General features: G+C 37.7%; 2 protein-coding genes, 1 non-coding gene and 1 pseudogene across 3 annotated transcripts; 3 read left to right on the top strand and 1 right to left on the bottom strand.

Annotated features, from left to right (window-relative positions):
* Positions 1-15,109: 15,109 nt before the first annotated feature.
* On the top strand, positions 15,110-16,048 carry LOC136166191 (olfactory receptor 6C2-like). Its single transcript, XM_065932223.1, has one exon. It carries the CDS (start codon positions 15,110-15,112, stop codon positions 16,046-16,048), a length of 939 nt encoding a protein of 312 aa, XP_065788295.1.
* A 17,831-nt stretch (positions 16,049-33,879) lies between these two features.
* LOC136166190 (olfactory receptor 6C2-like) lies at positions 33,880-34,818 on the top strand. Its single transcript, XM_065932222.1, has one exon. The coding sequence runs from the start codon at positions 33,880-33,882 to the stop codon at positions 34,816-34,818; it is 939 nt and encodes a 312-aa protein (XP_065788294.1).
* Positions 34,819-39,650: 4,832 nt separating this feature from the next.
* LOC136168030 (U6 spliceosomal RNA) lies at positions 39,651-39,755 on the top strand. The gene has a single exon (XR_010663195.1). It is a non-coding gene; the product is annotated as a U6 spliceosomal RNA (small nuclear RNA).
* Positions 39,756-52,270: 12,515 nt separating this feature from the next.
* LOC136167597 (olfactory receptor 6C2-like) lies at positions 52,271-62,824 on the bottom strand (annotated as a pseudogene).
* Positions 62,825-72,089: the final 9,265 nt, after the last annotated feature.

Here is a 72,089-nt window from a genome sequence, read left to right as displayed (position 1 = left end):
ACACATACACAATGGAATATTATTCAGCCATTAAAAATAATACATTTGAATCCGTTCTAATGAGGTGGATGAAACTGTAGCCTATTATACAGAGTGAAGTCAGCCAGAAAGAAAAACACCAACACCGTATACTAACACATATATATATGGAATTTAGAAAGATGATAATGATAACCCTGTATGCGAGACAGCAAGAGAGACACAGATGTACTGAACAGTCTTTTGAACTCTGTGGGAGAGGGCAAGGGCAGGATGATATGGGAGAATGGGATTGAAACATGTAAATTATCATATGTGAAATAAATCACCAATCCAGGTTCGATGCATGATACAGGATGCTCGGGGCTGGTGCACTGGGATGACCCAGAGGGATGGGGTGGGGAGGGAGGTGGGAGGGGGGCTCAGGAGGGGAAACACATGTACACTCATGGCAGATTCAGGTCACTGTATGGCAAAACCAATACAATGTTGTAAAGTAAAATAAAATTTTTAAACGAAATATATATATATATATATAATCTCAATATTTTGAAATAATCTGTAAGAGTGGCACTAGTGGTATAGAACTCATCTGCCAATGCAGGAGACATTAAGAGAGGTGGGTTCAATCCCTGGATAAGGAAGATCCCTTGGAGGAGGGCATGGCAACCCACTCCAGTATTCTTGCCTAGAGAATCCCATGAACAAAGGAGCCTGGTGGATTATAGTCCATGTGATCACAAAGAGTTGGACATGACTAAGCAACTTAGCATGCATGCATAAGGGAAAATAAACAGAAATAATCTATAAGTGGAAAGAAACAAACAAATATATATATAGATCACTTTGCTACACCACTGAAATTATTAATCCACAATCTTTCATTTTAAAAACTGGAAAGTGTTCTTTTTCAATATGTTTACAATTGATGTTTCAAAGAATCACTTTACAAAATAATTATGTACATTACACTTTTAAAGAAAAAGGTCTATTAGAGCATCTTAAGCTTATCTAATAATGACAGATTTCAATTTAAGAATTTTTTAAAATATGGCTTTTAAATGAATCTTGGTCAGTTCAGTTCAGTTGCTCAGCCGTGTCTGAGTCTTTGCAAACCCATGGACTGCAGCACGCCAGGCTTCCCTGTCCATCACCAACTCCTATAGCTTGCTCAAACTCATGTCCATCGCATCAGTGATGCCATCCAATGAACTTGTTCTCTGTTCCCTTCTCCTCCTGCCTTCAATCTTTCCCAGCATCAGGGTCTTTTCCAATGAGTCAGTTCTTTGTATCAGGTTGCCAAAGTATTGCAGTTTCAGCTTCAGCATCAGTCCTTCCAATGAATATTCAGGACTGATTTCCTTTAGGATGGACTGGTTGGATCTCCTTGCAGTCCAAGGGGCTCTTAAGAGTCTTCTCCAACACCACAGTTCAAAAGCATCAATTCTGTGGTGCTCAGCTTTCTTTATAGCCCAACTCTCACATCCATACATGAATACTGGAAAAAAACATAGTTTGACCAGATGCACCTTTGTTGGCAAAGTAATGTCTCTGATTTTTAATATGCTGTCTAGGCTGGTCATAGCTTTTTCTTCCAAGGAGCAATTGTCTTTTAATTTCACGGCTGCAGTCACCATCTGCAGTGATTTTGGAGCCCCAAAAAATAAAATCTCTCACTATTTCTATTGTTTCCCCATCTTGCCATGATGTGATGGAACAGGATGCCATGATCTTAGTTTTCTGAATGTTGAGTTTTAAGCTAACTTTTTCACCCTCCTCTTTCACTTTCATCACACTTCTCCAACTCCTGCTGTTTTCCCAGGCCCAGAAAGATGTGTCTGCTATTGAGAATTCAGTTCACTCTAATTTAGTGTTCTGCCCCTTGCATCACATGCTTTGAAATGTGAGGGAGTAAGTCAAATAATCTAGTCACTTTTCCTGTTGTTTCTTAAGAGTATAATATATGTGTATCAACCTTAGCTCCTCTTCACTTTCTGCCATAAAGATGGTGTCATCTGCATATCTGAGGTTATTGATATTTCTTCCAGCAATCTTGATCCAATTTGTGCTTCATCCATCCAGCTTGGCACTTCGCATGAGGTACTCTGTATATAAGTTAAATAAGCAGGGTGACAATGTACAGTCTTGACATACTCCCTTTCTGATTTGGAACCAGTCTGTTTTTCCATGTCCAGTTCAAACTGTTGCTCTTGACCTGCGTACAGATTTCTCAAGAAGCAGGTCAGGTGGTCTGGTATTCCCATCTCTTTCAGAATTTTCCAGTTTGTTGTGATCCACAGTCAAAGGCTTTGGCATAGTCAATAAAACAAAAGCATATGTTTTTCTGGAACTGTTGCTTTTTCTATGACCCAACGGATGTTGGCAATTTGATCTCTGGTTCGTCTGCCTTTTCTAAATCCAGCTTGAACATCTGGAAGTTCACGGTTCAACTACTGTTGAAGCCTGGCTTGGAGAATTTTGAACATTGCTAGCGTGTGAGATAAGTGCAATTGTGCAGTAGTTTGAGCATTTTTTGGCATTGCCTTTCTTAAGGATTGGAATGAAATTTGACCTTTTCCAGTTCTGTGGCCACTGCTGAGTTTTCCAAATTTGCTGGCACATTGAATGCAGCACTTTCACAGCATCACCTTTTAGGATTTGAAAGAGCTCAACTGAAATTCCATCACCTCCTCTAGCTTTGTTCATATGTATTTAACATTCACAGTATTCTAAAAATTTGTATTCTATAATACAACCAAATCCCTTCATTCATTTTCTTCTAACATGCTATTAGAGAAATTAAATTTTGCAGTTGTATGTTTCTAACACAAAAACATTTCATACTGAATAACAGAAAGGTAAGTTTAGATGTATATTAGTAAAATGGAAAGTATTTCTAAGCTCAGGTTAGCTAAAGTGATCTAACAAATTGAATATTAGAGATCATTTCTTAAACTAGAAGAGTCAAAATAGCTCTTGTTAAATGTTCATTTTATACTTTCAGTTTATTATTTCAATAGATAGTATAACTCCTCTGAGGCAGAAAATATCTTTCTAAATGCATCACTGAAGGTTTATTTAGCTTAATGTTTCCTAAGATTATTAAAAAAGAAGATAGATTCAACAAAGGGCAATTGAAGTATTGAGCACAGCTACTCCCTTGCTTAAAATGATCCTTTCATTTCTGAGGGCTTCACATATTAGGTTGGTTTAAAAAAAAAAAAAAAAAAAAGTAATTTCAGTTTTAGACCATGAACTTTAAATCATTATAATGAGGTTCAAACACATCTTTATTAATCAAAATAGGAACCATTGCAATCAACACATCTTTACTAATGAGAAACAAGTTTGTTTATTCCTGTAGCATAAATATTCACCTTTTGGAATTTGACAAACACTTGGAAAGCATTTTCTGCCTCCTACTGGTTGTGGAAACATTTTCCCTGCAAAAAGTTATCTAGATACTTGAAGAAGCGGTAGTTGGTTGGCAAGAGGTCAAGTGAATATGGCAGATGAAGCAAAACTTCATAGCCCAATTCATTCCATTTTTGAAGTGGTTTTGCGATCTGCAGTCTGGCATTGTTGTGGAGAATTGGGCCCATTCTGTTGAAAACTCTGGTTTTCATCTGTATCTCATCGATTTGCTGAGCATACTTCTCAGATGCAACAGTTTCGCCGGGGTTCAGAAAGCTGTAGTGGATCTGATAGGCAGCAGACCACCAAACAGTGACCATGACCTTTTTTGGTGCAAGTTTGGGTTTGGTTTTGGGAAGTACTTTGGAGCTTCTTCTCAGTCCAGTCACTGAATTGGCCATTGCTGGTGGCCATATATAATCCACTTTTTGCCGCATATTACAATCTGATCAAGAAATCATTCATTGTTGTTTGTTCCATAGAATAAGAGAAGGTGACACATCAAAACAATAATATTTTGAATTTCGGTCAGCTCATGAGGCACCCATTTACCTGCTTTTTCACCTTTCCAATGTGCATCAAATGCCAAATGATCATAGAATGGGTGACATTGAGTTCTTCAGCAACTTCTCAGGTAGTTGTAAGAGGATCAGCTTTGATGATTCTCTCAATTGGTCGTTGTCAACTTCCACTGGCTGGCCACCATGTTTTCCATTTTCAAGACTCTCATCTCCTTTGCAGAACATCTTAAAGTACCACTTCATTGTATGTTCATTAGCAGTTCCTGGGCCAAATGTGTTGTTGATGTTGCAAGTTCTGTCCCTGCTTTATGACCCATTTTGAACTTTAATAAAAAATTTCTCAAATGTGCCTTTTGTCTAAAATAATTTCCCTAGTCTAAAATAAATCTAAAATACACAAGTAATGCCATTAGCAGAAAAAACATGAAGTGAGAAATGTACATTAAAATATTGTATAACATAACCACATTTATTTGAGTGTATTCCAATATCAAACAGCAAAGTTCATCAATGCAAACCACAAATACTTTTGCACCAACCTAATAGATGAATATACAACTACCATAACTGGCGCATACAACAATCTTATGTGAAGAGCAAGTAAAAATGAATTTTTTGTTGTTGAGCTAAAGAGGAATTTTATAATTGTCTTGATGATGTGAGAGTAAAAAAGAATTACCAATAGCAATGTTATCCTTAGGTTCACCTAATAAACACCACCATTTCTAGTAAATGTGTGTCCAAGAAAGAAAGTTGTAGGATAGGAGAAATATCACAAATGAAATGCTCAATGATATTTGAATCACAGAAATCCAGGTGAAGACCCAAAATTGGTGGAGGGAAAATGACCAGGAAGTCAGTTGCCCAAGAACTGAGTACCAGCTGATGACAGATTGTGCTGCTCATGATGGATGTATAACGCAAAGGCTTGCAGATGGCAACATAGTGGTCATAGGACTAGCCGCCAGAAGGGAAAATTCTGTAACACCCAAGAATATCTAAAAAAAATAACTGAGACATACAACCAATATAAGAAATCATCTTTTCTCTGGTTACAGTAGTGATCAGGAATCTGGGGATGCAAGCACTTGTGAATGAAATTTCCAGGAAAAGGAAATTATGGAGGAATATATACATTGGGGTCTTGATATGGGAATCCAACAGAGTGAGGGCAATGACAGTTAAGTCTCCAATCACATTCAACATACAATGTAGAAGCAGAAACAAAAAAATTACTGTCTATAATGGAGAATTATCTGTCAGTCCCATAAAAATAAACTCTATGTGCCTTGTATGATTCTTCATTTACCTTTCGTGATTTCAAACAACTTCTAGTAATAAAAAGGTATAAAAATAAGAAACTACCTGAGTACTTTTATATCCAATATATAACATATTAAAAAACAATGTGCGCAAATATACCAATTTGCATGAGGTTGAAGATACGTTCTAAAACTGTGCTGCAAAAACTATTATTATAAAGTCAACTCAGTTTTGGAAATTGACCTGCAAAATCCATAACAGTTTTTTTTCACTCTCATTTACAAACTTCCAGTCATATATAACTAATCAAATATTTGTCCATTGTTAAATAAATTAAATAAGCCCTTGGTTCAGGCTTCAAAAATAATTCATTAATTTTTAACTATTAACTTCATCAAAATAAAATCATGCCAGCATAGTGAATTAAGACCTAATAGTTAAATTCTGACATTTTAAATTTCATATTAAAGTGACATTTGATTCCAGCCCCACTATAGCCTCTATACATATTATTGATGAAGACATAGTAAATGACAATAACAGAAAAAGAGAGTGTAAGTGTGTCCTACCACAACAAAATAAATAGTAATTGAATATAGTATAGGAAAAACTGTAACTGAATATAAAGCAGATACAGCCACATTTACAAAAAAATATAATAATATATTTAGGACTTCAGCATTTTGCCACATGTAATTCACACCATAAGAATAAAAAACACTGAAAAGGCCATCACAATCTTCACCCAGTTTTAGATATCCAGAGTCTAACACCACTTGCCAGATGCAGCTCCATGAGGGTGAAAAATTACCGCGTTCTTGTCAAATTGCTTATATCCTCATGTCCCTCCCTAGTAAGCACTCATACACCTAATTGTGTGTGTGTTTGTGTATGCGCTCATGTCGGAGTCTTTGTGATCCCACGGACTGTGTAGCCCATCATGCTTCTCTGTCCATGAGATTTTTCAAGCAAGAATACTGGAGTAGGTTGTCATTTCCTCCTCCAGGGAATCTTCCTAACCCAGAGATCTAACCCCTGTCTCCTACATCTCCTACACTGGCAGGCAGATTCTGCACCACTGTGAAGCCCATACCTAATCAGTAACTTAATCTAAGGAAATACTAGTGTGTGATGTGTGTGATGATTTGGATGGGACAAATGTGTTTGTAATTGTAGGTTTTCAGAATCTCCAGTCGCCCAGGATGAACAGAGTATGACTAATGGAGCAGAAGCATAGCAATGGGGGAAATTGTTAGGCTCTCAGTAGTTTCCAACTCAATGCAATCCAATGGACTGTAGCCCACCAGACTCCTCTGTCCATGGAATTCTCCAGGCAAGAATCCTGGAGTGGGTAACCATTCTTTTCTCCAGGGAATCTTCCCACCCCAGGGATCAAACCCTGATCTCCTGCATTAAAAGCAGACTCTCTACCATCTAAGCCACCAGGAAAGCCCAGTGCCTGCTAGTAGTTAGAATTTGGACGTAAGAACTTCCCTGGTTGTGCCATGATTAGGAATTCACCTGCCAGTATAAGGGACACCGGTTTGATCCCTGGCCAGGAAGATCCCACATGCCAGAGAGCAGCTAAGCCCGGGTGCCACAGCCACTGAGCCTGTGCTTAGAGCCTGTGAGCCACAAATGCTGAGCCCGCACACTGCAACTACTGAAGCCTGCATGCCCTAGAGCCTGTATGCATCCACTGCCGGGCCTGTGTGCTGCAACTGTTGAAGCCCATGTGCCTACAGCCTATGCTCTGCAACAAGCAAAGCCATCACAATGAGAAGCCCGTGAACTGCAAGGAACAGTATCCCCTGCTTGCCACAACTAGAGAAAGTCCACATGCAGCAATGAAGATCCAACACAACCAAGCTGATCCACATACAACCCAACTATGGATCTGAAGACGAACTCATCAATGGCTACTGAGATGAAGAATAATCCATTTTTAAGATTAGAATTATAACAAGTGTTTGTTTTTTCAAATGAATTTTTAAAGACTATTCAAGATAATAAATTGAAGCTATTGCATCACTAAGATAGTTCAAAAATGTGAGCAGACCAAAATATTTCTAAAAAGGAAAACTTATGCAAACATTGTGAATTAGCAGATTATTTTGTATCATATATAACACATATATGTCAACATACCAAGATAATTTTTTGTGTTTTTTTTTCAATATGTGAATTATCACTAGGAGAAGAGCATATGGGAACTACCACAAATACTACTCCTACTTATTTTTCTAAAACAACTCTGTTCAATATTAAGGGAAAAAATAGGATTTCTGCATAATATAATGATTTAGAAATAAATATTTTTTTCAGCAGATTTGAGGATGTACATGCATGCGTGCTAAGTCACTTCAGTAGTGTCTGACTCTTTGCGGCCGTATGGACCATAGCCCACCAGGGAACTCTGTCTGTGGGATTCTCCAGACAAGAATACTAAAGTGGGTTTTCATGTCTTCCTCCAGGGGATCTTCCCAACCTAGGGATCCAACCCACCCGTCTTATGTCTCCTGCATTGGCAGGTGGGTTCTTTACCACTAGCACCTTCTGGGATGTGCACCTACATTTAAGCATTTTGAACTATTACTAATTATTATAATGCCCATTGTGTGTTGAATATTTACTATGCATGAATTATTGTGTTAATTGTATTTATATTATTTAATCACCGTATAAAGCAAGGTACACATAATTATGAACTTTTCTTTTTTACTTTTGAAAAAATTGAGACTTAGAGACATTATTTGTCTTACTCACACTGTGACAAAGTTCAGAATTTATGGAGACAAGGCTGCAATAAGATCTTTGATTCTAAAATGTAGTTTGTTACCTGTTATACAGTACTTCCAACTAAGTAAATAAATCATTAGATGATATGTAGATGACAGCTATCTAGCTAGCCAGATATTGAATGCCTCAAGCTATATCTAGGATCCAAACGCTCAACATGTTTTTGAGTAAATAAATATATGATTGAAAGATTGATATTTTTATACCATATATGCAAAAAAATTGTCAAGAAATGATCTTATGAAACTTTTTAAGAATACCTTTTAAATAAAATTTTATTTTTCAACCATACCATTGTTTTATATGCATTAAAGTTTAAAGTAACATATAAACAATAAAATTGAATATAAGTAAAATCAAAAGAAACTACAGTATTTCAGAGTGAATAAAAAATCACAAATGTAAAAAGCCAAAAAACAAAAATAATTTAACGTGCAACTTAAAAGCATCACATTCTTATCATTGACTCTCTGTAAAAGGATTACAAACACATTTGTAACTGCATAGAATTTGGATGTTATCATTGGTGGTACTGACTGAGTAATTCTAATTTCTTTTTGTGCAGATTTTAGCATTGGACAAACTTATACTGATGTTGAGAATATCACTGTAGGAAAAACAGAAAGTAAGAGAGAATTAAATATGATAGGAAAATAAATCAGTAGAAAAATTAGAAGCAACAGTGTAAAATAATAGTTTCTTAATGTGTTATATTCCAGCTTTGTCTTTTGAAAGATTCAAACATTTTTACAGCATTACCATGCTCTAAAATCAAGGAGGAAATTCCAAAATGACATAGAAGCCTTCTTAAAGGCCAAATTTGTACAAGAGTGAGTACTAAAAAGAAAAATTACCATAGAAACAAAGAATCAGAGCATTTTGAGAAAGGATATATAGTGACACCACTGTATATATAGATAATAGTATGGATAGTGATGTGAATATGAATGCATCATGAAAAAGGGAAGCTCTATAAAATAATTGCAATGCCAAATCAGTCACAAATAAAGAAGGGAAAAAAATTAATAGTCACTGTATCAAAACCTCATGGCACAGGAAACACTTTACACTCGACTTCCATGATACCGTGCTCACCGGCTGTGTGTCCCTCCTATTTCACTGTATGATCTTTCTACATATTTTTCAACACCTCCTTGTTATTACCTTCTGGATGTTGGATGCAGATATTAAAGTAAATAAAATAATAAAATAATTGGGAGAAAATATAAGTAAGTATATGACATGATTAGGACTATTAAAGCCTTTCACATAATAATAGATTCAGAAACAAACCCAAAAAAAGGTAAATAGATTTTACTGCGATTTAACCAAATTTTCTGTATACCATCACCACAAATTGCATTAAATGTTAAATAACAAACTGTGAAATAGAACTTATTACATTGAGATTTGCACAGGCTTAATATCCTGAATATATGCAAATATCTTAAGAAAGCATAAGGAATTACTTCAAGAACAGTGAAAGGGTAGTAATATTATGTTCAAACATTATTGATAAATATTTGAAAATTATGACACATTATTAGCAATTACAAAATGTGCATTAACATGAACAAAATGTTACTTGGTTCATCATTTTGGCAAAGATTTGATATTCTCAAGACACATTCTGACCTTGCTATTAATGCATCTTCCAGTCTCCAAGGACACTGTCCCAATTCCTAGGTGCATTAGTTGCCTTTTGTTTTGCTTTGTTTTTCCCTATATGAATATTTTACATTCATCAGTGACTTTGGAGCGTAGTCACCAAGGACACTTGTTTTTAGCATAGTTAATCTTACCTGTTACATGTTGACCATATACAAAGAGCATCCTCAATCATATCTGTGGTAAAACTTCAGGGAACCACTTTGTGTTACATTGTTGGGTCAGGCCATCAACTTTGCAAGAATGAAAGGGAATTTTTGTTTTCCTTGGCCTGTTTACTAGTTTTTCCTTCTATCTATATTTTGTGGAAATAGGTCATTTTTAAATTTAGACTGATTTTTTTCATTCATGGTAAATGTTAGGCACAGGGATATAAAAATGGATGTAACTTGTTCATGCATTTCCATTGCTATCTTTGAGTGAGCGTTAAGTGAAAAAGAATCACTAGACTACATCCTTGTCACTACTAATAACTGATTTAATTGTGAGGCTATGTGGGGAAGAAAAATATCTGAAGCCTGAATGACAGACTAAAGTGTAAGTACTTGCATACTTTTCAAATCAGTGTTTTTTTCTATTCGAAATTTGGGGGAAAATTTTAAAAATTCCTTTTCTGGAGAAGGGAATGCTACTCCTGTGATGGAAAAGATCTGGTTATTTGGCCTGAGGGCATAGAATGTGGCTTGGTTTTACGAGAGAGTCTATTTACCCTATTTCATAGAAAGATGCCCGCTAGTCGTTTTCATGACCTTGAGGAATTCACTCTCCCTCTCTGAACTTTCTTTTCCTTCTTCATAAAACTCGCCATGCTTTAGAAATCAGTGACATGAGTCTGGAAATTCTCCCATCCGAAGTAGGTTAAAGCATCTCTGTTTTTCTCTTTGCTCGTTGACCTTTTACAAGGAATTACAGTGGAGCAGAATGTGGCTCTGGAGGGGAAAAAATGCTGGCCAGGGGCCTGAGCTCATCGGATGACAAATTCTGTAGAAATAAGGAAGAACCTAGGCTTCCGTGGTGGCTCAGTGGTAAAGAATCTGCCTGCCAGTGCAGGAGATACTGGTTCGATATCTGGTTTGGGAAATTCCCCTGGAAAAGGGAATGGCAACCCATCCCAGTATGCTTGCTGGGAGAATCCCATGGATAGAGGAACCTGGTCACAAAGAGTTGGACACGACTGAGCAGCTAACACTCAACACTTTCAGTGTCTTATGTACATATATACATGTGTATATATATATGCATATACATATATATATAAAATACACACACATATATGCTGACCAGGCGAATTTTTATTTTAAAGCTTCATTTAAATGGTGTGTGTGTTCGCTCAGTCCTGCCCAACTCTTTGTGACCCCATGGACTGTAGCCCACCAGGCTCCTCTGTCCATGGGATTTCCCAGGCAAGCATACTGGAGTGGGTAGCCATTCCCTATAGCTTCATTTAAATGCTATGATCTTTGAAGTTCAGTGACTGAGTGGATGTTAACCCGATCTCTGTGAATATACTCTGTACCAAATCACACTACAATAGTCCAGATGTATTTTTTTAAAGGTTTTCTGAATTAAACATTGGGGAAAATTGTATAAATAAAGCAGTGTTGCAGAATATTACAGTGTCAGGTGATGTGGCCAAATATCAGAGTTCACCTTGATTTTCTAAAAATATAAAGGTTTACCATAGTTTAACATTACAGAAAAGTTGACCAATGGCATGGGCCCACTGCTGTGGATAGAAATAGAGCATTAAGAGTACCTTATAAGCTGTAGATATACCTAGACCTTCACGCTGCTACCTGAATAGAGTTATTGTCCTGATTTCTTCTTTTTTAATGTAAATTCTTTATATTTTCCAAAATGAAAAAGGTGGGTATTGGCATTGTTTTCCAAGTTTGCAAATCTCAATGTTTGCCTTAACACAGGACAGTGAGTTCTCATACCTGCTTCTAACAACGCCTGCTCAGGCCTTCAGTTGCGTCCTGCTCTTTGCAGCACCATAGCCTGCCAGGGTCCCCGGTCCACGGAATTTCCCAGGCAAGAATACTGGGGTGGGTTGCCACTTCCTTCCCCATAATGTCCTGGTTTCTAGCTCCATAGATTTGCTGCGCTTACCTTTGGAATCTCTGTGAATGGAATTTTTCTGCCTTGCCTCTTTGCTCAGAACTTTGCTAGAGCTCTCTATGCTATTGCATGTAGCAGTAATATTATCACCGTCATTGTTTTACTCTTCCATTTTATGAATATAATTACAATTTAAAATTTTATTTTATTATTGGAGGTCATTTTGGTGTTTTGAGTTTTTGGATTATTGAAAATAATGCCACTTTGAATTTTCTTAAACATTCATTTATTTGGAATACATATGTATGCATTTCTATTGGGCAAATACCTATAATAATAATATCCTGTTTCATAGATATCTGGACATTCAACTTAATAAACATATTCAAAAAGTTTTAATAGTGTCTTTAAAAAGGTACACACCAAGATATTAATGTTCTATTTACAATACATTCTTAAAGATACTTGGTATGGTCCATCCATTTAATGTTAGTTATCTTCATGGTTGTACACTAGTTGTGAATTTAATTTCCTTTTCCCTAAACCCTAAACAGATTACATTTCATATGTTCACTGGTATTTAGATGTCTTCCTTTGTGAAGAAACTTGTCTAATTTTTATTAGGCTTGGTTTTGTCTTATTGATTTGTAGTAGTTTTATAAATGCTGGCTTCTGTCTTTGAGAATTTTTGCATACATTATATGCATTGTATATGAAACCTACATATGTAACATTCTAGTGGGTTATGAAAACCCACTACCAAATAACCACTACCGAAATCAAGATATATAATGCTATGTAGGATTCCATGTTTATATATATCCAATTGTCAAGTTTTTCTGTGAAATATATATATATTTTTCTCCTCATAGTAAATTCTTAGGGAAAGAGTTGATATGCCATATTTGAATTGTGGTGCTGGAGAACACTCTTCAGAATCCCTTGGCCTTCAAGGAGATCAAACCAGTCAATCCTAAGGGAAATAAACCTTGAATATTCATTGGAAGGACTGATGCTGAAGCTGAAGCTTCAATACTTTGGCCTCCTTGTTCAAAGAGATGGCTCATTGGAAAAGACCCTGATGATGAGAAAGATTGAAGGCAAAAGGAGAAGAGGGTGGCAGACAATGAGATGGTTAAATAGCATCACCATCTCAGTGGACGTTAATTTAAGCAAACTCCAGTAGATGATGAAGGACAAAGGAACCTGGCGTGCTACAGTCCATGGGGTCACAGAGAGTCAGATATGACATAGTGACTGAACAGTGTCTTCTCTAGGCAATCGTTTCTTTCATTTCACCCTCTCTCTAGGAGGTTCTCATAAATAATGTGACTTCATTTAGGCTTGATAATCCCCAAATTTATATCTGCTCGAAGAGTGCTTCCTATGGTACTCTGACTTCAACATTTGATTTTTTTGGACATCTAGATCAGACTTAGAGGGTTTGAAATTAGACTTTTCCTTGGACAAGTCTATGTGGCTTTCATTTTCACTTTTTAAAAAATGTCTTTCTAAATGAAGAGAATTTTTTGTTAGGTCTATGATCTATTTCAAGTTCATTTTTTGTTGTGCTCATTTTTATGTCCGTTATACGGAATTGACTGACAATGCTGTTTACTTCTTGTATATGTCTGTGGATTTTCAGTCAATTCTATCAATGTATTAGTAAGAGAATCTCCAACTATAATTGCTAATTTATCTATTTCATCTTTCATTTATGGCAGTTTGTGCTGTGCTGTCACTTCAGTAGTATCTGACTCTTTGTGATCCTATGAACTATAGACCACCAGGCTCCTCTGTCCATGGGGATTCTCCAGGCAAGAATACAGGAGTGGGTTGCTGTGTGCTCCTCCAGGGGATCCTCCCGACCCAGGGATCAAGCCTGCATCTCTAAAGTCTCCTGCATTGTCAGGCAGTATCTTTACCTCTGGTGCCACTTTGGAAGCCCTTATGCCAGTCTATCCTTCATATATTTTGATGCATTATTAGATACATAAATAATTAGAATCTGTGTTCTTGGTTATTTGACTCAATTATCAGTATATAATTTTCTTTTGTATGCTCATTGATTTTCTTTGGTGGCAATATGCACTCCAGCATTCTCTTGATTGTGCTTTATATGACATAATTTTTCTATTCTTTTATTTTTAATCTATTTATGTTATTATATTTGAAGTGGAGTGCTTGTATATAGTATCCAAAAAGGTAATTTTTTAAATTGTTCTTATAATCTCTTTCGATTACCATGATATGTTTTGATCACTTATAGGCAGTGTATCATCATTTATGTTTGGACTTCTATATTTTGTTAGTTGATTGTTCTTTGTTTCCATTGCTGTTCATTCTTTTGTTTCTACTTTCCTGCCTTCAGTTGAATAGTTTTAGTGTTCCATTTTAATTTATAGAATGTTTTTTACCATATCATTTCTTAAAAGCTTGTGTGTGGTCTGTAAATTATAATCTACACATCGAACATTTCACAAACCACTTTGATACAATATTTTACCACTGGAGCTAGAATGTAACAGAAAAAATTGCTACCTTTTACTCTTCTCCTTTTCATTATGGTTATCATATCCTGTCTATATACAGTGTCAATTCCATCCATCAGATTATGTTATGAATTTTGCTTTCAACAAATGTTTCAAAGGATTTTTATAGTATGGTATTTTCCTGTTTGTTTTCAAATGTTTGGTAGGAATCTACAATTAAACCATCTGAGGCTGCAGTTCTCTTTGTAAAATAATTTAAATATGTATTTGGTTACTTTGGGCTTCCCTGGTGACTCAGATGTTAAAGAATCTGCCTGCAAAGCAGGAGATCTGGGATCTATCCCTGGGTTGGGAATATCCCCTGGAGAAGATAATGGCTACTCACTCCAGTATTCTTACCTGGAGACTTTCATGAACAGAGAAGGCTGGTGGGCTACAGTCCATGTGATTACAAAGAGTTGACAGAATTGAGTGACTAACACTTTCACTTTTCACTTGTTTACTTTAATGTTAAAAATAGAACTATATAGGTTAGGTATGTTATCTTGCACTAACTTTAGTAGATTGTATTTTTCATAGAATTCACTCATTCATTCAAGGTGCTGAATCCATTTAGCAGATTTTTTCAAAACGTGACATTTTTATCTTTTCAATAGCTGTATAATTTATAATGATGCCATGCCTCACATTTCTGATAAATTCCATCTTTTTTTTTTCTTTCAAGATCAGTCTCAATGACAGTTTTATCAATGTTATTAATCCTCTCCAAGAATCAGCTTTTGATTATATTCATCTTGTCTCTTGTTTCTGTTTTCCATTCCATTGATTTTTTTAAATTATTTTCTTTTATCTATTTGGATACCCTCTGTTTGACTTTTTACATGTAGATTACCTAAAACATCAAAGGTGGTAATGAGAAATCACACAGTCATAACAACATTCATCTTGTTGGGACTTACAGAGGACCCACAGCTGCAAGTTCTGATTTTTGTCTTCTTGTTTCTTACTTACGTGCTGAGCATTACTGGAAATCTGACTATTATCATTCTAACACTCCTGGACTCTCATCTTAAAACACCTATGTATTTTTTTCTTAGAAACTTCTCCTTCTTAGAAATCTCATTCACAATGGTCTGTATTCCCAGATTCCTGTATAGCCTATCAAATGGGGACAATACCATTACCTATAACGCCTGTGCTGGTCAAATATTTTTCATTGGACTTTTTGGAGCCACAGAGTTTTTTCTCCTGGGAGCCATGTCCTATGACCGGTACGTGGCCATCTGTAAACCCCTTCATTACATGACCATCATGAATGGTAGAGTCTGCACCATCCTTGTGCTCTGCTGCTGGATCTCTGGGTTGATGATCGTCATCACACCAGTCGGTATGGGCCTCCAGCTAGAATTCTGTGACTCCAATGCCATTGATCATTTTGGCTGTGATGCAGCTCCTCTTTTGAAGATTTCATGCTCAGATACATGGCTCATTGAACAGGTGGTTATAATCTGTGCAGTGGTGACCTTCATCATTACATTGATCGGGGTTGTTCTTTCTTACGTGTATATCATCAGGACATTTCTAAGATTTCCCTCTGCATCACAGAGAAGAAAAGCCTTTTCCACTTGTTCTTCTCACATGATTGTTGTTTCCATTACCTATGGCAGCTGTATTTTTATCTACATCAAGCCTTCAGCCAAAGAAGAGGTGCACATTAACAAAGGGGTGTCTGTGCTCACTACCTCTGTTGCCCCGCTGTTGAACCCTTTTATTTATACTTTGAGGAACAAGCAGGTGAAACAAGCTGTCAGTGACATAATCAAAAAAACTGCATTTTTCTTACACAATTAAGAGCATACTGGATTTAAACCATTAGATAAAAATTATGTATTGCTTGCTTAAACATTTTTCTCTGGAAATCTTAATTGTGAAACTACTTAGAACAAATCATTTATCCCTCTCTTTAATCTCAACCAAAATGATTTAAGTCATTAAAAGAACATGAAGAATTTCTTTCTCAGAAACAAAAAGTTTCCTTCATCTCTCACTAAGTTTTTCTAATATTATTCAAAAAAGAATTGTATACCATGTTAAATATAGTTTCTATGATTCCTGGGAAAATTTCAGAACAATAGTTTTGCTGGACTCCTTTAATTTGCATATGTATCATAAATATACTCTGAAGAAGGAAATGGTAACCCACTCCAGTATTCTTGCCTGGAACATTCCATGAACAGAGGAACCTGTTGGGCTACAGTCCATAGAATCACAAAGAGTCAGACACAACTGAGCAATTTTCACACTCACACTCAATAAATATACTGAAAGAAACATGTGACATATAGGAATAAATAGTTCATCTTTGTTTAAACTATTAACAAGACAAACATTAAAATAAAAGAACTCAGAATAGGCTTGTCAACTAAATCATATTGTAAGTCAAACATCAAAATAAATATCTAGCTTCTGAAAACAAAAATGATCTGCAAAAGATACAAGAGAGTTTACTTCAAGAAACAGGTGAAAATTTTAGACCACACCTGTATAACAATACCATATTAGTGAAAGGTTGTTGCTGAATGATAAGACGCCGGGATTCTTGGCCTCTGGAGGAGACGGATTCAATCCGGGGCCAGAGACGAGGCTGGATCGCTCAGAGCTTTTGTATAATAAAGTTTTATTAAAGTATAAAGGAGATAGAGAAAGCTTCTGACATAGGCATCAGAAGGGGGCAGAAAGGGTACCCCCTGCTAGTTTTCAGCTGGATGTTATATAGTCACAGGCAGTCTGTTAACGAAAAGAAAGAAATGTCTTAAAACTCAGAATGGCACCAGGCCCCTCATCCGTAAATTGCATTTTGTGGTAATCTTGGCACCAGATAATTCATCCCAGGCCATAAAACGATTGACTTGAATCTCGCAGAAGGGTGGATTACCAAACAAACAGTTTCGTTTACACAGATTAGGGGAACAACATCTGAGTATAACACACTGGTCTGTCAAGTAGTTTCTGAGCCCTTTGGCGGAACTTACAGAGTCGGGGGTAAATGCAGAGCACATTAACATAGCTTAAGACAAACATTTCCATAAGAAAAATGTATTGGTTAACTCAAGGTTGGAGAATAGTTAGCTTCAGGTGAAACCAGGTGTCATGGCAACAGAGCATTTTAAGAGAAACCTCCTTTTAAATTTGTACAGAGAAGGAAAAAAATATATCTCTAGCTTGTTTCCTCCTGCCACTTAAGAGAGATAAAAATGTCTGACACTTGCAGCCTATTTCCTCCATTTGGAGACCCCTGGTCTTCCTGCCTGTTACCCTCTCATTAGCACTCATACACACATGCACACATAAAAACAAAAATAATAAAACAAAAATTAGTACTTTTGCTTCCATCTGTCAGAAAAGGAGTTTGAAACCGTATTTTCTTTCTTAAATAATCATGAAACTGAATCAAGTATATGAGAAAATTTTTGACAAGCAGCTCGAATGTCCCTCTAGCAAAAGGAAACTGTGTGAATGGAGTCCAGAATTAGCACTAGTTCAGTCCACACCGTGAGATGGAGACTACGCTCACCATGACTGTCTCTCTGAGTTTGGTTGGCACAGACCAGGCCAGTTGACGTGGTTAGTAGCCACGTCAGGGCTGCACTGAACTGGAATCTGGACACGAGTTCCCCTTGAGTCCTTGGCCGAGCAACTGACTAAATACATGGAGGGAAAGTGTAGTCCATCTTCACCAGTGATGATGCTGAGCATTCAACAGAGACGGTAGAGGCCAAGCAGTCATCAGGCTTGGAGTTTTGACCCAGCCAAAGTAAACAGCCCTTGTGAATAAATGTCTCCTCAATGACAGGATTCTAGCTGAACACTGGGAAAGCTACTTAGGAGTAAGGCCCACATTCTGGAGGAAGAGACAGAAACTTAAGTCCTGAGAGTAGAATCTATCCACACTGGTTCTTATAAAAAAAGATCGTGTATTCTCACTATTTGCTTAATATCTACGGCTCCTTTTAATAGCAGAGCTGAGTATTTAACAGACACCTTCAGGGCCCAAAAAAGTGAAAACTTTTACCATCTGACCTTTTGCAGAAAATGTTTGTGTAGAATTCACTTTGCCGTTTTGTATTATTTGGGAAGAAATAATGAGAGGCAGTTTTCCCAGCAGCTGTTATTCTCTTCATCTTCCCAGATGTCTTCCAGGAGTAACTCTTAAACTTGACCAGCTAAAAGAATTCAATTAGTCCATCCCCCTTTATCTTCCCTTTTGCCAGTGAATTCACTTCAAAATAGACTTTGAAAAGACGAGAATTTGAGAAAGCCTGTCTATTTTGTCTACCTGGAGCTCCTAAGTATGCGTGCTTGGTTGCTCAGTCACGTCTGCCTTTCATGTGGCCCTGCCAGGCTCCTCTGTCCCGGGAATCTCCAGGCAAGAGTACTGAAGTGGGCAGCCATTCCCTTCTCCACAGGATCTTGAGACTGAACTCAGATCTCCTGCATTGCAAGTGGATTCTTTACTGTCTTAGCTACCAGGGAAGCCCAGAGCTCACACTAACAACTAAAGTTAGTACCACTTCAGTGTTTTATAACAAATGGGGAACTCAATTGCTTTGCCATTTAATAGAAAATTTTGCCAGCACAAAAATTCCATAAATCTTGAATCTCATCCCAATCTTCCCTGGGAAAAAAAAATAATAAGACTTATTTGCAGCTCTCAAATGCCTATATGTGTAATTCATACTCAAGCCACAGGAGTGTTCGCCCTATGGCTACTGACTTCTAGGTAAGGCCACCTGTGTGAAATGCCCGTCATTTGGCTGAACTCTTTCATGTGCCGTAAACATAAGACACTGTCCTTGAAGTTGGCCAGTGTCTCTCAAGTGCTATCTGGCTGAGTCATCACAAGTTGTGGTCTGCCTTGCATTCACATAAAAGTTGCCTTTCATTTTTGGAAAAAATCACCATTACCTGAAGAGACATAGGGTACAGAATATAGAATAAGTTCTCAATAAGTTTTGACAGAATAAATTAACAAGTGTATTTTAGAAATTGTAAAAAAAAAAAAAAAAGTGATAGCGTTGTAGTGTACAAAGAAGAAAGAGAATTCAATGAGGTTTGGACCAGTTTATTTGGAATTGTGTCTAAGTGTCTAAGCGCACACCCTTAGATTTTTTTCTTAAGGTCTTTCTCACCCTCTCAGTAGCGGAGAGGGTTGTCGCCGCTGCAGTGGAGTTGGTTTTTCATTTGTCATTTTCTGATTCCTATCATCGTGTTTGGAGGAAATTCTTCCCAGGGCCCTCTACAGATGTACCCTTAGACTAAGGAAAACAAAATTGTGAACTGAAGTGTCTACTGATCATCTATTTTTCTGTAGTTGAAAGAATTCTTTCTGGTACAAAGAAAACTGCTGAGTTTTTTTCTAAAATAATCTATGAAGGTTATCCACCAAATCAAATTCATTCTAATGATTTATTTTCCCACATTGAGACTACAAATATTTTTAATACATCTGGTAAAAAATATATATCAAAGCCATAAATTGTAAAAATGTTTCTACCTAAAGCTAAGAATTTCATGTATATAAGCAGTTATATGTGCAAAAATATTTATATAGAAACTTTAAAGCAATAATTTTTACCATAAAGAGAAGGAATATAAATGTTTCCAAACTTATTAATTATTAAGTGGTACTAATTATTAAAGAGAGATTAAAATTATATAAATTTAGTCATTAAAAATATTAGAAATCTCTGTATGTTGATAATTAAAGATGGACCCATGGAATTATCTAGGCCAGAATACTGGAGTGAGTAGTTCCAAATATTGGGGACAAAGTAAATTTATATATTAAGAAGTTTAATAAACCCATAAAAGTGATATTTGAAGAAAATAACACATAGATATATTAGAATCAAATCATAGAGAAAGCATTATTAAATGTGCTTATAAAGCAAACTAAATATAAGATATATGAACATGAATAAATATAAAATATATGTAAACATATGCAAAAATATGTATTGAAAATTTTAATGAGCTAGAACAATGCCATAAATAAGTAAAGAAATACAATGGACCATGATAAGCAACATAAATGTCCATCAAAAATGAATGGATAAAGAAGATGTGGTACATATATACAATGAAATATTGCTCAGTCATAAAAGGAATGACATAATGCCATTTTCAGCAACATGGATACAACTAGAAATTAATATACTAAGTGAAGTAACTCAGAAAAAGACAAATACCATTTGATGCTACTTATATGTGAAACCTAAACTATGTCACGAATGAACTTATCTACAAAACCAGAAACAGGCTCATAGGGATGGAGAACAGACTAGGGCTGCCAAAAGATGGTATAGTGGAGGACAGATGGAGTGGGAATGTGAGGTTTGCAGATGGAAACTAGTATATGTACAATGGATAAACAACAAGACCCTACAATATAGTGCAGGAAATATATTCAATCTCCTGTGATGAACTGTAATAGATAACCCTATATGCAAAAAAGAAAAAGAGACACAGAAGTACAGAACAGACTTTTGAACTCTGTGGGAGAAGGTGAGGGTGGGATGTTTTGAAAGAACAGCATGTATATTATCTATGGTGAAACAGAACACCAGCCCAGGTGGGATGCATGAGACAAGTGCTCGGGCCTGGTGGGCTGGGAGGACCCAGAGAGGGGGGATCGGGATGGGGAATACGTGTAACTCTATGGCTGATTCATGTCAATGTATGACAAAACCCACTGAAATGTTGTGAAGTAATTAGCCTTCAACTAATAAAAAAAAATTAAAAAAAAAAAGAAAATATAAAAAGAATGTATGTGTATGTAAAACTGAATTGCTGTAAGGCAGAAATTAACACAATATTGTAAATCAACTCTACTTCAATTTATTTTTTTTTCTAATCTGTTATCTTCTTTTTTTTTTTTTTTACTTTACAATATTGTATTGGTTTTGCCATACATTGACATGTATCCACCACAGGTGGATTTGTTCCCCATCCTGAACCCCCATCCCACCTCCCTCCCCACCCCACCCCTCAGGGTCATCTCAGCGCACCAGCCCCGAGCACCGTGTATCATGCATCGAACCTGGACTGGTGATTCGTTTCACATATGATAATATACAGGTTTCAGTGCCATTCTCCCAAATCATCCCACCCTCGCCCTCTCCCACAGAGTCCAAAAGACTGTTCTGTACATCTGTGTCTCTTTTGCTGTCTCGCATACAATCCCATGAAATGTAAAAACAAAAGAATTATAAAGATCTGGGAAGTAATTTTAAAACTATCAACAATAAGTTATCACATTTCCTTTTCTTTTGATAAAATATTTTTTCTCTATTATTATCTGAATACTTGAAAGTGAAAGTGTTAGTCACTCAGTCATGTCCGACTCTTGGTGACCCCAGGGACTGTAGCCCGCCAGGCTCCTCTGTCCATAGGATTTTCCAGGTAAGAAAGTGGAGCCGGTTGCCGTTCTCTACTTATACTGACGCTAACCATCAATCACATTTTTACAGGATTAACAAATTGAAAAAATTGTCTTTATCATCTTATAAATTCCTAGCATAATATTGAAATAAAATAACAGAAGGCTGCCTTTTGTCTTGTAATCTGATACTAACCATTGCATACCTGGACTCTTCCAATGCAATGTTATTTACAGGTACCTCTCTGAGGACATTTTCCCCAGGTCTGTGCTCCCCACTCAGTCCCCGAAACCTATTACACAAGAGATTCATTAGTAATGTTTAAGATAGGACCACAAAGATATGTTTCTTTGTTTCACTTAATTAAAATTAGGTCAATTTTTTTTAAGGTAAATTCTGTCAGTTTAGAAACATATCCTCTGCCAGAAATAACAGAATATCAACTTTCCCAACAACAGAGGGAGATCCCTACCTAGCCATTTAAACTACTGTTAGCTTTACAGTTCCAGAGCAGATTTCCAGGGCTCATTGGGAGGTAGGTTTTCTGTTGAGAAAATCATCTTGTGTAGATGGAGGATGACTTAGTGAAAACTCTCCAGCTTCAGAGCCCTCTGTGAATAGGAGTCTGTGCTTCTAAGAATGATCAGAGACCACCCACATCTCTTCCCACCTCTCTCCCCACCATAAGATCTTCCTGGATGACTTTTTTCACCCTTTGCAATTTTTGGATTCAATGAAAATCTGAGGTTATGACTATCAGAGAAGTATTTTTTTAATCATTTTCTTTCCCTTTTCTGAACACTAGAACAATAGTTTCCTCTGAGGAAAGTATTTCTACAAAAATAACCGATATGATTTGTCATTTTAATATTTTTGAAAGATTTCAACCACCCCTTATGAAATGTGGCTTCTCAATATGAGTAGTAATTATAGGCGAGTCATTGATTAGCTGTTTTCATGTATCAATATGATGAATTTCATCTAAAGGCAGGGGAATTTTAGAAAGACACTCACTCTCACTTTAAACAAAAACTGTATATAAATTATGTGAATTGTATTCCCATTGAGTGATTTATTTGCTTATGTTTCATCAGTTGCTGACCAAATTCTCTAATAGTCTTAGACATATTAATGGAAACCCAGTTTTTTAATATCTGTACCAATATTTGCATCAATTAATATCATGAGAGTGTTGTTTAAAAGGCTGACTATGAGTAGCAGAAGAAAATAGTGGCATTTTTGGAAGAAAAGATTAGTCTCTGTCCTCAGTACACACAGGCTGACTGTGGTAGTTGGAAGGGAGTCAGATATCCTGGAGTTGTGCTGACAGGACTGAGGGGGTTACCTGGGCTGCAGAGACAGTTCATTTCTGTCCCACCACCAGAAAAGCTCTGGTGGCCCCTTTATGACCCTTAACCTGGTGTTGAGGCGAGGAGGTTAACTTTTAGGCAAAACATGCCCAGTACGTCCTGTAATGGAAACCTAGTTTAGGCTGAACTGTGGGACTAGGCACCAAGTGGGAGCTGATATCCAACTTTCTTAGTGATTAGAAAAGAACTTTCTAAAACAACCACGTGAAACTCCAAGTAACCATTTAATTGAAGCTTCTAAGGCAAATGTCTTTTGATTCTGCAACATAGCAAGGTGACAAAGTATCCTGACAATGACTGAAGGATAGGAAATATTTGACTTAGCTGCTATGTGAGTTATCAGAGAGAAGGCCAAATATATAGTGCTTTCTGGTCAAAGCAAAAATTTCTCAATAACTTTTTCTTTTAGTCCAGTACTAAATATGACAGAAAGTGTTTTATTATGCTGACAAGTAGCAAAGAATGATTTTTATATTTTAACAACCTCATTTTTAAAATGAAAGAGAATGGACAACTGAGATTATATATGTTGTGTATTAAGTATGTGCATTTTTAGGTCATTTATAACTCAAGTGAAAATACAAAAGAATCTAATCGACACTTTGTTAGAAAAAAATTGGGGAACCTCACGTGGAATTACATAATTAGAGAATGTATCATAAAAGAGAATGGAAATTTCACTATATGAAAAAACAGACTCCTTGGTCTGAGTTAGAAGAGTACATAAAAATTTATGAATTTTACAATAACGTATATATTGAGCTCTTGATAAATGTTGAATGGGGCTAACTGCTGTGAAATCTTGATGAACAAGACATAACTCAGTCTCAATAAAATTACATTCACATATTTAGTTGCAACAGAGAAGAATACTGTGCTAGAGGGGAAAAAGAGAAGCTGAGAACTTACACAATGAAGTTTCAAGAAATGTTTTTGTAGGAAGTACACTAAGCCAAAACATGTTAAACTTGCATGTATCAGTATCAGTTTAATGAAGGGAAAAGCTGGGGTGGGACGCTGGTAATGAACAGAGCTGTATCAGGAAACAGACTTCACTTAAACTTGTAGAGAGATGTCATTTTGGTTTGTGGAAAGTGAATGTCTTCCTTTGGTGGAAGCACTCTAAAGAGTTGCTTCATAGGTAACATTCCTTTCTAAACATGAACATCCTCATCACAGGAGTGTGTTATCAATGGGTCAAAAACTGCAAGCACTTCAGATCCTATTAGTTGATATTATAATTTTGCCTTATAAGGTATAGACAAAATCCGTGCAATTCACACATTTCTGATTAACATTAAGCCATAATTTAACTGTCAGCATTAATTTCAATGGATATCTTATATATTCATAGATGGCATGAAATGAACATCCCCACAAAATTACTGCTGAAGAAGCACAAAGGATTGGTAGATATTGTGCCAGATAAATGATGCATGTGAAGAACTGCCCCCAACATACTGCCAGAAAGATAAAAATTGTTCTGCAACTGCGGTTCACTTTTTCAGTTTTATTTTTTATTTCTATTCAGTAAATCTTTTAATTATGAAAAACTTTTGTACTTACAGAAGGGTTGACAAAACAGTGGAGCCAGTTCCCAGATATCCTTCACCCAGCTCTCCCTATTGGAAGCATCCTGCATAATCACAGTCTAATTATTACCACTAAAAAATTTATACTGTGTGCAAAGACTGATAACTAAAATACAGATTTAAGGATGGGTCTCAGTTATGACCAGGCCAGGCAGGAAGCGAGGGTGCCTCCTCCATCGCTGTCTTGAGTCCCCCTGCGCTCTGTGCGTCCCCTGCCTGCGAGTCAGCGGCAGAGCGGCACACTGCCTCCCGCCAAGACTTTCCAGCGCCCATGGACTCAGCCTGCATGGAGCACCAGGTGACCCCGCTTTGGTAGGCGAGTCCACAGAGGCACACAGAGGAGAGGGTCTCAGAAGGTAAAGATTCACTGGAAAAGATAATTAGTAAAATTAAGATAAATTGACTAAATTAAATACGGATTTTCCCAGCTTTTCCTCTAATGTCATTTCTCTGTTGCGGGATCCAATTCAAGTTAAATAATTGAAAAGCAATTTTCTCGTGTCCTTGGTCTCCAACTCGTGTCTCGTCCTGTCTCCCCTTGTCCTTCGTGACCATGAAAGTACAAACAATTGAGGTTAAATTCCTCAGGATTGGTTTGTTTGGTTGCTTGTAATAATTTCTTTACCCCATACATAAGCAGGTAACTTGTTTATGTTCAGTTCAGTTCAGTTCAGTTCAGTTGCTCAGTCGTGTCTGACTCTTTGTGAACCCATGAACCGCGCCACACCAGGTCTCTCTGTCCATCACCAACTCCTGGAGTCTACCCAAACCCATGTCCATTGAGTTGGTGATGCCATCTAACCATCTCATCCTCTGTCGTCCCCTTCGCCTCTTGCCCTCAATCTTTCGCAGCATCAGGGTCCTTTCAAATGAGTCAGCTCTTTGCATCTGGTTGCCAAGTATTGGAATTTCAGCTTCAACATCAGTCCTTCCAATGAATACCCAGGACTGATCTCCTTTAGGATGGACTGATTGGATCCCTTTGCAGTCCAAGGGACTCTCAAGAGTCTTCTCCAACACCACAGTTCAAAAGCATCAATTCTTCGACACTCAGCTTTCTTTACACTCCAACTCTCACATCCACACATGACTACTGGGAAAACCATAGCCTTGACTAGATGAATCCTTGTTGGCAAAGTAATGTCTCTGCTTTTTAATATGCTGTCTAGGTTGGTCATAACTTTCCTTCCAAGGAGCAAGCATCTTTTAATTTCATGGCTGCAATCACCATCCACAGTGATTTTGGAGCCCCCAAAAATAAAGTGAGCCACTGTTTCCACTGTTTCCCCATTTATTTGCCATGAAGTGATGGGACTGGATGCCATGATCTTAGTTTTCTGAATGTTGAGCTTTAAGCCAACTTTTTCACTGTCCTCTTTAACTATCTTCTTTTTTTCTTTACCATATAATTTTATTAGTTGGAGGCTAATTACTTTACAATATTGTAGTGGTTTTTGCCATACATTGACATGAATCAGTCATGGATTTACATGTATTCCCCATCCCAATCCCTCCTCCCACCTCCCTCCCCACCCATCCCTCTAGGTTTCCCAATGCACCACCCCCTAGCACTTGTCTCATGCATCCAACCTGGGCTGGTGATCTGTTTCACTATAGATAATATACATGTTTCGATGCTATTCTCTCAAAATATCCCACCCTCGCCTTCTACCACAGAGTCCAAAAGTCTGTTCTGTACATCTGTGTCTCTCTTTCTGTTTTGCATATAGGGTTATTGTTACTGTCTATCTAAATTCCATATAGATCTGTTAGTATACTGTATTGGTCTTTATCTCTCTGGCTTACGTCACTCTGTATAATGGGCTCCAGTTTCATCCATCTCATTGGAACTGATTCAAATGAATTCTTTTTAATGGCTGAGTAATATTCCATGGTGTATATATACCACAGCTTCCTTATCCATTCGTCTGCTGTTGGGCATCTAGGTTGCTTCCATGTCCTGGCTATTATAAACAGTGCTGCGATGAACATTGGGGTGCACATGTCTCTTTCAGATCTGGTTTCCTTGGTGTGTATGCCCAGAAGTGGGATTGCTGGGTCGTATGGCAGTTCTATTACCAGTTTTTTAAGAAATCTCCACACTGTTCTCCATAGCGGCTGTACTAGTTTGCATTCCCACCAACAGTGTAAGAGGGTTCCCTTTTCTCCACACCCTCTCCAGTATTTATTGCTTGTAGACTTTTGGATAGCAGCCATCCTGACTGGCATGTAATTGGTACCTCATTGAGGTTTTGATTTGCAATTCTCTGATAATGAGTGGTGTTGAGCATCTTTTCATGTGTTTGTTAGCCATCTGTATGTCTTCTTTGGAGAAATGTCTGTTTAGATCTTTGGCCCATTTTTTGATTGGGTCGTTTATTTTTCTGGAATTGAGCTTCAGGAGTTGCTTGTATATTTTTGAGATTAATCCTTTGTCTGTTGCTTCGTTTGCTATTATTTTCTCCCAATATGAGGGCTGTCTTTTCACCTTACTTACAGCTTCCTTTGTTGTGCAAAAGCTATTAAGTTTCATTAGGTCCCATTTGTGTATTTTTGCTTTTATTTCCAATATTCTGGGAGGTGGGTCATAGAAGATCTTGCTGTAATTTATGTCGGAGAGTGTTTTGCCTATGTTCTCCTCTAGGAGTTTTATAGTTTCTGGTCTTACATTTAGATCTTTAATCCATTTTGACTTCATTTTTGTGTATGGTGTTAGAAAGTGTTCTAGTTTCATTCTTTTACAGGTGGTTGACTAGTTTTCCCAGCACCACTTGTAAAGAGATTGTCTTTTTTCCATTGTATATCCTTGCCTCCTTTGTTGAAGATAAGGTCTCCATAGGTACGTGGGTTTATCTCTGGGCTTTCTATTTTGTTCCATTGATCTATATTTCTGTTTTTGTGCCAGTACCATACTGTCTTGATGACTGTGGCTTTGTAGTAGAGACTGAAGTCAGGCAGGTTGATTCCTCCAATTCCATTCTTCTTTCTCAAGATTACTTTGGTATTCGAGGTTTTTTGTCATTCCATACAAATTGTGAAATTATTTGTTCTAGTTCTGTGAAGAATACCGTTGGTAGCTTGATAGGGATTGCATTGAATCTATAGATTGCTTTGGGTAGTATAGTCATTTTGGCAATATTGATTCTTCCAATCCATGAACACAGTATATTTCTCCATCTGTTTGTGTCCTCTTTGATTTCTTTCATCAGTTTTTATAGTTTTCTATGTGTAGGTCTTTTGTTTCTTTAGGTAGATATACTCCTAAGTATTTTATTCTTTTTGTTGCAATGGTGAATGGTATTGTTTCCTTAATTTCTCTTTCTGTTTTCTCATTGTTAGTGTATAGGAATGCAAGGGATTTCTGTGTGTTAATTTTATATCCTGCAACTTTACTATATTCGTTGATTAGCTCTAGTAATTTTCTGGTAGAGTCTTTAGGGTTTTCTATGTAGAGGATCATGTCGTCTGCAAACAGTGAGAGTTTCACTTCTTCTTTTCCTCTCTAGATTCCTTTTACTTCTTTTTCTCCTCTGATTGCTGTGGCCAAAACTTCCAAAACTTTGTTGAATAGTAGTGGTGAGAATGGGTACCCTTGTCTTGTTCCTGATTTCAGAGGAAATGCTTTCAATTTTTCACCATTGAGGGTAATGCTTGCTGTGGGTTTGTCATATATAGCTTTTATTATGTTGAGATATGTTCCTTCTATTCCTGCTTTCTGGAGAGTTTTAATCATAAATGAGTGTTGAATTTTGTCAAAGGCTTTTTCTGCATCTATTGAGATAATCATATGGTTTTTATATTTCAATTTGTTAATGTGGTGTATTACATTGATTGATTTGTGGATATTAAGGAATCCTTGCACTCCTGGGATAAAGCACACTTGGTCATGATGTATGTTTTTTTTAATATGTTGTTGGATTCTGTTTGATAGAATTTTAAGGATTTTTGCATCTATGTTCATCAGTGAGATTGGCCTGTAGTTTTCTTTTTGTGTGGCATCTTTGTCTGGTTTTGGAATTAAGGTGATGGTGGCCTCATAGAATGAATTTGGAAGTTTGCCTTCTTCTGCAATATTCTGGAAGAGTTTGAGTAAGATAGGTGTTAGCTCTTCTCTAAATTTTTGGTAGAATTCAGCTGTGAAGCCATCTGGTCCTGGGCTTTTGTTTGCTGGAAGATTTCTGATTACAGTTTCGATTTCCTTGCTTGTGATGGGTCTGTTAAGATCTTCTATTTCTTTCTGGTTCAGTTTTGGAAAATTATACTTTTCTAAGAATTTGTCCATTTCTTCCGAGTTTTCCATTTTATTGGCATAGAGCTGCTGGTAGTGGTCTCTTATGATCCTTTGTATTTCAATGTTGTCTGTTGTGATCTCTCCATTTTCATTTCTAATTTTGTTAATTTGGTTCTTCTCCATTTGCTTCTTAATGAGTCTTGCTAACGGTTTGTCAATTTTGTTTATTTTTTCAAAAAACCAGCTTTTAGGTTTGTTGATTTTTGCTATGGTCTCTTTAGTTTCTTTTGCATTTATTTCTGCCCTAATTTTTAAGATTTCTTTCTTTCTACTAACCCTGGGCTTCTTCACTTCTTCCTTCTCTAGTTGCTTTAGGTGTAGAGTTAGGTTATTTATTTGACTTTTTTCTTGTTTCTTAAGGTAAGTCTGTAATGCTATGAACCTTCCCCTTAGCACTGCTTTTACAGTGCTGCATAGGTTTGGGGTTGTTGTGTTTTCATTTTCATTCGTTTCTATGCATATTTTGATTTCTTCTATGATTTGTTGGTTATTCAGAAGCGTGTTATTTAGCCGCCACATGTTTGAATTTTTAATTTTTTTTCCTGTAATTGAGATCTAATCTTACTGCACTGTGGTCAAAAAAAATGACTGGAATGATTTCAATTTTTTTGAATTTCCCAAGGCTAGATTTATGGCCCAGGATGTGATCTATTCTGGAGAAGGTTCCGTGTGCACTTGAGAAAAAGGTGAAGTTGATTGTTTTGGGGTGAAATGTCCTATAGATATCAATTAGGTCTAGCTGGTCCATTGTGTCATTTAAAGTTTGTGTTTCCTTGTTAATTTTCTGTTTAGTTGATCTATCCATAGTTGTGAGTGGGTTATTAAAGTCTCCCACTATTATTGTGTTGCTATTAATTTCCCCTTTCATACTTGTTAGCATTTGCTTTACATATTGCGGTGCTCCTATGTTGGGTGCATATATATTTATAATTGTTATATCTTCTTCTTGGATTGATCCTTTGATCATTATGTAGTGTCCTTCTTTGTCTCTTTTCACAGCCTTTATTTTAAAGTCTATTTTATCTGATATGAGTATTGTGACTCCTGCTTTCTTTTGGTCTCCGTTTGTGTGAAATATTTTTTTCCAGCCCTTCACTTTTAGTCTGTATGTGTCCCTTGTTTTGAGGTGGGTCTCTTGTAGACAGCATATATAGGGGTCTTGCTTTTGTATCCATTCAGCCAGTCTTTGTCTTTTGGTTGAGACATTCAACCCATTTACATTTAAGGTAGTTATTGACAGGTATGGTCCCGTTGCCATTTACTTTGTTGTTTTGGGTTCACGTTTATACAGCCTTTCTGTGTTTCCTGTCTAGAGAAGATCCTTTAGCATTTGTTGGAGAGCTGGTTTGGTGGTGCTGAGTTCTCTCAGCTTTTGCTTGTCTGTAAAGCTTTTGAATTCTCCTTCATATCTGAATGAGATCCTTGCTGGGTCAGTAATCGAGGTTGTAGGTTATTCTCTTTCATTACTTTAAGTATGCCCTGCCATTCCCTTCTGGCCTGAAGGGTTTCTATTGATAGATCAGCTGTTATCCTTATGGGAATCCCTTTGTGTGTTATTTGTTGTTTCTCCCTTGCTGCTTTTAATATTTGTTCTTTGTGTTTGATCTTTGTAAATTTGATTAACATGTGTCTTGGGGTGTTTCGCCTTGGGTTTATCCTGTTTGGGACTCTCTGGGTTTCGTGGACCTGTGTGACTATTTCTTTCCCCATTTTAGGGAAGTTTTCAGCTATTATCTCCTTGAGTATTTTCTCATGGCCTTTCTTTTTGTCTTCTTCCTCTGGGACTCCTATGATTCAAATGTTGTGGCATTTCACATTGTCCCAGAGGTCCTTGAGGTTGTCCTCATTTCTTTTTTATTCTTTTTTCTTTTTTCCTCTCTGCTTCATTTATTTCCACCATTTTGTCTTCTACCTCACTTATCTTATCTTCTGCCTCCGTTATTGTACTGTTGGTTCCCTCCAGAGTGTTTTTTATCTCATTTATTGCATTATTCATTTTTAATTGACTCTTTTTTATTTCTTCTAGGTCCTTATTAAACATTTCTTGCATCTTCTCAATCTTTGTCTCCAGGCTATTTATCTGTAACTCCATTTTGTTTTCAAGATTTTGGATCACTTTTATTATCATTATTCTAAATTCCTTTTCAGGTATATTCCCTATCTCCTCCTCTTTTGTCTGACTTGGTGTGCATTTTTCATGTTCCTTTACCTGTTGGGTATTTCTCTGCCTTTTCATCTTATTTAGATTGCTGTGTCTGGAGTGACCTTTCTGTATTCTGGTGGTTTGTGGTTCCTTTTCATTGTGGAGGTTTCTCCCAGTGGGTGGGGTTGGATGATTGGCTTGTCAAGGTTTCCTGGTCAGGGAAGCTTGCATCAGTGTTCTGGTGCATGGAACTGGATTTCTTCTCTCTCCTTTTGAAGACGATGGGCTGCTTTTATGGGCCCCTGATGTCCTCTGCTAGCAATCAGAATTTGTTTTGTGAAGTTTGCTCAGCGTTCAAATATTCTTTTGATGAATTTGTAGGGGAGAAAGTGGTCTCCCCGTCCTATTCCTCCGCCATCTTCCTCTTTCACTTTCATCAAGAGACTTTTTAGTTCCTCTTCACTTTCTGTCATAAGGGTGGTGTCATCTGCATATCTGATGTTATTGATATTTCTCCCAGCAGTTTTGATTCCAGCTCGTGCTTCTTCCACCCCAGTGTTTCTTCCAGCCCAGTGTTTCTCATGATGTACTCTGAATACAAGTTAAATAAGCAGGGTGACAATATACAGCCTTGATGTACTCCTTTTCCAATTTGGAACCAGTCTGTTGTTCCATGTCCAGTTCTAACTGTTGCTTCCTGACCTGCATATAGGTTTCTCAAGAGGCAGGTCAGGTGGTCTGGTATTCCCATCTTTTTCAGAATTTTCCAGTTTATTGTGATCCACACAGTCAAAGGCTTTGGCATAGTCAATAAAGCAGAAATAGATGTTTTTCTGGAATTCTCTTGCCTTTTCGACAATCCAGATGTTGGCAATATGATCTCTGGTTCCTCTGCCTTTTCTAAATACAGCTTGAACATCTGGAAGTTCACAGTTCACATATTGCTGAAGCCTGGCTTGAGAATTTTGAGCATTACTTTACTAGGGTGTGAGATGAGTGAAATTTTTGAGTAGTTTGAATATTCTTTGGCATTGCCTTTCTTTGGGATTGGAATGAAAACTGACATTTTCCATTTCTTTGGCCCCTGCTGAGTTTTCCAAATTTGCTGGTATATTGAGTGCAGCAGTTTCACAGCATCATCTTTTAGGACTGAAATAGCTTTCCTGGAATTCCATCACCTCCACTAGCTTTGTTTATAGTGATGCTTCCTAAGGCATACTTGACTATTCATTCCCGGATGTCTTGCTCTAGGTGAGTGATCACACCATCGTGATTATCTGGGTCGTGAAGATCTTTTTTGTACAATTTTTCTGTGTATTCTTGCCACCTCTTCTTAATATCTTCTGCTTCTGTTAGGTCCATACTATTTCTGTCCTTTACTGAGCCTATCTGCATGAAATGTTCCCTTGGTATCTCTAATTTTCTTGAAGAGATCTCTAGTCTTTCCCATTTTACTGTTTTCCTCTATTTCTTTACACTGATCACTGAGGGAGCCTTTCTTATCTCTCCTTGCTATTCTTTGGAACTCTGCATTCAAATGGCTATATCTTTCCTTTTCTCCTATGCCTTTTGCTTCTCTTCTTATCACAGCTATTTGTAAGGCCTCCTCAGAAAGCCATTTTGCTTTTTTGCATTTCTTTCTTGGGGGTGGTCTTGATTTCTGTCTCTTGTACAATACCATGAACCTCCATCCATAGTTCATCAGACACTCTGTCTATCAGATCTAGTCCCTTAAATCTACTTCTCACTTCCACTGTAGTCATAAGGGATTTGATTTAGGTCATACCTGAATGGTCTAGTGGTTTTCTCCACTTTCTTCAATTTAAGTCTGAATTTGGCAATAAAGAGTTCATGATCTGAGCCACAGTCAGCTCCCAGTCTTGTTTTTATTGCCTGTATATGTATATGACTACTTGTTTATGTCATATTCATTAAACACTGCTTCTTTTTTTTTAGGATTTAAATATTTTATAGTAAAAATTAATCAAAACAGTAGCCTTCAGCACAAAATCAATACTTAACTATTCATCACTAGCAACAGTGAGACTACCAATAAGATGACAGTGCTCATTCTTGTTTTATGTCCCTGGATATGTTCCAGTGTCTCCTAGTTTATAGTCTATGGGAACATGAACAGAATTTTAAACACTGTTTTTATCAGAGTTAAAATGGAGGGAAAATTGTGTATTGATAGAGAAACTTAAGGTAAATAGCAAAATGGGAAAGTATCAGTGTTATTTGGATGACAATTCTGACACCACAAGTAAAATGTATAAGATGAAATAACTTCTTTGGTCATTGCAGTAACAACAAACATTCATACTGCACATGTGGCATATAGACTCTGTATAAAACGTCAAGCTCAGCCATTTATTTGCATTTAACAGGAACCAAAATTTTAAGCAGCTTGTGAGTTCATTCAAACTTGGGAGTAGTAAAGAATTAATAGGAGAAAAATAATGTTATAATAAACAAAAAATCATGTCACATAGATGATCCTTTCTATTTCTATTAGCTAAATGCATTTCAGACAGTCGAAGACAGGGTGAATTGAAAAATAGAGATTCAAGAGCATGCAAGGAGATCTAAAAATATGGACAGTAGAACAAACTTATTTCAGAAAACCATGATATTGAAGATACTTATAAACATAATGCACATTAAAAGACCTGAGAATCCCAGAGTTACGATCAGTCATTGTCAAGTCAAAGAATAAAATGAATATTTGTTGCATTGGTTGGATTTTATTTTTTATCCAATGTCCATGGCCTCGTAATTTCATACACGTTTTCTTCGTCCAATGTCACTTGACTTTCTGAGGAGCTTGAGAAGAACTAGAAGTCAGCAATGAGAAACAATACATCATTACCTACGTTCATACTCCTGGGGCTGACAGATGACCCTCCAATGCAAGTTCTGATTTTTATATTTCTGCTTGTCTCCTACTTATTGAGTGTAACTGGGAATCTGACCATCATTATACTCACTTTAGTAGACTCTCGCCTTAAAACTGCCATGTACTTTTTCCTCAAACACTTCTCCTTTTTAGAAACCTTATTCACAACAGTCTGCATTCCCAGATTCTTATACAGCTTATCAACTGGGGACAAAACTATTTCCTATAATGCCTGTGTCAGTCAACTATTTTTTATCTTCCTTTTTGGAGGAACAGAATTTTTTCTCCTGGCCATCATGTCCTATGATCGCTATGTGGCCATCTGCAAACCTTTACATTATGCAACCATCATGAACAGTAGAATCTGTGGAAGACTTGTTATTTGCTGTTGGATAGCAGGTTGTCTGGTCATATTTCCACCACTTTGCCTGGGCTTAAATCTGGAATTCTGTGACTATAATGTCATTGACCATTTTCTCTGTGATGCTTCTCCTATGCTAAAGATCTCTTGTTCAGACACATGGTTCATAGAACAGATGGTTGTTGCCCTTGCTGTGCTGACTGATATTGGGACATTTCTGTGTGTAGTTCTGTCATACACATACATCATCAAGACCATTATAAAGTTCCCTTCTGCCCAGCAAAAGATGAAGGCCTTTTCTACCTGTTCTTCTCATATGATTGTAGTTTCTATCACCTATGGCAGTTGTATCTTTATCTATGTCAAACCTTCAGCAAAAGATGAAGTGACAATTAATAAGGGTGTGTTAGTGCTCACTACTTCAGTTGCCCCCATGTTAAACCCAGTTATATATAGCCTGAGGAACAAGCAAGTGAAAGAAGCTTTTACCGACTTAATCAAAAGAATTTCATTGATTTTAAGGAAGTAAAAGAAGGTTGAAACTAAGCATAAAATATGAATTTAAAAAGAGCATTTGTCCTTAATGTCATAATCTTCATACCTTAATTAATGTACCCTGGTCTATTGTCTGTTTATATTAACTTTCTTATACCAGTGTTATTATTTAATCTCGGATCCAAGACCATCTTTTCAATGCCAGTTGCAATAAACAAGTTGCACCATTTCAACTTCTATTGAAAATAAACTTTCTGCAGGATGACATCTCATATCAAAAGAATACGAAATTATACTTCTAGGAGAAGGGACTTACCTAAACTCTAGTCTGGCTACAATCAATAAATTAACTATTAAATTGTGTGTGGAAAAAAAAATTGAAATCTTGAACTGATGTGAATATTAATAGAGTCATAGTATCCATTGTCTTGCTTTAAAGGTAAACATACAAAAAGTATATATATATATATATATATATATATATATATATATATATATATGTATGTATGTATGTATACATACATTTGCTCTTCTCAAGCAGGAATTAACTGCTGGAGACAGATTAGTTCAAGCAAAAAGGAAAGGGTTTTATTGCCAGAGAGGAAAATATGAGATCCACATCTACCTTATAAAAGAAAGTTTAAAGTGCAAAGATTTAGAGTTTAGATTCACTGGATTCTCTCTCAAGTGAAGAAGCTTCTACATTAATTCATCAGTGGGGTGTCAGTGATTTTATTAAAATCTACTGAGAAATTAAACTCATAAAACCATCCATTTGATAATAAAGCAAGACTAGTGCTGAAACACATAATACAATACAAGTCCTAAATATAGATAATTAAGCCAACAGGAGCCAGCAAATCTCAGCAATTTAAAGTCTTTAGACATTAAGAAAATTAAATCTGTAAGTACAAGGAAACTTTGTATTACAGACAAGGAATTCAATATAAAGGCAAAAATTATCTTTAACATTGAAAAAACATAAGGTGTAGCCTTCACTAATATTTCTCAAAGAAAGATGTTCTACAATTGTTTATTTTATACTTTACCATCTTTTGTATTTCTCACCAATAACTTCAATGGTCCAGACTGGAATGTTTGTGACTTTCACTTTTAGACCTATGCTCAAGGCATCACCTCTTACAAAGATTTCCTTCCCTGTGTCCCTCCTTAGTTTCCTGTGTGGAGCCCCTCATAGGACACCTGTCACATGCTGCAGTTAGTTATTATGCAATGACAGATCATCCCCAAATCAGTGGTTTAAAGCCTGAGCTTCTGAGTCAGTGGGATGTTTCTGTCTATTTGAGCAGATGTTAGCTTATCTTGGCTGGGTTTCTTTATACGAATGTCACTAAAGATGACTAGGTCTTGTTGTCAGGTAGGGCCTCACTCACAACTTTAGAAGCTGAATGACTCCTTACTAAGATAAATGAACCCTCTTCCAGATGATGTTTTATCTTCCAGCTGACAATTGTTCACATGGTAAGATCTTGAGGGAGAGAGCAGAAGCAGGCAAGGCCTCTGGAGTCCCAGACACATATCCCTTCTACATCACACATTCTATTAGTCAAGCAAGTCACAGGACCAGCCAGCATTCAAGAGAGAAAGGCAGAATCACTTGTGCATGGAAGCAGCCGGGACACACATTGCAGAGGTGCAGATACAGAGAGAGAAAGCCATCTTTGCTATCTGATTTCCACAGACACTATGCTTCCCCTAAATTCATGAATTTCCCATCTATTTTGTCTCAAGTATTACTGTTATCTGTTCAGTGTGCATACGAATCCCTGTGAAGACAAATATGATCAGTATTGTTTTTTAAAGAAGTATTAGTTAAATAAATCCTGTGTAAAACATGAAGGACCAAACTTTCAGAAAGAGAATATCTATAAAAATTCTAACTTTGAATAAAAATCATATGGAGAGAATGAGATGAGTGTAATTTTGTGAAATCAAAAAACAATTTATTCATAACAGTGTCCCACCCATCTTTTAATTTTAAAGTCTTTTCACATTTTTGACTGAAAGCAATGCTAATCATACAATAAGAGTAATAAACTTTTTCACATAAGATATGTTTGCTAATTCTCAAACCATGTCTCCTAGGTAAATTTTTCAGGAATGGCAAAATTGAAGTTTAATGAGTCCCATTTCTTTCTTCTGTGTAGACAGTTGAAAGTCATTTCTCTTGGTTCTTGCTGTATAATGATCATCTTTAGGTATTCCCATTCCCTTATTTTTTTTTCTCTTGTATCCCCATTTCTCATTCCCATTCCTCCACTGGCAACCATCTTTATTATTTTTAAAGTTTAATTTTTATTTACATGCATTTTACTACAAAATATGTTTGAATAGATCTAGCAAAACTATGTGTTGCTAGTAATTGCTGGAGAATATTATTTGCACCCAGTAGCTTTCACCTCCAATGTATATGTCTATTCCACTATATGGCACAGCCTCTCCAGTATAATAGAAGTGTAACTTCAAGGAAACTCTTTAAAAGTATACATGTATAAATTTTTTAAACACATCAGTTAAAACACTAATGCATGAAATGGTCTTCAACAATAGTGATAAATCATTTTCTAACAATGACAACATAACTATAAAAATATAGTAGGGTGTTTTAATTGAAAAATGTAAAATGTATTATTTGGGCTTCCCAGGTAGCACCGTGGTAAAGAATCTGCCTGCCAATGCAGGGGACACAAGAAACGCATGTTCAGTCCCTGGATCTGGTAGATCCCTTGGAATAGAAAATGGCAGCCTGCTCCAATATTCTTGCCTGAAAAATTCCGTGGACAGAGGAGCCTGGCAGGCTACAGTCCTTGGGGTCACAAAGACTGAGTGCATACACACACAAACACACCCATGCACAGACTCACACACAAATGCATTATTTAGCAATGTGACTACAGTGTGAACATATACACTTCACACTTTTGAAGCTGTGAAATTTTAAAACACAAAACCATGCTTCATAATAGAAATAAAGCAATACAAATTGAGAGAGTAAAGAGTGAAGACAGTCGTATATCACCACTTTCTTAACACCAAAACTTATCCTCTGTACACTGGAGTGAGGGGATATATGTATACCTACAGCTGACTCACATTGAGGTTTGACAGAAACAACAAAATTCTATAAAGCAATTATCCTTCAATAAAAAAATAAATTAAAAAAACAGTGCAAAGATGGCTTTAAAAAATTTAGAGATAGAGTTTGGATGAAGCAGAAAGAAACAGCTCATTGCTTTTTCAGGTAAAGGGGATTACTGTCCTCAAAAGTGTGCGTCCCCACCTGAAGAGGGGAGTAAGGAGCTTTACAGTAAAGGTTCAAAGAGCAAGGCATGGTCAGCTTGTGGACTTTCTCTTGACTGGATGGCGGTGAGGTAATGCGGAGTTAGCATTGTCAACCTTCTGGTTCTAAGGAGTCCTGTGAGGCCAGTGTGCTTGTGAGCAGCACAGTTAAATTCCACATGGTGGGGGTTTCAGTATCTGAACAACAGGTCAAAGGACATGGTTCAAGACTATTATCTACAGTCCTTCAGGAAGAACTAAAGGTCTTTGACTTTGGTTCATGGGTAAAGTATCATTATTTCATCTTGCTGACTGTTTTTGTTTCATTCTGCATTTATTCACTGCTCTGATTCAATTTGTTCTTTGACTAATTTTTTTCTACAGACAAAATGTAGACAGAACACATGGGTGGGGTTTTTCTAGGAAGGTCTCATAACCTAAGTGACACTCTTAAGTTTTATGTTAAATTGGAATGAACTAAAAATTGATTGAAGAAATATATACATTAATTTCAAGGTTACGTTTTCCCCAAGCACAACCTATAATTCTAATTCAAGACTCAGAAAGGGAGAAGGTTAAAAAATCAATGGTGGGTGACTGATTCCAATGACTGCAGAACTTTGTGGTATCTCCTTGTGTTAACTTGCCATACAGTCTTTTAACTGGTGCTTAAATTTTTGTAATTGCTTGTTTATTTCATTTTCCACTCCACTTGGACCCAAGCACAGGTTGAATAAACTCATTTTTCTACACTTCTTTCTCTATTTCATTTCTCTCTATTTTAATCTTTATTATTTTCTTATACTTCTATATTATCTTACTTTTCCATGCTTTAGGTTTAGTTTTTCCTTGGTCTAGTTCCCTCAATTTGTTAAGGTTAGGCTCCTGATCAGATCTTTCTTCTTTATTGATGGGTATTTACATACCTAAATTTCCTTTAAGCACTGCCTTTCTTGCCTTTTGGGCCAGTTTTGGAAGTTATGTTTTGGTTTACATTCATCTCTAAGTATTTTCTAATTTCCTTTGTGATTTCTTCTGTGGCTTATTGGTTGCCTATTTTGTGTTGTTTAAAATATTCACATATTTGTAAATTTTTCATTTTCCTTTTGTTATTGATATCTAGCTTCATCTCATTGTAGTCAGAGAAGATACTTTATGTGATGTCAATTTATTAAATTTGTTGAGACTTCTTTTATGACTCAGATGAAAGTGAGTAGAGAGGCCACTACCTCTGGGGCTGGAGATGCCACTCCCACTGAGGGTAGAGAAACAACTTTTGCTGGATCAGATTCTGCAGTTAACCTTCAGCAATTTCAGCCTTTAATCTATAGGAGATGAGGATCTCCTTCAGAGAAAAATGAAACATTTTAGGTCATACATGCAGTACCTGAGCTGGGAGTTTGAATCCCCTAACTCATCCTTTCCCTCACTACTTTTATTAGTGACTTTAGGAACAACCACCCAAAGTCATTATACCCCTTAGTTTTCAAAACGTGTTCAAAAATATCAAACACAGAGTCACTTAGTTTCTTGTTTCTTTTTAGTGGTTTATTAAGAGTTGCTGTTGTGCTCACTTCGGCAGCACATATACTAAAATTGGAATGATACAGAGAGGATTAGCATAGTCAGCACAAGGATGACAGGCAAATTCGTGAAGCGTTCCATATTTTTTCTTTTTTGTAAACTCCCATTGACCATATCACAAAATGTAATAAAAATGTAAAGCTTATGGCAATCATATGTATATTTATCATATGTTGTGTGTATATGCATATTTAAAAAATAAATCTCAGCTCTAACAACTAAAAAAAAAAAACAAAAAGAGTTGCTGTTGTTCAGTCACCCAGTCGTGTCTGACTCTTTGCGACCCCTGGGACTGCAGCACGCCAGGTCTCCCTGTCCCTCACTATCTTTGGAGTTTGCCGAAGTTCATGTTCATTGCATCGGTGATGCTGTGCAGCCATCTCATCCTCTGTTGCCCTCTTCTCCTTCTGCCCCCGATCTTTATCAGCATCAGAAATTTTTCCAATGAGTCATCTGTGCACATCAGATGACCAAAATACTGGAGCTTCAGCTTCAGCATGAGTCCTTTCAGTGAATATTCAGGGTTAATCTCCCTTAGGATTGACAGGTTTGATCTTCTTGCTATCCAAGGGACTTTCAGGAGTCTTCTCCAGCACGACAGTTCAAAGGCATCAATTCTTTGGCATTCTGCCATCTTTACGGTCCAGCTCTCACAACCATACATGACCAGTGGGAAGACCATAGCCTTGACTAAACGGACTTTTGTCGGCAGAGTAATGTCTCTGCTTTTCAACACACTGTCTACATTTGTCATCGCTTATCCTGCCAAGAAGCAATCGTCTTCTGATTTCAAGGCTGCAATCACCGTTCTCAGTGATTTTGGAGCCCAAGAAGAGTAAGTAAGTCTGTCACTACTTCCATCTTTTCCCCTTCCATTTGTGGTGCAGTAATAGGGCCGAATGCCGTGATCTTAGTTTTTTTAATATTTAGCCTTAAGCGGACTCTTTCACTCTCATCCTTCACCCTTATCAAGAGGCTCTTCAGTTCCTCTTCACTTTCTGCCATTACAGGGGTATCATCTGCATATCTGAGACTGTTGATGTTTCTCCTGCCTATCTTGATTTGGGCTTATAACTCATCCAGCCCAGCATTTCTCATAATGTGCTCAGCATATAGGTTAAACAAACAGGGTGAGAGCAGACAGCCCTGTCCTACTCCTTTATTGATCTTGAGCCAATCAGTTGTTCCACACAGGGTTCTAACTGTTGTTTCTTGACTCGCATACAGGTTTCTCAGGAGACAGGTAAGATGGCCTGGTATTCCCATCTCTCTAAGAACTTTCCACAGTTTTTCATGATCCACACAGTCAGAAGCTTTAGCATAGTCAATGAAACAGAGATAGAAATTCTGAAATTCCCTTGCTTTCTCTATTATCCAGTGAATGTTGGCAATTAGATCTCTAGTTTGTCTTTCTTTTCTAAACCCAGCTTGGACATCTGGAAGTTCTTGGTTCACATAATGCTGAAGCCTAGCATGTAAGATTTTAAGTATGACCTTACTAGCATGGGGGATGAGTGCAATTGTCCAATGGTTAGCACATTCCTTGGTACTACCCTTCTTGGGATCCAGTCCTGTGCCACTGCTGGATCTTCCAGATTTGCTGGCATACTGCATGCAAAACCTTGATGGCATCCTCCTTTAGAAATCTGAATAGGTCTGTTGGAGTTTCACTGTATCCACTAACTTTATTAACAACTATGCTCCTTAAGGCCCACTTGACTTTGCACTGCAGAATATCTGGGGCTCTGGGTGACTAACCATCATTGTAATCCAGTTCATTAAGATCTTTTTTATACAGTTCTTCCATGTATTCTTTCCATCTCTTCTTGATCCATTCAGCATTTACTAGGTCTCTACCATTTGTATCCTTTGCTGTGACCATCTTTGGGTGGAATGCTCCCTTGAAGTTTCCAATTATTTCTGAAGAGTAAACTATACATAGCCATAACAAATAGGAGATACAAATTAGATATAGGTATAGATACAGGATGAGATTTATTATAGAGTAACCCATATAGATATATTACATGTTTCTACAAACAGTGCATGCCATAGATATTCAGGGCTCTCTTTATTATGGGAAATAAAATTATTAGCATCTTTAAATCTAATCAGCTTGGATAGCCATTCCAGAAACCCCAGAATCTTTACCAGCTGAGCCACCAGGGAAGCCCCAGAAACCCCAGAATCAATTCACCAAACTCATCCTTAAAATTTTGTTCCTCTGAAATCTTTCTTGGTAACAATATTTGTATTAATCAGAGTTTTCTGGAGAAAATGAACCAATAGGATATATGTAATCTGTATAAGCAGTAAGCTGTACATAACTATAACAAATAGGAGATATAAATTAGATATAGTTATAGATGATCTCTGTTCATTTCCAAGGCAAACCATTCAATATCACAGTAATCCAAGTCTATGCCCTGACCAATAATGCTTAGGAAGTTGAAGTTGAATGATTCTATGAAGACCTACAGACCTCCTAGAATGAACACCCAAAAGAGATGTCCTTTTCATTATAGGGGACTGGAATGCAAAAGTAGGAAGGCAAGAAATACCTGGAGTAACAGGCAAATTGGGGCTTAGAGTACAAAAAGAACCAGGGCAAAGGCTACTAGAGTTTTCCCAAGAGAATGCACGGGTCATAGCAAACACCCTCTTCCAACAACACAAGAGAAGACTCTACACATGGAAATCACCAGATGGTCAATACTGAAATCAGAATGATTATATTTTTTGCAGCCAAAGATGGAGAAGCTGTATACAGTCAGCAAAAACAAGACCGGGAGCTGACTATAGCCCAGGTCATGAACTCCTTCTTGCCAAATTCACTTAAATTGAAGAAAGTGGGGGAGACCACTAGACCATTCAGGTGTGACCTAAATCAAAACCCTTACAGTTATACATTAGAAGTGGCAAATAGATTCAAGGGATTAGATCTGATAGACAGAGTGCCTGAAGAAATATGGACAGAGGTTTGTGACACTGTACAGGAAGCAGTGATCAAGACCATCCCCAAAAAAAGAAATGCAAAAAGGAAAAATGGTTGTCTGAGGAGGCCTTACAAATAGCTGTGAAAAGAAGAGAAGCAAAAGGCAAAGGAGAGAAGGAAAGATATAGCCATTTGAATGCAGAGTTTCAAAGAATAATAAGAGATTTAAAAAAAAAAAAAAGCCTTCCTCAGTGATCAGCACAAAGAAATAGAGGAAAACAATAGAATGGGGAAGACTAGAGATCTCTTCAAGAAAAATAGAGATACCAAGGAAATATTTCATGCAAAGATGGGCACAATAAAGGACAGAAATGGTATGGACCTTACAGAAGCAGAAGATATTAAGAAGAGGTGGCAAGAATACACAGAAGAGCTATACAAAAAAGATCTTCATGACCCAGGTAATCACAATGGTGTGATCACTCACCTAGAGCCAGACATCCTGGAATGCAAGGTCAAGTGGACCTTAGGAAGCATCACTACAAACAAGGATAGTGGAGGTTATGGAATTCCAGTTGAGCTCTTTCAAATCCTAAAAGATGATGCTGTGAAAGTGCTGTGCTCAATATGCCAGCAAATTTGGAAAACTCAGCAGTGGCCACAGGACTGGAAAAGGTCAGTTTTCATTCCAATCCCAAAGAAAAGCAATGCCAAAGAATTTTAAAACTACCACACAGTTGCACTCATCTCACACACTAGCAAAGTAATGCTCAAAATTCTCCAAGCCAAGCTTCAACTGTGCATGAAGTGTGATCTTCCAGATGCTCAAGCTGGATTTAGAAAAGGCAGAGGAGCCAGAGATCAAATTGCCAACATCTGTTGGATCATTGAAAAATCAAGTGAGTTCCAGAAAAACATCTACTTCTGCTTTATCGACTATGCAAAAGCCTTTGACTCTGTGTATCACAACAAACTGTGGAAAATTCGGAAAGAGATGGGAATACCAGACCACCTGACCTGCCTCCTGAGTAAATCTGTATGCAGGTCATGAAGCAACAGTTAGAACTGGACATGGAACAACAGACTGGTTCCAAATAGGAAAAGGAGCACATCAAGGCTGTATATTGTCACCCTGCTTATTTAACTTATATTCAGAGTACATTATGAGAAACACTGGGCTGGAGGAAGCACAAGCTGGAATCAAGACTGCCAGGAGAAATATCAATAACCTCAGATAAAAGGTTATTGCAGATGATACCACCCTTATGGCAGAAAGTGAAGAAGAACTGAAGAACCTCTTGATGAAAGTGAAAGAGGAGAGTGAAAAAGTTGGCTTAAAGCTCAACATTCAGAAAACTAAGATCATGACATCTGGTCCCATCACTTCATGGCAAAAAGATGGAGAAACAATGGAAACAGTGAGAGATTTTATTTTGGGGGGCTCCAGAATCACTGCAGATGGTGACTGCAGCCATGAAATTAAAAGACACTTGCTCTTTGGAAGGAAAGTTATAACCTACCTCGACAGCATATTAAAAAGCAGAGAAATTACTTTGCCAACAAAGGCCCGTCTCATCAAAGCTATGGTTTTTTCCAGTAGTCATGTATGGACGTGAGAGTTGGACTATAAAGAAAGCTGAATGCCAAAAAATTGATGCTTTTGAACTGTGGTGTTGGAGAAGACTCTTGAGAGTCCCTTGGACTGCAAGGAGATCCAACAGTCCATCCTAAGGAAATTCAGTCCTGAATATTCATTGGAAATACTGATGTTGAAGCTGAAACTCCGATACCTGATGGGAAGGACTGACTCATTTAAAAGACCCTGATACTGGGAATGATTGAAGGTGCGAGGAGAAAGGGATGACAGAGGATGAGATGGTTGATGGCATCACTGACTCAATGGACTTGAGTTTGAGCAAGCTTGAACAGCCAATGGACAGGAAAGCCTGGCATGCTGCAGTACATTGGTTTGCAAAGAGTCAGACATGACTGAGCAACTGAACTGAATTGATAGATATAAGGTGAGATTTATCATAGTAATTGAAACACATGATCATGAAGTCTGAGAAATCCAACAAGCTGCCATCTGCAAGCTAGAGAACCAGGGAAATTCATGGTTTAAGTTCTAGTTCAAGTTTGAAAAAGTGAATATGAATGTCACCAGTCATGTCTAACTCTTGTGACACCATGGACTATATAGTCCATAGTCCATGGAATTTCCAGGCAAGAATACTAGAGTGGGTAGTCTTTCCCTTCTCCAGGGGATCTTTCCAACACAGGGATCAAACCCAGGTCTCCTGCATTGCAGGTGGATTCATTACCAGCTAAGCTGCAAGGGAAACAAATTTGAAGGCTTTAAAACCAGGGAGCCTGGACATTCCTGGTTGTCCAATGGTTAAGATTTTGCACTGTCACTGCAGAGGGTGAAGGTTCAATCCCTCCATGACACACAGCAAGGCAAAAAATACAAATAAACAAAACCAGGGTGCCAATCTTGGAAATCCTGGTCCAAGATTGAAGCCCCATGAACCAGAACTGTCAGTGCCAAAGCAAAATAAGATGTTGCCTAGTTTCAAGTGGAGATCATATTCACCTTTCCTCTGCCTTTTTGTTCTAGTCAGTCTTTTGTTCAGTAAATTGGAGGATGCCCACTTGCTTTGTTGAGGGCCATCTTCTTTAGCCAGTCTACAGATTCAAATGCTAATCCTTCCCAGAAACACCCTTACAGACACTCTCTGAAATATTTTATCAGCTATATGGGTGTTCATTAGTTCTGTCAAGTTGACACATGAAACATGACATCTTTTTTATTCGTTGCAACTTATATGATAGAGAGACCTTAAAATTACTAATATCAAATTGTCTTACTTTCTTATTTTTTTGTACCAGTGCAAGTCTCCTAAATGTTATAACCCAAGGGCATAACTCCCCAATAAGTATAAAGCTACACCTTGTTTTATTAATATTGGCTATTAATTTAATAATATGTTATTTAATTATTAATTGAGTGTATTGCTAAATTATTAATTTATTAATAAATTGAGTTTTGAGCTACTGCTTTTTTTGTGTTAGACTTTGTATATTGAAACAATCTTTCAGTTCAGTTCAGTTCAGTCGCTCAGTCATGTCCGACTCTTTGCAACCCAATGGACTGCAGCAGGCCAGCCTCCCTGTCCATCACCAGCTCCCAGTATTTACTCAGGCTCATGTCCATTGAGTCGGTGATGCCATTCAACCATCTCATCCTCTATCATCCCCTTCTCCTCCCACGTTCAATCTTTCCCAGCATCAGGGTCTTTTCAAATGAGTCAGTTCTTCACATCAGGTGGCCAAAGTATTGGAGTTTCAGCTTCAGCATCAGTCCTTCCAGCGGCTATTCAGGATTGATTTCCTTTAGGATGGACTTCTTGGATCTCCTTGCAGTCCAAGGGACTCTCAAGAGTCTTCTCCAACACCACAGTTCAAAAGCATCAATTTTTCAGTGTTCAGCTTTCTTTATAGTCCAACTCTCACATTCATACATGACTACTGGAAAAACTACCCAAATTTATTGCCTGGAAGATGCCATAGCATATTATAAAATGAGTAATTTTTCAACAATCCCTTCAAGGATTTGCTGAATAAGATATAGTCTAATGTGGTGAGTTTGATGGCATTTGATACCATTACAGTGAAATTTAGTCAAGTTTTTTAGGTTTTTTTAAATTTTTGTTTTTTCTTTTTTTTTTTTTTTTTTTTTTTTTTGACCATATGACTTGGCTTCTGAGGTCTTAGTTCCTGGACAGTAAAAGTGCCAAGTACTAACTACTGGACTGTCAGGAAATTCCCAAACCTTAGGGGAAAGTTATCCCAAAAAAAATTTCTTTTTGTCTCACCACACTCAGGATCTCATTTCCCTGACCAGGGAGCAAATGGGCTTCCATAGTGAAAATGCCAAATCCTAAACACTAGACCACCAGGGAACTCCCTAAAATCAAGTTTTCAATGATAAAACTAATGTGATGCTTGGTCTTACTCATTCTGCTACAGATTTTTAATAAACTCAGTTATTTGGGGGTATACTACTGAGGGTATACTTCACCTTTTATTAAAATATGATATATGAGTTAGTTTTATTGTATATAATTAGTGTCTTCTGATCATTTATCCCAAGGAAAACTTTGTTTTTGGATTGTTTAATTATCCTATCCAATAGGATCCCTTGTGTGTATAATTAATAAGATGCTAAAACACCTATTCCTTTTTAAAATATAAAATTGGCAATGCTATAGCTCCTCTCTTGGGCTTCCCTGGTGTCTCAGTGGGAAAGAATCTGTCTACAATGCAGAAGGGCTCAGGAAGTTCCCCTGGAAAAGGAAATGCCAGCCCACTCCTCTCTTCTCGCCTGGAAAACCTCATGAACGGGGGAACCTGACAGGCTACAGTCCACGGGATCACAAGAGAGTCAGACACGACTTAGCAACTAAACAACAACAAGCTCCTCTCTTAGATGTTGCAGTTCTTGAATTTTCTGCATTCCCATTACCAATTAAAAGAAATGTTTAAAAAACATTACACTGGTATTAATATTTGTATCATTTGTATCATTTCAATATAGGTAGGAAAGTAACAGGGTATTAATTAAGGGGGAAAAATATCGAATATATTCTGGTTTTCCTAAGCATTATATGAGTTCAAAATAGCATGAGGGGATGAGACTCACAGACTGCACAACCATATATCTGCAACTGAATCACAACATAAATACGTTGGGTTGTTTTGTTTTTTTATACAATTCATTAAAAAAGCTTTTCTAGACTGTAAAGAGAGTACCTTCAGAATGCCTTAGACTTGAACCTGATTTTTTTCTGCATTCTAGAAGAAAGTACAAATGCTTCAATAGCTTACATGATATAAGTACTTTAGGATATGAATCCTTTAAATATATAAATTAGGCTAATTCCTGGGAAAATCTAAAACAGATTTATTAATGATTTAGTTTATTTCCTTTTTGATTAATCATTTAAAGTAATTTTATTGCACAAAATTCTGTAATGTCAAGGCACAGGGTTTATTAATTCTAACTAAATCTCTGCCACTCTATTTTCTGATTAATTATATATATATATATATATATATATATATATATATATATATATATATAAGTTAAGTATGGCAATCAATAACTTGAGGAAAAAAGGCTATGAGAGCTGGTCACTGGAAAGGGAGATATCTTTATGATTATCATTTTCTTACATTATGTCCAGGAATTTTTTCTTTTTGCCAGATGACAGCATCCTAGAAATGTTATTTTTCCATTAACTAATATGGAGGGGAGAAGGAGCTATGCAGATGCTAGTTGCATTTGAAATTAATAAATAACAAGACCAATTTAGACACAGGGAATATCAAAATTATAATGAGTCTTTCTCATTTGATTCTGAAACCACTGTGAAGTTTAAACAGTCTTCTAGACCAGTTCAGAGACTTTGGTCAAACTAATAGGAGATTATACAGAGAAGAAATAAATTATTTCAGGAGGTAGTCACTAATTTTGAAATAATGGAAACAGAAAAGAGTAACGAGACAAACAGTTCTTATATAGGTCTGTGGTATAGAGTAGATTTTTAAAACAGCTGAGAAACATATTGAGAAAGAGTTATCAACAGCAGGAGGAGATTTCATACACCAACATAAATATAAAGAAGAGAAAAAAAAAAGAAGAGAAAAAGATTTTGAGTTTTTTTTCTAACATAACATTGTTAAAGAAAAAATCATGATGTAGGTTGTTTTGTTTTGTTTTTATTTTTTATTTTTTTTATTTTATTCAGCTTCTGAAAATAAGATTTTATTCGTATACAACCACATCCATGTGTTCTGTTTCCAGTGGCTGCTGTAGTCTACAACGGCTGACTCGAGTGCTCACGGCACAGGCAGTGTTGCCCAGTATTTACTATCTAACTCTTCACAGGAAACGTTTGTCCATCTCTCATCTAGAGTACAACCTTCTGTGTTATCTTTTTTTTTTTTTCAATTATTTTTATTAGTTGGAGGCTAATTACTTAGAGGATGGATTCTAAATTTGGGGGAGAGAAGTAATGTTGAACCAAGCTAATATGTAGATCTATATATACAAAATGAACCGTATGTCTTCCCAGAGTCAGTACATGATCAAACAAATCCCATATTCTTTTTATACTCATCACTGAAATTCTGTATAACGCACATTTTTATTTTGAGTCATACTTCTAAAATTCTACAAAGATTCTGAGTCATTTAATGTAGTTGATTATATCCATCTAGCAAATTTTGTAAAATCTTAGTTTCTTAAAGTCTTTTGCATTTTATTTTTTGTGTGTTTTTTTACATTTATTTTTATTAGTTGGAGGCTAATTACTTTGCAATATTGTAGTGGTTTTTGCCACACATTGACATAAATCAGCCATGGATTTTCATGTGTTCCCCATCCTGAACCCACCTCCCACCTCCCTCTCCATCCCATCGCTCTGGATCATCCCAGTGCACCAGCCATAAGCACTTGTCTCATGCATCCAACCTGGACTGGTGATCTGTTTCACACTTGATAACATACATGTCTCAATGTTGTTCTCTCAGATCAGCCCACCCTCGCCTTCTCCCACAGAATCCAAAAGTCTGTTCTATACATCTGTGTCTCTTTTTCTGTCTTGCATATAGGGTTATCGTTACCATCTTTTTAAATTCCATATATATGCGTTAGTATACTGTACTGGTGTTTATCTTTCTGGCTTACTTCACTCTATATAATGGGCTCCAGTTTCATCCACCTCATTAGAACTGATTCAAACGAATTCTTTTTAATAGCTGAGTAATATTCCATGGTGTATATGTACCACAGCTTTCTTATCCATTCGTCTGCTGATGAACATCTAGGTTGCTTCCATGTCCTGGCTATTATAAACAGTGCTGCGATGAACATTGGGGTGCACGTGTGTCAGGGTCTAGCCCCAGCAGGATCCAGGGGAACCCTCAGGATGAACGGCGTCGGCGAATGAGAGAGAGAGTGAGACAAAGCTCGGGGCTAAGTCTGAAGTTTATTTTTGCACGGCCCCTTTATACCCTTAACAACATCTTTTTGGGGGAAGTGCATATTGCTTACACACAGGTCATCTCAAAACATTACAGCAACTTGACCTTCAACAGAAACAAGATGTCACCCACATACTTTTTCGTTCACAAGAGTCTTTCTTATCATTTGGCCTTCAGGCCTGCTAACATTTTATGACCTGCACCTGGTGTGACTTAAGCAACTTCAGTTGCCGACCCTGTTTTTTTTTAATAATTAATCTATTTTCTTTCTAATAAGCGTCATCTCTATGGGAACTAGATAGGATTACATTTTTACAGAACAAAAATGTGAAGGACTGCAGAAACAGCAGGTATGGCACAAAACAGGCTCTTAGTCTAAAAGTTAACTACCCGCAAGAAGTCGCCAGCTAATCTCCATCTAAACTATTTTCTATTAGGCACATTTGTGGCTATCATATTTGTGGAGCTTTTCTCACCCCGTGAAAGGGGCCTATGCTTAATAGTTGCTTTTGTTAGTGTACTGTACTTAGGATGTTTAGAACAATCAAGAGCATCTTTTGCAATGAGAGCACATATTTATCACACAAGCCAGAATGCCAGCAAAAGGGTTTGAATTGAAGCATTCCCTTCATCCCTGGCCCCTTCATAGGGTACCAGCGTCCAGGAGACTTATTAATTAGGGTTTTTAGTTGGTCCTCATTCAATGAAAGAGGAGCAGGAGAGCTCTCTGCAGGCAACACAAGAATCCGCAGCAGGGCAAACAAGAACAACAGCAGAAAAGGGGGGAGGATACAGGGTGGTGTAGAGGCCGAGGCCAACCTGGAGGGTCCCTTGTCCTAGACGGCCTTGCCTGTCAGGTTTTTTCCTCGTGACCTCATCATGGATGGGGTCCCAGACGGCCTTGCCTGCCCGGTATTTTCTTCATGACCTCGTCACGGGTGGGACCTCCCATAACGGCTCCCGGCACACGTGTCTCTTTCAGATCTGGTTTCCTCGGTGTGCATGCCCAGGAGTGGGATTGCTGGGTCATATGGCAGTTCTATTTCCAGTTTTTTAAGAAATCTCCACACTGTTCTCCACAGTGGCTGTACCAGTTTGCATTCCCACCAACAGTGTAAGAGGGTTCCCTTTTCTCCACACCCTCTCCAGCATTTATTGCTTGTAGACTTTTGGATAGCAGCCATCCTGACTGCTATCCAGGTGTAATGGTATCTCATTGAGGTTTTGATTTGCATTTCTCTGATAATGAGTGATGTTGAGCATCTTTTCATGTGTTTGTTAGCCATCTGTATATCTTCTTTGGAGAAATGTCTGTTTAGTTCTTTGGCCCATTTTTTGATTGGGTCATTTATTTTTCTGGAATTGAGCTGCAGGAGTTGCTTGTATATTTTTGAGATTAATCCTTTGTCTGTTGCTTCGTTTGCTATTATTTTCTCCCAATATGAGGGCTCTCTTTTCACCTTGCTTACAGTTTCCTTTGTTGTGCAAAAGCTTTTAAGTTTCATTAGGTCCCACTTGTGTATTTTTGCTTTTATTTCCAATATTCTGGGAGGTGGATCATAGAGGATCCTGCTGTGATTTATGTCAGAGAGTGTTTTGCCTATGTTCTCCTCTAGGAGATTTATAGTTTCTGGTCTTACATTTAGATCTTTAATCCATTTTTACTTCATTTTTGTGTATGGTGTTAGAAAGTGTTCTAGTTTCATTCTTTTACAAGTGGTTGACCAGTTTTCCCAGCACCACTTGTAAAGAGATTGTCTTTTTTCCATTGTATATCCTTGCCTCCTTTGTTGAAGATAAGGTCTCCATAGGTACGTGGATTTATCTCTGGGATTTCTATTCTGTTCCATTGATCTATATTTCTGTTTTTGTGCCAGGACCATACTCTCTTGATGACTGTGGCTTTGTAGTAGAGCCTGAAGTCAGGCAGGTTGATTCCTCCAGTTTCATTCTTCCTCTCAAGATTGTTTTGGCTATTCGAGGTTTTTTATATTTCCATACAAATTGTGAAATTATTTGTTCTAGTTCTGTGAAAATACCATTGGTAGCTTGATAGGGATTGTATTGAATCTATAGATTGCTTTGGGTAGTATAGTCATTTTGACAATATTGATTCTTCCAATCCATGAGCACGGTATATTTCTCCATCTATTTGTGTCCTTTTTGATTTCTTTCGTCAGTATAACTGCCATTCTTGAAGCAGATATCTATATACTGATGTATACGTATAGATAGTTAATTCTTGATTAAGAAAGCATTTTGTGTTCGTGTACCTTTACAAAAAGAGACAGAGAAGATAATCTATAAGAAGAAGTAAAAGGTGTATTGATCAGGATATAAAGAAATATAGATCAAGAAGAGGGAAAAAATGTAGTAAAAACAAGCAAGTAAGTTTATGGACCCTATGGTGGTAGTGGTAATGGTGCTCAGTAGTATCTGACTCTTTGGGATCCTCTGGACTGTAGAGTGCCAGGCCCCTGTGTCCATGGACTTTTCCATGTAAGAGTGCTGGGGTGAGTTGCCATTTCCCACCCAGAGATTGAACCCCAGTATCTTGCATCTCCAGCATTGGTAGGCATATTCTTTACCACTGCACACATGACCCTACTTCAACATTTCCCTAACTCTTTGAGAAGAATGTAATTTTTCTGACTAATTCATTAAAGTCTTGTTTCACTTGTTTGTTTCATGGGGTATAGGTAAATGGATTTAGCATGGGGGAGATGGAAGTCATTAATATTGACACACCCTTATTAATTTCCATTTCATCTTTTGCTGAATTTTTGATATAGATAAATATACAACTGCCATAGGTAATGGAAACACAATCATGTGGGAAGAACAGGAGGAAAATGCCTTTTTCCATTGCTGGGCAAAGGGGAATCTTAGAATTGTTTGGATAATACTTACATAGGACTAAACCACAAACACGAGAGTCATTATGAGGATTAATGCAGAACATATGATAACCATCTTCTCCATGAACCGTGTATCTGAGCATGTGATCTTCAGGACAGATTTAGCATCACAGAAAAAGTGGTCAAGAACATTAGAGTCACAGAATTCCAGGCTCGGTTCCAAGCTAAACGGTGGGATCATGATCAACACAGTGGTCATCCAACAGCAGAAGATGAGTCTTTTGCAGACCCTGTGGTTCATGATGGTCATGTAATGCAGGGGTTTGCAGGTGGCTACATAGTGACTGTAAGACATGGCAGCAAAGAGAAAAAATTCTGTTATTCCAAACAGGTCTGTAAAAAATAGTTGGCATACACAAGCATTATAGGTAATGGTCCTATCACCTGATGATATACTGTGCAAGAATCTAGGAATGCAGGCAGAAGTGAATGAGATTTTTAAGAAGGAAAAAATTTGGCAAAAAAAATACATCACAGTTTTAAGGTGGGAATCGACCAATGTGAGGATGAGGATGGCCAGGTTTCCAATTACACTCAACATGTAGGTGATGAGTAGAAAAATGAAAGTCAGAATCTGCAGTTGTGAGTCATCTGTCAGAATGTGATGACTGCTGCATGGTTTCTCACTCCTGGCTCCACACTTCCTCCCAAACTGTGTGGAAATAAGAGAAAGAAGAGATCTTTTGAGATGGATTTCTGGTGGCAAAACCAATGAATTTCTCACTGTATGTTGTGCTCATAATGCATATTTCAAGATTTTAAATGTGATACTCACTGTTTTCACTCCTTCCCTTTCAGTCCTAAATTCCTTAGAGTAGCATTCTATGTTTCTTTTTTTTCTCCTCCCATTTATTTTGTCACCTGGTTTTATTATATGTGTACCCTTAATATCTTCCTCATTTATTCTTTTTCTTCTCTCACTTACAACATTAATTCACTTAGGTTGCCTTATACTAGTGCTGAAATATTTCAAAAACTTATTTACATACTCAAAATACATATTTTGTGACACCTACCAGTCTTTTTAAAACCAATACAATCAAAATTATTTTCAAGAAAGCCCAGATATGATGAACACACCCCAATGTTTTCTTGGAGGACGAAGCTTTTAAAGTACTTATAAATTACTTTCTTTCCAAGCTAGATCTTTCCTCAAACCACTTATATCATCTCCTATTTAGACAGAGCTAAATTTCAGATTTAATCAAGAGCTGTGATGAAAGAGCTCACTCTTGGAATTTGTATTTCAAGTGTATGAAGCTGTAAGATTAATGAAATATTTTTGATCAATGTGCATTTTATTCTGTGGGCAGAATGCTTATTCAACCTCTGAGATTTTATGAAATCTCTTTAATAAAGGGTAAGAGAACTGGAGAATAATTTTTAGATTTTAGTGGTTCTAAATAAGGTTGGGGGTTCTGTGCCAGCCTCTACAGATATTAACACAAGCAAAGAAGGAAACTTGACAGATTTCTGGATTTCGTTCTCATGTGGGTATCTGAGTAGAATATCAATAGGCAATACTTAGCTGTTTCTTAAACATAGATTAAAAAAAATATAAACTTGGAAAGCCTAATCACATTTTCCTACTCTTAAGATTGACATATGCATGTGCTGTTGCTTCAGTCATATCTGACTCTTTGTGACCCTGTGAACTGTAGCCTGCCAGGCTCCATTGTCCATGGGATTCTCCAGGTAAGAATGCTGGAGTGGTTTGTCATTTCTTTCTCCAGGGGATCTTCCAGACCCAGGGATTGAATCAGCATCCCTTACATCTCCTGCATAAGGAGGCAGGTTCTTTACCACTAGTGCCACCTGGGAAGCAGTAAGATTGACATAGATATATCAATAAATAAATGACTTTTTTCATGCCTAGTGCAGAAGAATTGATGCTTTTGAACTGTGGTGTTAGAGAAGGCTCTTGAGAGTCCCTTGGACTGCAAGGAGATCCAACAGTCCATCCTAAGGGAGATCAGTCATGGGTTTTCATTGGAGTGACTAATGTTGAAGCTGAAACTCCAATACTTTGGCCACCTGATTCAAAGAGGTGACTCATTTGAAAAGACCCTGATGCTGGGAAAGATTGAGGGCAGGAGGAGAAGGGGATGACAGAGGATGAGATGGCTGGATGGCGTCACTGACTCAATGGAGATGAGTTTGAGTAAACTCCGGGAGTTGGTGATGGACAGGGAGGCCTGATTTGCTAAGGTCCATGGGGTTGCAAAGAATTGGACATGACTGAGCGAATGAACTGGTCTGAACTGAAGCAGTGGCATGGAGGTAAAGAAGAATCTCAGATATCTCACAATTTTTCATAGTATGTCACAGGAATATGAAAGTGTCTTGAAACTTACACAGAGAACAACTGAACTTGAAGAGGAAAATTATGAAGAGGAACAAGAGACATCACAGAGTGATGCATGCAGTTAGGTAACTGAGAACCAAAAGATAAGATGGACGTCTCTATATCTAATGGATACAGACATCCCTCTACTCCAATCACATCAAAGCTATAAGTGCCATAGAATTAATATAAATTTGGACAGAGGGCAGCAACACAGATACACTGAGATAACGCCCTACTATGAATTTCAGTAACACATCCCCTGACGGCTCAGTCAGTTAAGAATCTCCCTGCAGTATAGGAAGGGCTTCCCTGGTGGCTCAAAGAATCTGCCTGCAATGCAGGAGACCTGGGTTCAATCTCTCTGTTGGGAAGATCCCCTGGAGAAGGGAACAACTACCCACTCCACTGTATTGTCCATGAAGTCACAAAGAGTCAGACATGGCTGAGCAACTTTCACTTTACTTCACTTGCAATACAGGAGAGGCAGGATCGTTCCCTGGGTCAGGAAATCCCCTGGAAAAGGAAATGGCAGCCCATTCCAGCATTCTTGCATGGGAAATCTCATAGATGAAGAGTCTGGTGGGCTACAGGCATAAGGTTGCAAGAGTTGGACACAACTTAATGAGTAAACCACCACCATGAAGCAAGAAAGAAATAGAAATTATTTATTTACTGATTTGCAGAAGGATTCACATTTATTGGTTCAAATACAGTATCTAACATTTCCTAAACAAGCATTTCACGCTAATTGGTCACATTTCCACAGGTAGTCAGTTCACATAAAAGGGCCCATTCCTTGCCAGATGGCAGGGTGGGAGGTAGCAGAGGTCCTGGGTAGCAGAGCCTGCCAACTATCACTTGGTCATGCAGTATTTATGGAGTCAGGTTGGCTGGAAGCCCTTCACTGGCCCTTTGGGAACATGGGCTCAGAGACATCCTGTTTACTCGACTCCTGTACAGGACGGTGGGCAGAGGTGGGCCCAGGTAGGTAGCCCAGAGGGAGGCTCATGGATGCACGTGTCGCCAGAGCTCCTGAAGACGGTGTCATGGGAGGTGGCGCTCCCTGTGCCTTGAATCATAGGAAGGAAATGCCGGCCTCTTCAAGGGGCTGGCTAGTCCCTGGCTGGGTAGGTGGGAAGGACTCCCCAGGCACCACCCAGACATTACAATGTAGCCACAAGCCCCTATCACAGGCCTGGGATGGCAACATGGACAAAAACACCCAACACCCCAGGGCAGGCAGGGTTTCTGTCTCCACAGAAACATATAAACAGAGCAGGAGCTACAGTATTCTTTCCCCACAAGATTCCTCAGAGAGGAATAGACCAGGATGTCTGTCACCCAAGAGGTATAGTTTTTGTTGTTGTTGTTGTTGTTTTCATAGAAATCTGAGTCAACAACATTATCATCTAAGATATTTCAGAGAAAGAAAACAATGGTCACCAAAGAATAAAAGTCATCCTTTGGCTGGCAGGGCTGGCTCCAGGATTTGGGAGACTAGCCTCCACCAGCAAGACAACTTTTTTCTTGGACTTGAAGCAAGCTCTGGCCTGATTCATAGCTTCCCTTTGAGTCTGCAACTGATCCCTGAGTGGGCTGTAGCCCATGGAGGGGTGCAGGCCCAGAGAAGGGAGGCCAGATGTGGTACTGGATTAGGCAGAGGGACCGGGCATCATGTGAGTCGGTAGGGGCAGGATCATGGTGGCTCATCTTATAGGACAGCCTGAAGTCTTCAAGTCTCAAGGGACCCCAGCTCTGGTCAAAGAGGAAGCCCCTGCATAGTCTGTGGGGTCCTGCCTCTGAGGAAACAGTCCAGGTCTGGCTCCTGAGCCCAGAAAAGAAGCCATTGCTTGTGGTATCCAGAAGAGGGGTTCCTGGGGACCCTGTAATTAAATACACATCCTGAGCTGTGGCCCTAGAAACCCTTGTCTTGAGGCTAACCTGTTTCCAGAACCTGGTGGGATGATTGCCATTTCTTATCCTGAGACACTAATAAAACATAATTTTACAGACACTGGACATAGATGCTTCAAGCTAAGGGAAAAGGGAGCAATGATCAAATGCAAATGCAGAGGGGAGTGCAGGGGGACTCTCATGGATCAAGTTGGGGAAAGTAAGAGTGGTAGGTTTTTTGTTTAATTTTCTTTTTGTTTGTTTGTTTAACTTTAAAAAACAGTAAAGAAAAATTTAAAGTTTAATAAAAGTGTTGATCTAAAAAACTGTATTTCTTAAAACAATTGCAGAATTTTAAAAAGCAACAAGCAAAGAAGACATAGACTTGGAACCACTGCTCAACTTCCTGCCCTGTTGGGAGGCCAGTCTTTTTACTTTAGCCAAACTTGGATATGGCCTAGATGTTGCCTATCCTGGGTTTTTCTGTTTCCCTCTGTCCCATTCCCCAGTAAACTGAGAACAAACACACTAAGGTAGGAAGTAGGCAGCAGAGCAAGCAGCTAGTCCAGAAAGCCCAGCTCTTTAAGTACCTGGTGACATACTGGCCACGGCAGGACTCCCTTCTGATAACTGGTGGCAGGTGAGAGGCAGGGTGCTATGGAGTGGGTGACTGTCATGATGCCTTGGAGACCCCTCAGTTTCCTCTACCCCTCCTCCTCTGGATCTGCTTTCCATCCCTGGAGGTTTGTCCATCTCACTATGCATTGGGCCTGGGGGATTGGGTATTAAGTTTAATTTTTTAAATATTTTATAAATTGAGTTTTTGTAACTAGCAAATTAACTTTAATCCTATCAATTAGTCTGTTTTGGCATCATCATAAAATTTAAGTGTATGAGAATCTTTCTAATATTTCCAGTAGCAAATCATACAATTTACCTAATTTCTTGCCCTATCCCACACCAGTATAATGATTCTTGATGCTATCAAGAGATAATACACCATAATGATAAACAGGTCAGTCTACAGCATCAGGCAGCTAATTTATGTCTCCTTTTTTTGTTTTGTTTTGTTTTGTTTTTTTCCATCTAACTTATCTGGTTGCAGGTTTTCACAAAAGGCTATGCTTAAATTCCCTGCAGAAATTCCCATGTGTTAGTCCTTCTCTCCTTAGCGATGTCTCTATTTGAACTCTCTCCAGTCTCCTCTTTCTCTTTTCTGACTTTTTATTTGGAGATCATTTCTACCAGGAATCCATGTCTAGTATTTCAAGATGGAGTTAACCTTTCCTCTAACTATTCCTACTGTAACCTATGATTATCTTACAGCAGCTTTTATGACTAGATTTCCAGCCATCTCAGTAAATTTTATTTTAAACATTGTGTCCTCATCAGTGTCTTATTGCCAAGGGCACAGTCAGTGTTCATCCAAAGTTTATAGAAATAATCAGAGTGAATTTTATTTGTGCCTTATAGACAAAGAACAAGTTGTAATTTTAAAAATATTTTAAATAATGTAAGTCAACATAACTTTAATAAGTAAATAACAAAACTATTTTAAATAGCATTTAGAAAAAAATTTTTTTTTTCTTTCTATTAAAGTTAATCAGAAAAAAACTGCACTGACATTTGAGACTAACTTTAATGTTATGGAAACATGACCCCAAATCTCTGTATTGCTTTCCTATGGACTAACATCTTTTTAAAAGTAAACTTCCTGTGCTTTTTGCAATTTCTAAACTTAGACTGCCTGAATTCTTTTTTCATTTTGTTCCTTTTAGTCTCAGTTTACTTAATAACCTCTAGTTCAAAAAATTATTTTGGGCATTCATTCTACAATCCACACAGAGACTTTGGCAGACAGCAAATTAAAGCCTCAACCTCTAACTCATTCTCTTTTTAATGTTCCTCTATGTTCTCATATTCTTTTACTTGAACCCAAGATTACTCAGAAGATATGTTAATGCACCTGAGCGCTAAGCAAAGGCCACTGTGACTAATGGATTTTCTTTTCTGCATTCTCCACGAAGCAGGAGAATTTTGGGGACTGGGTATGTGCGATGTTCTGTTAACAAGTAACAATGGCAGAGTTACGGACTCTGCAGTTCTGCAGAAGACGCACCAGGTGTTCCACGTTTCTTTCTCAGCCATAATTTATTTATTGATAGCATGGGAAGATATTTCCATGTAAATATCACAAGCTTTCTTACTTTCCTCCATGCTGAGGTAGAAAAGGATTTCCAATGGAGAACATCATTAGTTATATAAATGGCTTTCACTTATTTGCTATAAATTACACCCATAAAAAAACTGAACGTGTGTTTTTTTTGTGTTTTGTTTATTCAGGTAATTTTTTCCATTGAGACCAAAACAACTGACAGCATCTGTCTTCTATAGTTAGGAAAGTACCTACAGGTGTATGCTGCTGCTGCCGACTCTGTGTGACCCCACAGACGGCAGCCCACCAGGCCCCGCCGTCCCTGGGATGCTCCAGGCTAGAACACTGGAGTGGGTTGCCATTGCCTTCTCCAGTGCATGAAAGTGAAAAGTGAAAGTGAAGTCGCTAGGTCGTGTCTGACTTTTCGCGACCGCATGGACTGCAGCCTACCAGGCTCCTCCGTCCATGGGATTTTCTGGAGTGGGGTGCCATTGCCTTCTCCTCTATAGGTGTATAGGTACCATCAAAAGAAAGAGGTACTGATCCAGACTTGGGAGAAATACTCATCTGATATTCTGACACCTTTTTAGATAAAATCCCATAGAAAGTGACACTTCTGAAACAAATCTAGAAAATTCTTAAGCCCTTGAGATTTCACTGTGGCAACGAAACTCAAAGCAGTATCCAATTCTTAAAACTCTCCCGTTCTAATTAATTCTTATCACAGCCACAATTCTCTTCTGTCATATCTAGATGTTAATGAATGTTGATGAAGTGTTTTAATTCAGGTGTATTTCCTATTTAATAGGAAACTAATATTTCCTATTTACTTCCATGATTTTTTACATGTAATAGCTCAGTAATCACTGATGACAGCATTGCAGATATCTGGCATTCAAATGAAGAATAAAATAGTTATATCTTGGTGTAAATATTAATTAGTGACAGTGACATTATCTAGCACATCACTTCTGATTGTCCCTTCAATTATTATGTTCCAATGAGTGCACATTAAATTATTCAAGATAGATTTCTTGAAAACTTATTATGTGACTGGTACCAATATACTCCTGAATTTAAAAAGACTAAACAGAAATGAACCCATGTCTCAATTGATGTGTGTAATAAATATCTCCAGTGAGTCTAATACCTTCACATTTTAATTTTCTAGAAAAAAAAAATATCAGACAGAACTATTTTCTTTTCTTGAGATATCCAAATTAATTATTGCCTTATTTTTAAACATAAATCTGATATTTTACAGAGATGAAGTAAATAGAACGGGAATGAGGAGAAAAACTGATGTTACCAAAAAGAAAATACTTATTCTTAAGAAAGACAATCATAGCTTTAGTTGAATATGTAATTCTTCTAGTCCCAAGATGAAATTAAATGTATAAGTGAAGTCAGTACATTCACAAATAACTCTTTCATGAACCCATCCACATTCTCACAACATTTTGGGGAACAGAGATGATTTATCTGAGTTTTCAATTGATTTTAGGAGACATGGATGCTCTTCAGGCTTCCCTGGTGGCTCAGACGATAAAGAATCTGCCTGCAATGCAGGGGATCCAGGTTCAATACCTGGATTGGGAAGATCCTCTGGAAAAGGGAATAGCTACCCACTCCAGTATTCTTACCTAGAGAATTCCATGGACAGAGGAGCCTGATGGGCTACAGTCCATGGGATACAAAGAGTCAAACACAACTGACCCACTAACACTGGACACGCTTCAGAAATCCTATTCCACTTTAAGTCTAGGAAGAAAAACTGACATCACAATCCTGAAAGAAAAACACATTTATTTTAAATTTCTGAGAAATGTAAGATGATTTTTAGAAGATTTTGAAAGAGATAATTTCTGATTTCTCTGAACAAAAAAAGATTTTTACACAATGAAGTAAAATGAATGTTTTATTGTCCCAATCTGTTTTAGATGAGCAGAGGTCCTCTGTGTGAATAAATAAAGGGACCTTGTGACCAAAGTCTGAACATGGCTAATGAATCTAGTATGAACTGAATATTGGCAAAAGCTAACAGTGGCATCACTGGAAACCATGTCCTTGAAGATAATAAGATGCAACAACCTTACTGGACATATTCCAAGAGCATAACAATTGCCTGATGGAAAGACATAATTCTGGCTCCTCTTCAACTCTTAGACAATCAAGTATGAACAAATGATAAAAAACTGTTTTCATTGAGAAAAATATGTAAGTATACATGAAAGTAATACACATGTTGCAAGTCAAAAAAGTGACTATTTTCCATGTTAATGAATACAGACTTGCATTGTAATTTTTCTTCATAGTATAGTATTCAGCACTATAGGGAAAAGATAGGGTTTAAAAAGGTTAGAAATACTACACAAATTAAATATTGATAAAAACACTTTATAATCTTGGAACCGAAGCAGGAGAATCAATGCATGTCCTCACAATGTTGTTCAACAAGTTGAAGAAGTATTTAATTAAATGGGAAAATATACTTCCATTTGACTTTGCTTCTCAGCATTTGCTTAGTTTTGAAACCAGATTACATGTTATCTTGTAGATTTTTTTTTTCATTTATTTTTATTAGTTGGAGCTAATTACTTTAAAATATTGTAGTGGTTTTTGCCATACATTGACATGAATCAGCCATGGATTTTCATGTGTTCCCCATCCTGAACCCCCCTCCCACCTCCCTCCCCACCCCATCCCTTTGGGTCTTCCCAGTGCACCAGCCGCAAGCACTTGTCTCATGCATCCAACCTGGACTGGCAATCTGTTTCACACTTGATAGTAAACATGTTTCAATGCTGTTCTCTCAGATCATCCCACCCTCGCCTTCTCCCACAGAGTCCAAAAGTCTGTTCTATACATCTGTGTTTCTTTTTCTGTCTTGCATATAGGGTTATCATTACCATCTTTCTAAATTCCATATATATGCATTAGTATACTGTACTGGTGTTTATCTTTCTGGCTTACTTCACTCTGTATAATGGGCTCCAGTTTCATCCATCTCATTACTCCTGGGCATACACACTGAGGAAACCAGATCTGAAAGAGACACGTGCACCCCAATGTTCATTGCAGCACTGTTTATAATAGCCAGGACATGGAAGCAACCTAGATGCCCATCAGCAGATGAATGGATAAGGAAGCTGTGGTACATATACACCATGGAATATTACTCAGCCGTTAAAAAGAATTCATTTGAATCAGTTCTAATGAGATGGATGAAACTGGAGCCCATTATACAGAGTGAAGTAAGCCAGAAAGATAAAGAACCTTACAGCATACTAACACATATATATGGAATTTAGAAAGATGGTAACGATAACCCTATATGCAAAAAAGAAAGAGACACAGAAGTACAGAACAGACTTTTGAACTCTGTGGGAGAAGGTGAGGGTGGGATGTTTCGAAAGAACAGCATGTATATTATCTATGGTGAAACAGATCACCAGCCCAGGTGGGATGCATGAGACAAGTACTCGGGCCTGGTGCACTAGGAGGACCCAGAGGAGTCGGGTGGAGAGGGAGGTGGGAGGGGGGATCAGGATGGGGAATACGTGTAACTCTATGGCTGATTCATGTCAATGTATGACAAAACCCACTGCAATGTTGTGAAGTAATTAGCCTCCAACTAATAAAAAAAATTTTTTTTTAATAAATAAATAAGCCATGAGGCCATGGCCACTGGTTAAAATAAAATCCAATCAAGTCAATGAATAGTCATTTTCTTCTTTGACATGATAGGGACCTGCCAAAACTTTGGAATTCTCAGCTTTTTTGATGTACATTAGAGAAATCCTCCAGATCATGTTTTTCTGGAATAAGTTTGCACTAGAGTCCATATTTTCATACCTCCATATGCTCTCTAATCTCTATTTTTCAATTAATCTAAACTCTGTGCTCTATTGTCTGAAATGTATTTAACTATATAATTAGAAAGGATCATCCATATGATATGATTTTGTGGATTTTCTAACGATCTTTTGCTCCGAATAATTCCTCACTACTCACAGGTCCAAATGAACTTGCAAGCTGCTTAAAGTGTGGGTCCCTGTTAAATGCAAATCAATGGCTGAGTCTGACATTTTATATAGCGCCTGGAGCCATGTGTGCAGTATTTGAATGCTTGCTGTTACTTCAATGAAAAAAGAGTTATTTCATTTTATTTTTGATATCAGGATTATCATGCAAATAACCCACATTGCTTTCCAGTTTTGCTATTTATCTTGAAGCTTCTACATCAATATCTGACTTTCCCTGCATTTCACTGTAATTGAACACAATGTTTCATAAGTACTACGTAAACAAGTTACCTGCCTCAATATTGAGTAAATTAGTCTCAGTGAATAAACTTCAAGGAATTTAACCTCAATTGATTGTACTTCCAAAGTCAGGAAGGACATGGGAGACAGGATGAAACACAGGTTGGAGGAGACCAAGGACACAGGACAGCTCTGTTTCAAGTAGAAACTTGAATCCTGCAACAGAAAATTGATGTTAGTGGAAAAATTAGGAAAATCCAAATCAAATTTGTATTTGATTTAATTATTTTAATATCATTATTTTATTGTTTTTCAATTAACCCTCATCTCCACTCAGACCCTTCAAGCCAGAGCCACAAAGCCTCTCTTTCCAGCGCCTCTAGGGGCTCTCAGAGAGCAGTGAGGCTGGCCAGCAGGTCGCACACGCCCAGTCCGTGGGCCCCGTTTCTCCAGTGGGATCTAGGGTGCGGCTCCGCCACGGCAGCCGTGGCCAGGGCACCTAGAGAGCGAGGGGCTTGCTGTGGAGGTGGTGGAATCCTTGCTGTCTGCCCACGACCTGGACCCATCCTCACGTCTGTGTTTTATTGGTTATTAGTATTTGTATCCAGTGTTAATTCCTCAATATTAATAATGCCACTAAGATTATTTTGCTACTATTAGGGAGAGATGGGTGAAGGATATCTGGGAACTCTCTGCACTATATTTTCAGTTCTTCTGTAAGTACAAAATTATTTCACAATGAAAACTTGACCAAATGGAAATTTTAAAAAAAGAAAGAAAATGGAAAAAACACCAGCAATTATTGAGCACTTTCCATATGACAGACAGCAGGCTGAGGTAACTCTTTACATGGATTATTTGTCTGGAATAATACATCCTCTTTTCCAATCATTTGTTCTTCTTCAACCGTATTTTGGCTGGTGTCCATTTTATTCTATCTATAAGTGTATAGGATATCATTTTAGATGAATTTTGACAGTTAAAGTTAAGGATTAATATTAATCAGCAATATCTGAATTGCATGGATTCTGCCTATACTTAAAAGCCAAACTTATAACATCAACTAACAAGACCCAAAACTTGGAGATTTTGACCCCCCTAAGAGTACACTGTTGTGATGATGTCCTCATTTAGAAAGAAATGTTACCTATGAAACAGCTCTTCAAAGTGCTTTCACCATAGGCGGACATTCACGTTACACACCAAAACAGCATCTACCAGTTTGAGTGGAGTCTGTTTCATGATACGACTCTGCTCATTACCAGCTTCCCACCCCTAGTCTTTGCTTCACTAGACTGATACGGAACTTGTAGGTTTTTCAACTTTTGGCTTAGAATCACTTCCTGCAAAAAAAAATTCTTGAAAATTCATTGTGTAAGTTATTTGGTCCTCTTTTTTACCCCTCTAGATCACTATGCTTAACTCTTTGTTACCACTAAATATGTGAATGTAATTTTATTGAGTTTGGGCTGTGTCTTGTTCATTGAGAATCCACAGCAGTTAGCCCTATTTAGGAGAAGGCAATGGCACCCCACTGCAGTACTCTTGCCTGGAAAATCCCATGGACGGGGGAGCCTGGTAGGCTGCAGTCCATGGGGTCACTAAGAGTCAGACCCAACTGATCGACTTCACTTTCACTTTTCACTTTCATGCATTGGAGAAGGAAATGGCAACCCACTCCAGTGTTCTTGCCTAGAGAATCCCAGGGATGGAGGAACCTGTTGGGCTGCCATCTGTGGGGTTGCACAGAGATGGACACAACTGAAGCGACTTAGCAGCAGCAGCAGCCCTATTTAAAGTTTGTCAAGAGCTCAATAAATATATTTATTGTAAAATTAATAAATTTTACATGTATACTTCTGACTCAGAGTAAGCAGTTTGTTTTCTCAGTTAGTGAAATTTTCATTCTCTTTTTGGTCCATTTCTTAGTAGAAGTATGTAATCCCAAGAGGTTTCCTAATTTTTTTTTTTTAATTTTGCCTAAGATTTTATTTGTTTCTTTTTTTTCTTCTTTTTTTTTTTTTCAGTGGGTTTTGTCATACATTGATGTGAATCAGCCATAGAGTTACACGAATTCCCCATCCCTGTCTCCCATCCCACCTCCCTCTCCACCCGATTCCTCTGGATTTTCTAAAAATGGTCAATTGAATTCTTCTGTGTTTTAGCCTCATTGAAGTATAAAGGATATAAAAATGTACATTCAGTGTATATGCCATGTATAATCTCTGCTGTCAGTTCCCCTTCATTTTAAAGATGAGATCTTTAAGATATTAAAATAATTCTTTACTTTCTGGCAGTACCCAAAATGCTACCTGTCATACTTAGTCCTAAACTAAAAAAAGTTATTTAAAAAATTTTTGATCAAAAGATATTATATATGTTGCCTTCTCTGATTATTTAGGGCTTCCCAGGTGGCTCATTGGTAAAGAATCTGCCTCCAATGAAAGAGACTCAAGAGAAGCAGGTTTGATCTCTGGGTCAAGAAGACTTCCTGGGGTAGGAAATGGTAACCACTCCAGTATTCTTGCCTGAAAAATTCCATTGACAGAAGAACCTGGCAGCTGCATTCTATGGGGTAACAAAGAGTCCAACAAGACTGAGCGCACACACACACACACACACACACACACACACACACTGATTACTTACATAACAGCTAAATGAAATGCTTCCTATCCTTCAGTTATTATCTAGATACCTCATCAAATACCTCATACTGAATCAAAAGGCATTTGACATAGAGGCTTCACTTAAATGGTTGCCTGGAGTTTCACTTGGTTGCTTTACAGAATTCCCTTCCTTATCATTAAGAAAGGCAAATTTAAGCTCTTGCTTGGTACCTACTCCCATTTAGCCTAAAGTGTTTATAGAAAAAAAGAAAAAGTTTTGCTGAAACTTATCATCCCCACCTCAACAGTAGCTTAAAGGTCATACAGAGACGGCACAGCATTTCCAGTGGTGGGACAAGAATGAACCGTCTCTGTAGCCTAGACGTCTCCGCTCAGGGCTGTAACCCCAACTCCAGGTACCTGACTCTCTCAAGGATCTAACCTGTGTGTCCTGAGGAAAGAGACTGATCTTTTATTCCAAATATATCACTATTTTTTTCAGTCCTTCATTTTCCACCTTCTTAACACTTCAATGAAACCAAATGACACTGATATTGATATAGATGTTAAAATACTGAATTTTCATTACAATATGAAAGACTGTTAGGGGATGGAGTCACTGACTTCTAAGCAAATAAGTCATTCAATTCACGTATATTACACACAGTTTTGTTTAAAATGAGGGAAAGCTTATGGCAGAGAACATGTAGGTGCATTTCTCTAAACTTCCATTGTATTAGATGAACTTCACCATATTGATACATGAAAATAGCTTATCATTGATTGCCCTATATTTGCCAAACATATTAAGAATCCACACTTTATAAGTAGTTGTTGAAACCTTTCATAAAATATTAAAATGACAAATCATATGAGTTATTTTGATAGAGATACTTTCCTCAGAGGAAAGCATCATTCTAGAGTTCAGAAAATGATTTTTAAAATATTTCTCTGATAGTTGTAATCTCTGATGTTCCCTGAACCCCAAAGTTGCAAAGGGTGAAAAAAGACGTCATCCAGGAAGGTCTTATGGTGGACAGAGAGGAGGGTGGTCTCTGCCCATTCTTAGGAGCACAGACTCCTACTCACAGAGGGCTCTGCTGCTGATGAGTTCTCAGTAAGTCATCCTCCACCCACACAAGATGAAGATTTTTCTGCACAGAAAGCCTGCCTACTACTGAGTCCAGGAAGCCTTTACTCTGGAACTGCAGAGCTAACAGTAATTTAAATGGCTAGGTAGGGATCTCTCTCTGTTCTTGGGAAAGTTGATATTCTGATATTTCTGGCAGAGGAACATATTACTAAACTGACAGAATTACCCTTTAAAAAAATTTACCCAATTTTCAATTCAGTGAAACAAGCAAACATGTCTTAAATGTTACTAATGAGTCTCTTGCGTAACAGACTTTGGGGACAGATAAGGGAACACAGATCTGGGCAAAATGTCCTCAGAGAGGTGCCTGTAAATTACAGCATCAGAAGAGGTATGCAGTAGTAGGTATCAGATTACAAGACAAAAGGTAGCCATCTGTTATTTTATTTCAAAATTTTGGGAGGCATTTTAAGATGATAAAGACAATGTTCCCAGTTTATTACACTTGTAATATTTGTAATTAATGATTGAATGTGGGCTTCCCTTAAAGCTCAGTTGGTAAAGAATCCGCCTACAATGCAGGAGACCCAGGTTCGATTCCTGTGTTGGGTGAATCCCCTGGAGATGGAAATGGCAACCCACTCCAGTATTCTTGCCTAGAGAATCCCATGGACTATAGCCTGCCAGGCTCCTTTGTCCGTAAGGTTGCAAGAGTCAGACACGAGTTAGCAACTAAACCACCACCAATGGTTGAAAGTGAAAGTGAAAGCCGCTCAGTTGTATCAGACTCTTTGCTCCCCATGGGCTATACGGTCCAAGGAATTCTCCAAGCCAGACTGCTGGAGCGGGTAGCCTTTCCCTTCTCCAGGGGATCTTCCCCAACCCAGGGATCGAACCCAGGTCTCCTGCATTGCAGGCGAATTCTTTACCAACTGAACTATCAGGGAAGCCCAATTAAGTGTCAGTGTAAACAATTCATATAATAATAGAGAAAAAATATTTTATCAAAAGAAAAGGCAAAGCGAAAATGTACTGCTGATAGTTTTCAGATATACCTTCCAGATCTTTATGGTTCTTCTGTTTATACATTTCATGGGCCTTTTTTAAAAAATGAAGTATAGGTGATTTACTGTTGTATTAATTTCTGCTGTAAAGTGGTTCAATTATACACACATATGCAATCTTTTTCATATTGTTTCCATTATGGTTTATCATAGGATACAGTTCCCTCTGCTGTAAGTAGGACCTTGTTGTTTATCCATTCTATATATATACACTAGTCTGTGTCTGCTAATCCCAGACTCTCGTTCTATCCCTCTCCCACTCTTCTCCCCACTTGAAAACCACAAGTCTGTTCTCTGTGTATATCTGCTTTTATATGGTAGATAAGTTCATAGGTGTTATATTTTCAGTTCCACACAAGTGCTATCGTATGGTGTTTGTCTTTCTCCTTCCGACTCACTTCGCTCAGTATGACCGTCTCCGTCTGCGTCCGTGCTGCTGCAGAGGGCATTGTTTTCTTTTGTGACTAGTTTAACTGTGAGCATATGCTGCATCTTCTTTATCCATGCATCTGTCGATGGACATTTAGGCTGTTTCTCATGGGGCTCCTAGTTCTATATTTATTTATGATCTTATTCTATTTCATTAAAACTTTAATACATATTTTTATATTTATGTTTACATATATTTTGTGTTTATTCATGTTCATATATTTTTATTTCAGTTTGTTTTATAGAAACATTTTTAAATGTTTTCTCTATGAAAAGTGGAAGTTACTCAGTCGTGTCTGACTCTTTGTGACCCCATGGACTGTAGCCTGCCAGGCTCCTCTGTCCATGGAATTCTCCAGGCATGAATACTGGAGTGGGTAGCCATTGCCTTCTCCAGGGGATCTTCCCAACCCAGGGATCGAGCCCAGGTCTCCCGCATTGCAAGCAGATTCTTTACCATCTGAGCCACCCGGGAAGCGCAATGTTCTAAATCTGCTTAATAACCTCTGTAAGTGCACGCGAAGTCGCTTCAGTTGTGTCCGACTCTTTTCAACTCTCTTTAGACTGTAGCCCACCAGGGTCCACTGTCCATGGGGATTCTCCAGGCAAGAATATTAGAGTGGATTGCCATTTCCTTCTCCAGGGGATCTTCCTCACCCAGGGATAGAACCCACATCTCTTATGTCTCCTGCATAGGCAGGCAGGCAGGTTCTTTACCACTAACGCCACCTGGAAGAGCTAAATTTTAATCATTTGGTCACACTGCAGGGCATGTGGGGTCTTAGTTCCCTGACCAGGGATCAAGCCCGTGGCCCCTGCATTGGCAGCGCAGAGTTTTAACCATCGAATCACTAGGGAAGTCCCTAGTGCTTTGATTTTAACATGTCTATGTGTAATTTTCTTTGAACATCATTTTTATGAGTTGATTAAACTTCTTATATGTATAGATTTACTTCTTTCCTAACATTTTGGAAAGTTTCCAGACATAAGTTATTCTTACATTTTTTTCTGTCCCGTTCTCTCTTTCTCTTCCTTTTCGATCCAAGTTACACATATGATAGACTTCAACATTGACCATTGGTCCCAGTATCTTTGTAAATTAAAAAGTTTACTCCTCCCTTTTATAAAGATCACACAATTTCTATTGTTGTAATTTTAAATTCATCACCTTCTTCTTCTGTAATCTTTATCCAATAATTAAGCCCAAAGTGTGACTTTCTTCAGAAACATACTGCATTTTTCATTTCTAACATTTTCCTTTTAATACTACATGTTTTCTCTTTCTCTTCTGAGAAATCTTTGCTTTTCATTATCTTCCTTTATCTCATAGCACAGTTGTATAGATTGATTTAAAATCTCTGTGTAATTCTATCAATATCTGAGCACTCAGGACTTGGCACCTGCAAGATGTCACTTCAGTAAATGATTTTTTTTTTTGAATGGGTCACATTTTACCCATTCTTTATATAGTCAGTGATTTTGGATTCTATCCTCACATTTTGAATATTATACTACATAAACTCTGAATTCTATTATATTCACCTGGAAAATGTGAATGATATTTTTTAAGCTAGCAATAAACTTTTTGAGATGCAAACTACGAGCTCAGTCGTGTGCTGTGTGATGTGGCTGAACACTCAGGTTAGTCATTTAAACCTTTGCTAAAACTGTTTTTCTTTGTTGTTGTTGTTGTTGTTTGAGCCATGGCCCTCTGGTTCAGGGTTCATCTTGAAATATGTGTATACTTATATGTGTTATTAAGGTCTGCTCTTCTCTAACTCTCTCATGAATTCCTGCCTTAGTGTCAGACCTGCCCAGAGACCTTTCCATGTATCCTGTTATTGTATAGCTTATTCTGCTAATGACATTTAGTTTCAGTTAGTTGATGGGTTATTGGGATATTTTATATCCTTGTTGACTATCTGTCTATTATTTCTATCTGCTACTGAGTGAGTAGTACTTAATTTTTCAGCTGTAAATGTAGACTTTTTAATTTTTCATTTATTATGTTATTTTTTTGCTACATGTACTTTGAAGTTCTGTTTTTAGATGCTCTATTAGTTTGCTCCCTGGAGGAAGGCATGGCAACCCACTCTGGTATTCTTGCTTGGAGAATCCCATGAACAAAGAACCCTAGTGGGCTACAGCCTATGGGGTCACGCAGAGTTGGATACGACTGGAGAGACTTGGCATCTTCACACTCATTAGTTTGCTTTCATAGCAATATAACATAATGATAGAATAAGACAACAGAAATACATTGTCTAACAGTTCCGGATGCTAGAATTCACAAATCAAGGTATCAGTTCCTTCTGAAGAAGAGGAGGCTGAGGAAGTAGCTCTTCCTACCTCTCTCTGAGCTCCTGGTGCAGTCAGTAACTTTGGTGTTCCCTCACTGCAGATCTCTAGTTTCTGCCTCCATTATCACCTGACCATCTTCTTCCTCCATGTCTCTGTCTTTATATCATCTTCTCATTATTTGTGTCTGTTCCTGGTAGCTCAGACGGTAAAGCATCTGCCTACAATGCAGGAGACCTGCGTTCGATCCCTGGGTCGGGAAGATCCTCTGGAGAAGGAACTGGCAACCCACTCCAGTACTCTTGCCTGGAAAATCCCATGGACGGCAGAGTGTGGTAGGCTACAGCCCATGGGATTGCAAAGAGTCGGACATGACTGAGCAACATCACTTCCACTTCTTTTCACTGCATCCAAATCTACCCTTTTAATAAGACAAATTGTGATACTGGAACAGAGCCCAGCCTAATGACCTCATCTTAACTTGGTAGAAGGTAGGGCTGGAGAAGAGGGGCTAGGACTGAAGCCAGGTATGAGATAGGGTTTCTTTTCTGCTCAGAGGCCATCATTGCCTATTGGGAGTTGGGTCAGGTCCCAAGTTCCTGATGCAGAAGGCCCAAGAGTTAGGTCTTAGCTGGTTCATTCCCTATAAGTTTGATCTTGCTTCTCTTCCATTCCTACCCAGTTCTGCATGAACCTGTCTTGCAACCTTAGTTGTACATGACTCCTGCCAGTCTCCAGTTAACCTTCTGTGAGAATCATTCTATATATTGTATTTTCAATGTTATCATAGTTGGGGAGGTGAGTTCCATGTCCTCCTACTTTGCCATCTTGAAACACAAGCTTGAAACGTTTTTAAGTTTGTATTTCTATGCATCCTTGTCAACATTCATCATTTTTGGACTTTTTTGAAGGTTAGTCATCCTGAAACCTAGGAGGTCTTCCAGGTATTGCCATGAATTCTTCTTATTTTAAATGTAAGCAATAATTTGAGAAAGAAGAATAATTTGTTCCTCATCAAACTATTTTTTATATTGGTTTTCACCTATAGAGATTTTCTAATTTCATCATTACATCTATGCTTCTTGGTTCACATGTGACTATAAGAAAAGTTTTTGTAGTTTTTATATATTTACTCATTTCACATCATATTTTTTATCTTATTCTATGAGTTATAAAGCATAGCTTTCTTTCTCATATGCTTCTCATTTTGTTCTAGATGTGTTCAACAAGAAACCCTTTAAGTTTGTGCTCTGTCTTTTTATAAGCTTCCATCATTTAAAAAATAATTTAATAAAAGCAAAAATAAACAAATGGGACCTAATTAAACTTAAAAGCTTTTGCACAGCAAAGGAAACTATAAGCAAGGTG

Source organism: Muntiacus reevesi, chromosome 4 (assembly GCF_963930625.1).
Source record: "Muntiacus reevesi chromosome 4, mMunRee1.1, whole genome shotgun sequence".
NCBI lineage: Eukaryota > Metazoa > Chordata > Mammalia > Artiodactyla > Cervidae > Muntiacus > Muntiacus reevesi.
Note: the sequence above shows the minus strand (reverse complement) of the source record. Positions and strands in the feature narration are given on the sequence as shown.

Excerpts from the sequence above, each read along its gene's own strand:
- LOC136166191 (XM_065932223.1), top strand. The coding sequence starts at position 15,110 with ATGAGAAATCACACAGTCATAACAACATTCATCTTGTTGGGACTTACA.
- LOC136166190 (XM_065932222.1), top strand. The coding sequence starts at position 33,880 with ATGAGAAACAATACATCATTACCTACGTTCATACTCCTGGGGCTGACA.